The following is a 72,089-nucleotide window of genomic DNA, read 5'->3' on the forward strand; positions in this document are numbered from 1 at the left end:
TAAAACCTGCTTTTAAAGTGGAACAGTCACTGCTGATGACTTCAAACACGCTGCATGAAGCTTTAATCTTGCTCTAAACCTGGGAAGATTACAAGAGAGGAGATCACGTTTCAAGCACAGTTTACATTCTCCTCGTCGTAGACATACCACACACTGAGACGCATACTTGCTTTGCTGAAGAGTGAAAATGTCCACGGCTCAGAAAGTTTTCATTTCTTGGTAAGCAGAGACATGTGGGTCTTAAAGATGAATCATGTCCTGCTCTGAAAGAGTCATTCCTCAGTTCTTTAGAATTGTTATTGAGAGGATTTTTTATCCTGATTTATGTTTTGCATGTCACATTATGAGTTACCTGACTGAGAGGATTTCTTTAAGGGCAGGAATACTGCCACATTTTTATTTGGATCAAGCTACTATTGGCCGTGAAGGTACTGCATTAAAAATTCTGAAATACACTGCTGAACATGTTTTAGGCGACTTCTGTCTGTCTGTCAGATCCCATTACACACATTCATGCTGAGACATCTGGACCAGTGACATTCTTTTAAATGACATCTACAATGACATCTAAAGCCTGACAGCCAAACATGAATTTGAAAAGATTACGAGAAAGGTAAAGAAGGAGTGGGAAGGTTTCTCTCACTGACTGACAACTGACAGTTGTTTTTAAAAGCAGTTTGAAAAAAATCTTCTCAGGTGGCACCTAAGAGAAACCTAAACTCCCTTTCTCTTTATTTCTCTGTCAGACTAATTTGTGAACGATAACTCTCCTGTACATGTCTGTTGTGTGACCTACCTCATATTGACTCAAAACTTCAGCATATGCAAACAACTCAAAGCTGCTATTACAAGGAAAGCTGTTAGTACGCTTCATCAGAACTTCTTGTCAAATGGCCAAATACCTTTGGAAACTGCCACCCCCGACAGCTCTCAGACATCACATTAGAGGAGTCTGTGTCCAACAATATCTGCAACTTTTCAAAAGCGACAAGCTGACATTCACACCCACGTCATGCTGTCATTGGCCAGGTGTGCCGAGGTGAGAAAGGACCCAGGGTTTTTACTTCTCTGTAACACCAAATCACAACAAACATTGTCTCAGGACACTTTCCATAGACAGCAGATCTGACCATACTCTTTGATGGACAGAGAAACAACACATCACCCTATGACTGAGCAGTTGGCGATGGCGGTGAAGAAAAACTTCCTTTCAACAGTCAGAAACCTTGATTCTTGATAAATTCTAAATTCTATTAAAGATTTTGCAGGAAGCCAGTGCAGAGAGGCCAATATGGGAAAAATATGATCTCTTTTCCTAGTTTTTGCTGAAGTGTTCTGGCTCAGCTCACTTCTCATGTGTACACAGTGCAAACACTATGGACGCCTTCCAGGTGAGACTGTGTGAAAGTGTCGATAGTTATCTCCATATTTAATGATTATCATATTTCCCCTGTCTACGATGGCAAGCGTTGCATTCTGCCTTTGAGTGTGGTTGTTCAAAACAGCTGTAAACACTATTGATTTCTGACGTGGTCGCATAGCATCTCATCCAAACTTATATTTTTCTAGCATACCCCAGGCATTAGGGTCATGCTATTGTGCATCGTGGCAAACTGTAAGACTATACTGCAGCTGCCTCTCAGATGATAAGGGCGCTGTCAATCATTATGTGCTGATCCCATTGTGGACACAGCTACACCTTGTTCCAGTTTTAATTAAACCACATTGCATCATGTGTTTCTGAACTGATTGCAGATCTCACTTGTGAAATATCAAGGTTAAGCACCGCTAAAATCCATGGCCTTTATCAAAATCAACCCTGTAAAACCCTGCAAAACCCTAAAATGCACTTTATATCAACATAACATTGCTTGAAAATACCCACACACCCATATTTTTATTGTTTTATATGCAGTGGCACAAACAATGATTGCTTTTGTTCCACTGATAGTGTGCGTATTTAAACTTGTACTTAGAAATCAAGATCATAAAACGCTGTGAGACCACGAGTTAATGGTGCTATTACACACCGTGGGCCAGTTTACTGTGACTGATGTAGGTCAAGCACACAACTGAAATCTCAATGGAAATTCCAAGTTAAGATGGCACAGTTACGTTTCCACTTACAGCAAACGAAAAGTGTTCTTTGACTTGTTTGAATGATTGCATTATATCCCTGAGGTTATGACTAAACAACCAATGACTCAAACAATGGTTGACTTTGAATTGGCTCATATGAGAAGTGTTTATGTGCTGTACTTTCCGCAGACAATCACATCTCCAGGAGGGTGATTTTCAGATTTGGAATTTCAGAGAAATACCACCTTGAAGTTGAACCTAAAAGAAGCAGCACATTGTGGAGCAAAAAGACTTGACAACCATGCTAACAGCTCTGTGAGGGCTTGCTTTGGCAGAGATGCTTTGAGCTAAATGCTAACACTATCATACACAATGAGAGTGCTACCATGCTAATGTTAAGTTGGTATACAGACATTTAAGAGTCATCTTCCAGGGACCGTGAATGTCAACTTGGGCAAAGTACTGACCAACTGACCGACACTGCCGTCCCTACAGCCATGCTGCTGATGATGCCTGATGCTGCGGCTTCGGTCTCTGAGCCTGTCCCCGGTCTTGAGCTTATGCTGAACAGAGCACTGACCTGATGCAGCTCTGTGGTTGGGCTGAAGAAACAAAGATGTGTGGACTGCTGCCAAGACCGTTAACCTTTTTGGGATGGCAGGTAGGAGCAGCCTAGTTCACCTTCAAGAGAGTTTGTCTGTATGCAAACTATTGTAAAAGATTCATTACTGCTGTCAGCATGTGTGCTCACACTCCCATGGAGACAATAAGAGGACTCGGTGCACATACAGATGGCAACGCGCGCCCACACACTACTTCATACACACACTCATCAAACATGCTCTAAACATTCTGGATTCACAGACATTACGAGTAAACTCACACCAGGCTTGAGGCATTGTGCAGAGCTGAAGTCCAGCCAGGAGAACAGATCCAGAACAGGTCTGGAAGCGTGTGGCTTGGAAATAAATATCATTAAACTCAGCTGTCAAATTGCATTTGGCTCTGCCGAGCATGCCGCCATCCATAAGAGCTTGGCTGTCCTCCACGCGAGCACTGGTTTTCTGTCTTTCTTCCCTCTAAAACACACACACACACACACACACACACACGCTAAAACCACCACTACTTGCAAAGAAACAGACACAAACATATGTAGGGACAAAGCTGCACACACACACACACACACACACACACACACGTACACACACACTCGCACACACTTAGACCACCTGGGAGATCTGTTTATGGAATCCGACAGAGACCACACGAGAAACAGACGTTGCTTTTATTTCGCTTTAAGCTCAAAAGATCTAAATAGACTCATTCATTTACATCCAGAATGTAGTTTTGTCGTTGGAGAACAAGGATTACAAAGTTATGCTGTGACCACAGACAAAGACCTGCTGTAATAAACAATCACAAACACATAATGGAGTGGGGTTACGGGTGTGTAGCTTAATGCATGATAGCAAATATTTGTATTTTTTATAGAGATGGGGCAATTAAATTAGGAAAGACAGCCCTGGTTACAACAGCAACAAATATATAATATGGCAACAAAACACTAAAAATAAATGAGATGATAAAGATCATGATTACCCTGGATCCACAGTGTATTAAATCTTCCTGACAAGATGGCATTTGCCCTCTGATTGACTCCTGTCTGAGTAGGTGGAAATAAGGTGTGTGCTGGTAAACCTGTGTTGGTTTCGTGCAAAGCCGTTTTACAAGCACTCACCTAAAGGGAGTTCCTCCTCCCATTTGCACGCAGGGCCCTTTGTTGTCTACTCTTTTTTTCCCCTGTCTTCTTTTCTCTCATTTGAAAGTAACCCAAACAGGTCCTGTAGACGTAGTAACGAAGATATTATCTAAGCATACTTCACCTGAAGGGGATCCCATCGCACAGTTTTTTTTGTTTTTTTTTTTTTTTTTTTTTTTTTCTCCATGCATGCACGAATGAGGCCTGCAGGCCTGACGGCAGGCAAAACAAGTTGAGCACGGTTGGGGCAGACTAAGCGCTGCTAACAGCTTTTATTGAACAGGTTGCTGTCAATATTCATTTTTTCTTATTAGTACACATGAAGTTTCAGGAGCTTTTTGTAAGTAAACACTAAATGGCAGGGCCTATAAGAATTCTGAGATTTCTGCTCTATGATGTTTGATCTATTTATCATGAGTTTAGAGCATTAAAAATCCAAGTTTTTGTGCTTTTAAGCTGAGATGATGCTGCACTGAGAACACTTATGCATTTAAGTGTGCAAATCTTGAAAAACAGAGACTTCAAATACACCAGGATTAAAACATTGATAGTATCAGAACTCCCATCAAGATCCCACATGTTCATGTACGAAAGCAGTCGTAAATGTTTAGGCACAGGGCAGCAGAGCATGGCCGCACGCAACTGTTGTCCTTGCAGACTTGTTTGTAACAAGGAGAACATTTGCTCCAAAGCAGCTGCAGTGATACATGCAGTTCAATATGTTTTTTATCATATTATCATCTTTTTCTGTGAAAAAGGTGTAGTTCAGTTTACCAGAGAACATGTGGATCTGCTATAGGAAGTATGCGTTGGTTCTTTGGACATCCCAAAAAACAAAATTAGTATGACATGCAAGAAAACAAAACAGAGTATGAACATTTATAATGCTGGGCCACACATAATAAATTTGTCTTAACTAATCCATTGAAGTAATGAGGCCCCAGATTAAAGAAATAAAACTCTGCAGGTCTTTTAGTTTCCAGTTATTATGTGGAATGTCATAATGTTTATGCTGTCTGATTTACATTTGTTCCTCTGGGGAGCTGGGGTGTCGCATTGAATATAACCAGCTTTGTATAAGTCGTTGTGATCAGAGAGGGAAATAAGGGCAACTTGTTCAGCTGCTTCAGAGGTTTGACAATGGCTCAACTTCCCACTGGTTCACAGTTACTGCTGACATGGCAGCATCAACATCTGACCAACAACGTGCAAACATGGGAGAACAAACAGATGAGCGAGAAGATGTCTTTAATAACACACGTTGTGCAGCAAACAAATGACAAAGAAATGCAGTTTAATCTAGATGAAAACATTCAGAAATGTGAAAGATCATCTTTCAGTTTACACAAGGCGCTGACTCAGTGCAGAGATCAGTTAACTTTATATTTTAATTCCATCTTGCAGCCGCGCTTTGATCGCTGCGGTTGCACGTGGCTTTAGCCTCTTTTTTGAACCCTTGTGTTTCATGTGATTGAATTCGACAGAATTTACCCGTTGCAATGGCAACACGAGCTGCACACAAGAAGGAAGGAGAAAACGTGCTTTTGATTGTTTACAGTTCAGTTTGTTTCTGTGTTAGTTATGTGGTGCCATGTCCTGAAGCTTTGGGCATCCTAATACATAAAATAATATACGATAGAAGACCTTTAAATGAAACGTTAAGGCTGATCATGGACTTACATCCCCTGAAAACAGTACAGAGACAATATCTCTAATGTTTCATCTCATGTCAGCAACATGTTTCAAACAAATTGGGACAGGAGCAACTAAAGACTGGGAAAGATGTGGAATGCTCCAAAAACACCTGTTTGGATCATTCCACAGGTAAACAGGCTCATTGGTAACAGGTGAGAGTATCATGAGTGGGTATGAAAGGGGCATCCTTGAAGGGCTCAGTCGTTCACAAGGGAGGATGGAGTGAGGTTCACCACTTTGTGAACACATGATTGCATGAAGGAGATTACTACATGGGCTCAGGAACACTTTGGAAGACCTTTGTCTGTAAATACAGTTTGTTTGCTAATGATTCTGTTTTTATTGACATTTTATACAGCATCCCAGTTGTTTTGAAATCACATTTGTAACTATTAAATGATGGCACAGGAAAAAAATGTAAAAAAAAAAAATACTCATTTTATTACAATGTATGTAAGGCCATGGGCACAATAGAGTGAATAATGAAGTTAAAATAAAATATATATAAGATATAAATGATGAGCGACAACTGTATCTCCTCTAACTGCTCAAAAGCACAGATTTGAATACAGAAACCTTGTACAAAACAACATATTCTCAGGCCAAAGACAGCAAGTACCATAAATGATGAAGCTCTAAGAACATCTGACATGACTAAACCTGCACTCTAATCAAATCATCACACAGATTTCATTTAATGTTTCCCTCTGGGATAATGTATCTCTAAACTGTGAGATGGGGGAAATGATAAATGCTCAGCAGCTGCTGAATTAAACTTGTTAATTGTGTACTGTTTCACAAGTCTCAAACTATCCACTTCTGTTAAAATTATAATGATTCGTAGGGGTTTTGGTCTCAAATTCTACAAGGAATACTAAAAAGTGACAATTTGAGCCAGCTCTAATGCCTTCCATATATGCTCAGATTGATATCCATAGTGTGATTACGTTAACCGTTTCAGCCCTGCTGCTTGTCAGTAACAGCTTATGAGACTCCGCTTACACACAGACCTCAGCACCCAGACCTCCAGAGAGAATAAATAGAGAAAGGATCGACCCATTTTCTTAATGCTTTCACTGTCATCACTCACACTGGGATGACGTCAAAGCCCCATTCAGTGTGGAAACTTTCCCCATTTGCCAGCGAGACTACATCCCTATCTCAACCCCACCCTCTGTGCTGCAGTGTTTACCCCATTTCCCCTTTTTTGTCTAAACATGAGAGAGGAGTTAAGTGGTTAATACTCACACAGATGGCGTGCATGAAGTACACATTTCTGCTTTCACACCAAAACGGTCTCACCTGGACTATCAAACCAAACCTGTAACGGTAATAACTGAAATGACTTTTGATGCAAATATGAAAGCGAGGTTGGAACTGCATCAGTTTTCAAACACGAGGTCTCCTCAACTGAACAGCAGGGGAGGCCCGGGACCCTGACTGGCACCCGTCCTCAGTCACTACACGATGCATTAATGCAAAGTCTTTTTGGAACATCTGCAAATAGTCTTTATACTTCATACTGTGAACTTTTGCACATTCGCTGGTCAATATTTAGCACATTCCTTTACAGAACTGTACAGCTCTTTCACTTCAATAACATACTTATATGATACATTTAATCTGTTATTGTTGATTTTAGATTTATTCTTCCTGACTTGCAGTACTTTTCTACTTATTGCGTGTAGTGATATGCACCAAAACACCAAGACAAATTCTATGTATGTGAAAATCTACATGGCAATAAACCTAATTCTGATTCAGAATATCAGTTTGTCCCTGCTGTTGACTAAAAATGCAGCTGATAACAATGGTTGGCCAACTCAAGGGGAAAAGTACAGAAACAATATTGCATGACAAAAATACACACATATGATTTGATCCATGAGAAATTAAGTGAGTTAATTGCATATCTGAATAGGTAGAAAATATGATTGTACTTTTCTTATTTTGAGTCTTTGAAAGTATATTTCTGGTTTCTGAAGAGGTGAGGAAAACAGGATTACCTGTCTATCCTCCACCTGCGGATAACCTCTCGTGCTTGAAATTTTTATTGCTTCTTCAACACATTTTTTTTGCCAGTTGTTTGGCAGCTCATTCGTTTCACCTCCGAAGTGACGAGACTAAAATAGAAACTTTCCAAACCAGCAACAGGCAGAGGCCTGCGTTCATTCCTTCGTTCATTGCTGCTTCTGCTCCCAGGAGACATGAGAGAACTTGAACTTTGTTTACTGCCACCTTTAAATTTGCATCTAACAGATCAACTATATTTAAGCGTATCAAAGGGTGACGGAAATGACACATAAACAGGACATTTCCTACATGAGGTACTCGCAGATGAGAAGGCAGACTGTGTGCATTCAGAGGGTGGGACCACACATACATGAAGAAACATGTGGAGCCAAATATACATGAAGAAACTGATGGTGACTAAGAACACACACATGTTTGTGCAAAACCGTAACGCTCCAGTTAAATACTGAGACACTGGTAACATGGTTTCAAAACAGAGCTGTCAAAATACTGTAATTAGTGGCTGATGAAATATTTTGAGGTGGGATGTATTGTACAATGACAATAAACACACGGCTGCCATAAATAGCATGAAGTCATGCCTAGAATCAACCGAAAATTCTGTTTCTATTTCCAACCTTTGAAAACATCCCCACTCAGTGATCTCCACGCTCTCAGCATCGTAATCTTTTGCAAAACATCTCAGCATCTCAAATTATCGGCTGGCTCGCACGCAAAAGCCTTTTGTTTGCAGAGAGAAGGAGAGACAAGCCTTGAGCGTAGTTATGCAAACTAAATCCTCTCAGGCTGACATCTTCGCAGGGTTATTTTTAGACATCTTGCGGAATTTGCTGCAACAGTTTACATTGCTGAAATGCTGAGCAGGGTTTAAATATTTTTCTCAGGTGTTTAAAAAAAAAAAAGTGTCATAATCTGACCTGCTGTCTGCAGATGATTATTGGCTAATAAATGTGACTCATAAAAAGATGATGTATTGACTGAATTGATTGAAATAGACATGCAAAAATTTTACAGAACTACAGGACATGTATGTACATGTATGATACATAGCTGTTTTTCCCCAGGTTATGAGACTGAATAAATTAATTAATTAGACACACATTTTATTATACACACACACACACACACACACACACACACACACACACACACACACAGTGCAATCTAACCTCAACCTAACCGCGATATCCAAAGAATGACTGGCAGCAACCTTTTATTGCCTTTTATATTTATGTCTTACACATACTTCATTATTGTTCTGTCTTTTATACCAATTTAACTGTTGTTTTTTTGTAACAGGGCCTCCCAGCCGAAGTATTTCACATGATTATAGTTGTATAGCTGGAGTGACAAAAGATACCTTCAAACTGGAATCTAAGGAACCCCAGCACAGTATCGATTCTGGGGCCCTGCTTGAGACACCGTTTACTCAACATGAAGACAATACATGAACCAGCTTGCAAAGAACCGCTGGGACCAATTGCATAGCTCTGCTAACAACACTCAGCTCTGTTTAAATTTCGTTAAATCATAATAGGACACTAGTGTATCCAACAGATTACTCAGTCAACATAATTAATGACACGAGCAGAGAGGTTTCAAAACTCAACATGGACTCCGCAGTCGCATAGGGCAGCGTTTGGTGTTGTGCTTCCTGTGCTGCGTTCAGCCACAGCTTTGGTCTTTACACCTGCGGTCGACTCAGAATATGCATTTGTTCTTCCACATGTCCTCCAACAAGTGAGTGGAAAATTTTCCTCCACAACAACTGCAGACAGAGGGAACTCATTAGAGCTACCACTGGGCTCAGTCACCTTCCAGACAGCAAAGGAGCTTGGAGCTTAAAAAAATGTGGAAGAAAGTGATTGTTAGCAAGTGGAGGCCTCCAATATATTGTCTGCTACACCCACTAAACTCTAACTGCATGAAACTACTGCGTGTGTGTAGACAGGTATAACTATAGTGCATGATTCATAAGTCTGTGCATGCAGTTTATGATGTTGGCATCAGTTTGCAATTCTTGAATGTTTATGAAATGAACACAGTGCCAACAAATCACTGAACTGAAGTCTGACTGCATGCTTCACAGCGTCCTCATTTCGTCATATCAACAAGTGATACTTCAAGGCCAGAGTCAGAGTATACTGCACTCAAATACGCACTTCCACCTGAAAGGTATTTATCAGTTTCAGTGTGACAGGAAATATGGAGCGTTTGTGGACAGAGTGCACATGCTGCTCAAAGGCCGGTGTCATGATTTCACTGCTCCTGCTGCATCATTCTTCACATTGTACTTTCTCCTTTTTCATGGCTTACAGGTGTGTGTCTTAAAAACTGAGTTGAATGAAATGAATGAAAGCGGAAAGTTCTTATCTGATCTGGTGTCTGCAGAAAGGCATCACACTATAGTGGAGTCTAACATGCTCATAAATCACAACACTGAGAGAGTCATTGTGCCACTGACTAAGGAAGATGTGAAGACAGAGACATATGTCTAAACTCATTGTCCAAAGTTTAGTAAGTTTCCACAAGTGTATGTTTATATTATCCTTGTGGCCTAAATTTTCAGCAGTAAATAAAGTTGAACAAGCTGTTGGTAAAAAGATTTTGGTCCACGGTTTGAGTATCCACTTTCAAGAAATAAGTGGACAAACAGTCTAATCAGTAGTAAATGATTTATTAAGCAATAATGAAGCCAACAGTTACTTAGAACCCTTTACTGAAAGGCGCCTTACAGTCAGTGTATGAGGCACACGTATTCCCCTCCACTTCCACTTGTAAAGCCATAACAGATAAGGTTTTATTAAGCAGATCCTGATGCACAGGAGAACACACACAGTCACCCGATGGTCCCACAAGCTCCAACATGCAGTGACCAAAGTATTGAGCTCTTGCCATTGTGTGGTTAGCTTACAGGAATCCAACCTTTCAAAACAGTGACTTCAACCTGGATTGGGTGTCACAGACAGCACAAACAGATTATTACCTGAAAATCAAAACAGTCACACCAGCACAAACATGTGTAACGTACATGCAGAGACAGCTTGAAAAGTACTGAGTGCATAAACAAAAGTTAAACCACTTGTCACAGTAACAACATATAAGCAGCTCGTGTGATGTCAACATTGGTTTCCAGGTGGTGCATGAGGATATTATTTTTCCGTTTGGCTGTTTGGTGACACTGTTACAGCACGACCAATGAAACCAGTGATTTGGTCTGGTAATTTGCAGGAAACAGACTACCAATTATACACACATGGGTTATCAAGTTCAACGTGACTGCCAGATGAACCTGCAGTGAGTGAGTGGGAGGAGAGTGTGTCCGGGCTGAATGAGAAAGGAACACTCAGCTAATGTCAGAAGTGTCTTCAATGGGCCTGATCACCTATTGGCCTTGTTGCCATAATCACACTGTTTCCTTGGAATCACATCACAAATGACACTCCCCGTTCCAAAGTCGTCCAAGCCCTCAAGGCGGTTCATTGAGAAAGACATTACTTTTTTTCTTTTTAGGTGAATCCACTTTCTTGGCACTGAGCAACAGGGAGGACCAGACTCACTATTTGTTTTAAGAGAAAGAAACACAATAACAATGGTTTCTATGGGGGCTGTCAAGCTGGCATGAACATCCAAAGTGCACTATAACCAGAGCGCTTTGATGTGAGAGATCTCGAGAGCATGTGAATACCTACAGAAAGCATCTTTTCTCAGAAAGACTTGTTTAAATATCACACCCCAACCTGGAAAAATAGTGCATAACACTGTAAATCATTTCAATCCCTACATGAAAGGACAATTCTGGCTGTGATTACAGCGCTGCCTGCAATTGCCAAGTGATACTGTACTACCTGCAGGCACCACACCTTTAAATACAAAGGAAACATACGCCACCTGGTTGTCTCAGGTGAAATAGTCCCGAGGTGTGTGTCAGATCACATTTCACAGGTGAAGCGGTGATAAACCTGCACCTAATGGTGTTTTCAGTGAGCATCATTTCATGCTTTACTAAACACTAGATTACTGGGTCGTGATGAAACTTTTATTATGATCACAGATTTATTATAGGCTATCATGCACGCAATGTGAGCGTGTTTTGCGGTGCCCCAAATCTTTTGAAATCGTTTAACTCCGCCCTCTTGGGTTGGTCCTGAGGTGAGCCGGCTATAAACTGCTGCTCTCACACACGTGTAGGTGAGACGGGCTTCAGTACTCTGACAGGTATGATAGCTAAAAAGGACCTCGCTGGATTCAAGTCGTCTTGACGCACACAAGGTCCGGACTTTACGCGGAGAGATACTGGATAGATTTTCTACAGCACTGTCAAAGAGGAGAAATCGTCAGGAAGGATGAAGCTGGAGGTGTTGTGTGGAAGCCACTATGACATGAAACACTTGGAGGTGTCCAGTGATGCAGAGGGGAGTGTGCGCTCTCCTCTCTCTGCTGAGGAAGAGCTGGGGTCGGATGGTGACTGCGTGGCGCACAGCCCTCCACCTGTTACTCCGTGCACCGGCACCAAGTCCAAGCCGTACACACGGAGACCCAAGCCCCCGTTTTCGTACATCGCTCTCATCGCCATGGCTATCCGGGACTCCCCCTCTGGACGCCTGACTTTGGCGGAAATAAACGACTATCTGATGCAAAAGTTTCCGTTCTTCAGGGGCAGCTACACCGGCTGGAGAAACTCGGTCCGGCACAACTTGTCTCTAAATGACTGCTTTCTCAAAGTGCTCCGGGACCCGTCCAGACCTTGGGGAAAGGACAATTACTGGATGCTCAACCCGCACAGCGAGTACACCTTCGCTGATGGGGTTTTTCGGCGCAGAAGAAAGCGCATCGATAAAAAGTTAAGCAGGGAACCGGAGGTGTCAGAGCGCGCAGAGGAGCCGCTGGGCGTTCAGCAGCCTGCGCCCGCCACCAAGACTGTCTCATGTGTCAAGTTTACCAGTTCGTTTGCTATAGACAGCATCCTCAGCAAGCCGTTCAAGAGGGACTCACATGAAGAACGCCCACCTGTCCGTCCTGCCTTCACCTGGCCGTGCTACACCGAACTAATGATGCCTCATTCAAATACACCTGCCTCAGTTTCATACATCAAGCCACCCTGTCGCGTGGACTCCTGTGCTGCGCATGTGCCAAACTCCTACGACTATGGGCTGCTCTCACACGCTGTCTTGAGATACCGCAGATGAACACGGACTCTCTTTTTTGTTTTAATTTGATGATTCACACTCATCGATGTGCACTGATGATGGACATTGTGGTGACAAGGTGTTACACTTCCTTATTTTTGTACCTCTGGTCATTTCCCCTTTAAAGCGTCATCAGATTTGATATTTTATACACAAATCTTTATTGTAAATGTTACTGAACTGACCTTTGACGTTGTTGTTTGTTTAACAAACGTGTTGAAAATTTGCACTTTTGACTGTTTTTGTGTCTCTTTTTTTTTTCATCCAAAAACATGCCCTGTACAAGGAAATAAAGACGAACTAATGATGCTTTGTGTTTTCTATGGTCGTAACATTATTTTCTATCAAACTACAAAGCAATTAGTAGCTCTCCTGCAGCCAGATAAGGACGGACACATGTTTAAGACACCTGTTAGGCGCCAGTGCAATAATGTTTGTCGGGGCGTGCGTTCATGTGACTCTGCAAAATTCTTTGAGAGCTAATTGGTTGTAAGTGTTCCAGGGGCCTGCCAGCCTCTTCCTAATGTCAACGCCTCATGCTCAGCCGTTGCGTTACCCATGTTTTGTAAAAGATATTTTCCTTTATTATTAGGGAAGAAGAGGATCTTCTCTAGTTTGGACTAGAAAAAATACACTGTCACATAAACGGAGCACGTGCAGGCCTGCACTGTATACAACATCAATACTGCTAATAGTAATAAAATAGAATATATAGATAATATGAACGCAGCGTATTATTAATATCCGTTTCCCCCTCTAAAATTTATGATGCAAAAAGAAATTGCCTTATGTGTTTACTTTTCAGTGCTTATGAAGCTCGCTGATGCCGGATAGGGGCATCCAATATTTATGTTTTCTGTCTGGCTCTGCAAATAGCTGTCGCCTCAGTCACCACACATGCGCAGGAAGGGCTTCATACAAATCGTGCATCCTGAGCGAAGTCAACTCGAATCCACAATAGGAAGAAAAGTCTTCCAACTAGGTCCATTCTTCTGAGGCTAGAAAGTAAATTTCCTTCAAGGCAGCTGTGCATCCTGGACGCTGCGGGGTAACAGGTTTGATGTCGCACATATTCTGGGCGGATTGTGTTGAAGCTGCTGCTGGTGGATGAGAAATTACTTCACGTTCTCATAGAGGCAGCTTGCTCCGGGATGAAGTGACAGCAGGCGTGCGTAAAACTCCACAAAGGCACCAAAAAGGGGATATTTACAGTAGTAAAATTTGCAGAAAAGATATTGGACCATTTCACTGTCTGAGTCTTTTCTTGAGACTCTGTTTAGACCCTCTAATCAATTCATTTCTCCAGGGATGTAACCCAGGCTCCGAGAGGTAAACTGACACTTGTGCGCTGTGTGCGGTACGTTGGCACGCTGTGATGGAAAAAGCATGCTTCCTCTCATGTCAGAGTCTTAACCCTGAACAGATCCCAAACAAACGAGCACCGCACGACTCCTTCTCCCGTTCACCTTTGCAAAACACTACCAGCAGGCATCGTCGCTGTTTGCAGGTACATGTGAAGACGAGGGGGATTATTTTGATTTGTTCAACGGTGTCACTTTATTCATCACGGTATACAAGGCTATCAGATACTTAGCCTGACAAATGTATTCAGGGGTGTTTTGGAAAGTGAGTCGTGGGAGGAGATTTGTCTTACTCCACTGCGCTGCGTCCGGCTTCTAGTCTGGACCCTGGCCAGATGGGGAGGGAGTAGTTCCTGGCGATTTCTTGGAGGGATTTTGGGGGGGATCGAGGGGCAGAGAGAGATTTAAGAATTGATAGGTGGTCGAGTTGTGTTTGGCCGGGTGGATATGCGCAAGCAAAGTCGAGGAGCTTTATTTCCCCTCTCTTATGGGATCATTACCGGCAGCGATGGCCAGAGAGAGGAAGGAGGAACAGCGGCTGGTGATTTTGACGGTTAGAAACGCGCAGAGCATCGCAAAGGGACACTGACCTTTTAATCATCGCATTAGAGAACCTTTGACAGCGTTTAAAATATAGGAAAAATCAGTTGCCGCGGTGGTTTACAGCCCCCACAGTGAAGGGATCTAAAAACCATGACGACCGAGAGCTCCAAGCAACTTTTGGATCCATCTAATCCTCTGCGCTCCAGCCCAGCGGCCGGTGCTCTGAATGCAGCTCTGCTGAGCGCGCAGCCGGTGATGGAGAGCGCGCAGAACGCGTCAGCCAAGTGGAAGAAGGGGAACTCTGGCTTGAGGCGCCCCGAAAAGCCTCCCTACTCATATATCGCCCTCATTGTGATGGCAATTCAGAATTCACCGAGCAAGCGGCTTACTTTGAGTGAAATCTATCAGTTCTTGCAGGCCCGCTTCCCTTTCTTCAGGGGATCATACCAGGGATGGAAAAACTCCGTCAGACACAACCTGTCTCTGAACGAGTGTTTTATAAAGCTGCCCAAAGGTCTCGGTAGGCCTGGCAAGGGACACTACTGGACCATCGACCCGAGCAGTGAGTTTATGTTCGAGGAGGGCTCCTTTCGTCGCAGACCTCGGGGGTTCCGTAGGAAATGTCAAGCTTTGAAGCCAATGTACAGGATGATGAATGGTATCGGGTTTGGTCCCTCCATGCTGCCGCAAAACTTTGATTTCCAATCACCTTCGGGCTCATTAGCATGCCATAACAGCTACAACATAGACTTGATGGGTAATGCAGTGCCAGGTGGCTTCGAGGGACTCGGAGGGGGACATCACGTCCCACACATGTCATCAGGCTCCGGGTCATCCTACATGGCCGCATGTCAGGTCGCCTCTTCTGCGGACTATTGCCCGGACAGCAGCAGCAGCCCCCTGCAGTCCTCCCCGGCGATGGTAGGCACTCTGGACTGTCAGTCTCCTTATGCAAATACAGCCTCACACTGGAGTTCACCTGGTGTATCTTCATACATCAAACAGCAGCAGTCGCTGGCATCAAGCACTCCCTCTTCTTCTGCTCTACACTCGGGAATGTCATCTTACTCCCTGGATCAAGGCTATCTGCATCATAATGCACGGGATTCCTCCGAGATTTCAGGTAGAGCCTCGTTGAATAACCTCATGCATAAATTGTAAATACTTTATTTTCTGACTCCTATTTTGCACCATAGTGAGTCATAAGAATGCTTAACGTGAAACTGTGGTGATGAGTTATCAGCCACGGCTCTTTGCTTAAAGACTTAACATACAGTACAACTATTATCAAATCTGTAGAAATTCTATTTTGATAATGTATTTTTTTTAAATTAAATCTTTTGCATTGGATGAGCAATAACAGGCTACAAAAATGCACATGCGAATCAAATTTTGACTCATATACTAACAAACTGTCCAACCTGAGGGAACCTTTCTGGAAAAGCATTAAAATAAAACACAGAGAAGTAAACTAATGTGCACTAATTGGTCAGACATGGGCGAAATTTAGACCTTTGCTTTTCAGTTCTTAGCATTTACCATAAAAACCATGTCTGAAGGTCGCCCCATAAGAGTTTAAATTTCTGACCATTTAATGGTATTTTCAAACTCTTCAGAGGCCTCTGTTCTGTGGAACGGATAGAAAAGGTTAAATACACAATAAAACCTGAAGAAGTAACGAAAATAAACACAAACGTATTCCCAACAGTGGAAAAAAAAAAAACCCAATTACTTTTATTCAGTTTAAGCGCACCTTCATGAAGGCCTTTAACTTGAGGCACAGCGGTGCAATAATCAGGATATTTACCTTCAGAAGTATTGTTGTTATTTTCTCATTTTGTTTCACTTCGGGTATTTTTCCATTGTCCTTTAATGCACATAACAGAACTTTAGAATAAATAAATCACCCTCATGGATGTTTTACAGCTATCACCTGATGTTTTGTTTATGGTGAATGAAAGATTTTCTTTTGTTTAAAACATCCATCTAATAAGAACACGTGAGCGTTGCTCAGCTGTGAAAACGGCTGCACAGCATCTGCACCAAAGATCATTTTCACCATGAAGTGTCACCGCAATTTTAACAGCAGTTACAGCTGCAGACTTGATGGATTATTACAAATCATTAAAGACGAATTGCATGAAAACCTTCATTAATGTTTTACTAATATTTCTATGCTTACCTGCGGGACTTGATGGTTAATTAGCAAGTAACAAAATCTACGATGACCTATTAATGATTACCAATATTACTTAGAACTATGACCAAATAAAAAGGATAAACATCAGCCACAGGATTTAGCACATAAGTTTTTCCAAATAAATATTTTGTAACTGATCTATGAAGCGTTAGTCAATGATTTTAACCATCAATAGATACAGCCTAAAACAATTCAGCAGGGGCACCAACAAATATTAGCACACATTACTGAAAACGTAAATTATTTATTTTTTTATGTTATTGGGGAAAAATAATAAGCATTAAGCATAAAAACATCCAGATTGAACCTGGCTGAAGAAGTGACCGTCTGACCTGATGTGTGCTGTGTGTTACAGTGGGACTGTCTCGGTATTCTGGTCACTCAGCTCCTGTGTGTGACAGGAAGGACTTCGTTTTGAACCTAAACGGAATCTCCTCTCTTCATCCCAGCACCGGCGGATCTTACTACCATCAGCTTCATCACCACCACCAGAGCGTCTATCAGGACGTAAAGCCGTGCGTCATGTGACCAGACACCGTAGCTGTCTCCTCTCCTCAAGCTTCAGGTGGAGTTATTTCAGCGGGATCTTTGGTGAAACGTTACTCCCTGCGGATCAGGGTCGAGGCAGAGACACTTTGACCTTGTTTTAAACAGTTTTGCTATGATGTGAGGACTCTCACGACATTGACTTTACACACGTGGTGAAGCAAATAGCAACATTTTCACGGCAGTAATACACAGTGTAGACATACCTGGATTCATCTTTATTCATGCACTTAATTTTGTTTTCCTGAAATTGCTGAAACTGTTGCTGATTTCCTGCAGAAAGCCATTAAAGAGATTTATTTTAAGGGATCATTTGGAGGCGTTTAATGTCTTTAGCAATAAATGTTTCTAATGAAAACTTTTTTTTTTTATTACTTTGATCCACTCTGCAGTTCTCTTTCTCTTTTCTCCTTCTTCTTTCTCTCCACTACAAGAACCTGATTGTTATCATGATCATGATTAAATTACCCAAAGTGACCCAAAATCTGATTAATCTTAAAATGCATTCTAAACGGTCTGTGGACGATTTCAAACACTTCCATATTTCCCTTTATTCCTGGCCCTTCAGGTTGAGTTTGACTTGGTTCCCTCTGTAATTTGCGACCAATAAATAAAAAAAAAAATACTTTAAAGTACATATATATTATATCAGAGACATCGTCGTTCACTGCCATCACGATATTCCAATGTTTTATCATCTAATAAACATGGTCTCTTATTTTCCGACTGGAAAGCCGATGTGCTGAACTTATCATCAGTTTTACATGAGGAAAAAAATGGCTTATTTATTTATTCATCATCCTGTCGCATTTTGTGTTGGGAAAAAACATTTAAAATGAGTTCAAGAAATAACCCTTCTTTGAGGATGTTCAGACGCTGAGGACAAGTGAAGTGTGGGTTGACCTCTCTTATAAAACAGGCTATAATAATATAGGACATCTGTATTACTCTAATATATTCGATTGTTATTAAATGAATCACTAAAGAGAAAGAAAGAAGACAAAGGGCGCACTGGATGAACACCTCTTGGATGAAACCCGTCCTTCAGTCCTGTTGGTTTTCACGGGACTGTAGCGCCGCCTCGTGGTGACTGAATATATCATAACATTTCTTTTAAGAGATTAAAATGTTGTGCAGAATAATCAGTTGATCATTTAGAGTAGTCTTAGACTTTTGAATATAACGATGATGTTTTCCATGCCTCTTATCCACTAATCGTCAGATTGGAGTGAAATCCCTCTGATGAGGGTCTCATTCCGCGAGCTTTACCTGAGAGTCACCTGAGATACACTTCAACAAAGTGACGCGATGAATCCAGTCCTGACTGCTCCTAAACTCTGGAAGATGGATCTAAAGAGTCATGGATGATTGATTACAAAAGATTTCTAGACAGATCGATGTTTTAACTGCGTGAAGATGTGTCCATTATGGCTTTTTCAGCCGCCGGATATAATCTATCCTACCAAAATAAAAGGCTACTGATTTAAAACATAAAAGCTGTGCCGTCAACGTGGTTTAACCAATGCTACGTGTTAGTCCATCAAACGCAGTTTGATCAGTACATCACTTTTTTTTCTTGCATATGATGATGCTGTAATAAGTCTAGAAACATCAGATGCCTGCAGTCTGTGATGCGTTTTTATTATCATTTTATACGATGAAGAGTCCTGGTCTGAGAGGTCAAATAGAAATTGCATTATTGAAATGCATGTTTGAATTACATGTGTTACACATACAGCTTGTATACAAAATGTTGACAATGGAGGCTGTTGGACCATTGCTACACAGATTAGAGTGACAATGATGATGAGGATGATGATGATGATGATGATATCTCTAAGAGTGAGGGCAGGCTGACTGTTACATTAGCAGCGTATTAATGTCTCTGCTGTCCGTGGTGCTGAACAGAATTATTAATACATTTTAGCATATCTGTGATCCAGGCTATATATATATTAAAAATACATGTCCCAAATTAACTCATCAAACTTAGTAAAATGAGAGAGAAGCAGAACTGTTACACTGACAAAACATAAACTGCGCATTCAACACTCAGAGATTTCAGCTTGTTGAAGTTTTGTGATACTTTGCTGAGGAAGTAAGTTTAAGAAAGTAAATATGAATAAATAAATTAAATTACCATTTACCAAATACCATCTGACATCAAATGAACTTTTCTGTGTTAGACCTCTGTCAGCGACTGGAAGTGATTACATTATTTTGATTACATTTCTTTCTTTCTTCTTTCTTTTATCTATCTGTTCATTTGCTGCCATTAGCCGTGACCTCCTGGAACGTGTCATGTTACAAACCTCTGCAGTGAGTTAGTCATTCACTGGGCAGAACGGCTGCTTGTCTAAAAATGTCTTAAATGCAAATGTACAAATATTCAACCGTTAGTCATGAATTTGTTTTATATCTGCACCTGCGTGTTTTACGGTGAGTCTCAGTTATGTTTAAAAAGGAAAACACAGAGTTCACAATTATTCACGATCCCAAATCATTTATGGATTTTATTTTATTTTTATTTTTGTTTTGTGGGGGGTATTATTATTATTATTATTATTATTATTATTATTATTATTATTAGTAGTAGTAGTAGTAGTAGAGGTAGTAGTAGTAGTATTGTTGTTGTTGTTGTTGTTTTGAAAAAAAAAAAATCTTAAAAAGTGAAGTGCTGGCACCATGAAATTGAATGCCATCATACAGACAAAAGCAGTTTAATGCAGAGTTTCTAATATAGAAACACACAGTCTAATTCGTTTTAAGAGCATTATTATCTGACCTCTATATTACTATAATTATTACCCGTGTGAGACTGCTGCCACATGCTCTTCACCAAAGTATTAATGTACCTCACATGCTGTAATATTTCATCAATAATACACACTGTGAAAACTACCTTCAGTGACTTAGTTCTGGCTGGATGTCCCCATAAGATTTAAAGGAAATGATGCCCTTTCTGGGGAAAAAAAACAGTATGGAAATTGGAAACAAAACATTGGCAAAAATGCATAAATTAATTCAAATTGAATTAATATGATCGTTGAAGTATGAGTAAAATAAAAAGAGTAAATAAAATAATAATAATTAAAAAAAAAAACAAAACTGGTGTGCTGATGCTGCCAACCTACAACACCACTTTCCATCATGTTTTGTACAGCTGATCGCCCCTGCACATCATCATCATCATCATCATCTTCATCATCATCATCATCATCATCATCATCATCATCACTGCTGTTTTGGTGCCCGCATGATCAAGAGAAGGAAGCAGAGGATGATGGAGAAAGTCATAAATTAGAAAAGGAATATGCAATACGTGGCCTGTTTGATGCAGTTTACCAATTTAACAGAAAACGTCACTGAAAAGAATGACACAGATATAAACAGCCTCTTAGAAATTCTACACACCACAGTATCACAAATATTACAGTGCTTTGAAGTAATTAGAATATGTGTCGATGCAGGAAAAACAGGAGGTATAAAAGTGTTCAGATTCATTAAATAGATGATGGTTTTGCAAACATGAAAAGTCTGAAAACAAAACCGTTCCTATAACAGTGTGTATGTAGTGTAACTCACTGATCATGGGTGGCAGACAGAGTACAGTGAATGCATCACATCATCCACTGGTGGAAAGTAAGCACATTTACTAAAGTACTGCACTTAAGTACAGTTGTGAGGTACTTTATATTTTACGGTTCAACTCCACTACAGAGGCAAATAGTATTCTTTTTAGGCCATCTATCTATCTATCTATCTATCTATCTATTTATCTATCTAATTTATTCAAGGTCATGGTCCCCCTGATCTCACCGCTGACGCCCCCCTTTCTCTTCAGTAATGTGAGATTGCGCAGCACTGATTTAAGCATGTAGTACTGAAACAGACCGCGAGGTGGCAGTAGAGTCTCATTAATGTTCTGCATCCTCCGCCTGCTGGAGGTTCTTATGGGACAATAGATCAAACACCATACACGCGTGCACACGCGCCATACAAAGTGACAGATGTTGATTAGGTAAATTAATCTCAATAGTATTTATCATTTATGAAATGAGTGATCCTGATTAAAATCAATAAAAAAAACGCTTTATGGTTTGTGAAACGCAAACAATATGAATGACAGTACCGATCGGTCTTAGTTAGTGACCTATTTTTTCCAAATAAATGACCTTTAATGGTAGCATCTGGTCAGTGATCCGTTATTTTTTCATTTGTCTCCGAAATGTATGTTTGAAACTTGTGTTATGAAACAGTTGATGGCCATTAAAGAAGGGACTTCATGAGGGTTTTCAATAAATTACTCCAATTAAGTTACAACAAATCAGTGCAGGCTGAGTGAGGAAATCACTAGAGGGAGCCAAAATCATAGTTATGACTGACTTCAGTGGACTCTTTTTTTCACCCAGTTCAATTCAAAGGCCTTTATTAGAAAGTATCGATAACAATGTTGACAAAGCATCAAAATACTGATTTGTCCTACAATTTGTGCAGTACACAAAAACAGGGAGCTGTAGTCTCTCTCTCTCTCTCTCTCTCTCTCTCTCTCTCTCCCTCAATCTATCATCCATCCATCTGTCATCTATCAATTAGTTTCTAAAATTTCAGCACTGTGAATTTGATTTAATTTTGAATCTCAATATTTGTTTTTTCTATCTTAACATCAGCATATGGCCGATTTAGTGCATAACAGACCGTGTTGTTTAATTGTAATTTATCTATATAATAATCTATAATATTCCCTTTGTCTGATTATTTACTCAGATCTCGGCCTTTTTATTTTACAAGCAAACCTTTGCACTGAGGGAAGATCAAGTGGTACAAATACACAAAAAACAAACAAAACAAATAAACCTAAACTAACATTAAATTGAATTAAAATGTAGCTCAAGCAATTTTAGAACAAGATTCTCCGTCACCATAAAACAGAAGAATTATCTGAATAATAATTCTGCTCTTATTCTATTGTAATTACGTTAAAAACGGCCAAAAGCCATCAAATGTTTCGCATTTCGCATTCAGTTGTGTTGGTTATTTTGACATGCAGTTTTCCACCGGGCTTCACTCGTGGACACCTTAAATAATACAGAGTTAAGGAGGACTGGGTGGGCAGGCCGTGGTATTAAGTAAAAAGCCCGTCGTGAATTGTGTAAACAGCCCGGGGCGGTGGAAAAAGTTCATGCCCGGGTCCATGTAAGGAGAAACCGGCGGAGCACCAGGCCACTGCACGGACATTTAATTAAGACGACCTGCAGAGGATTACAGCGATATTGGGACTGTAACTTTGCCTCACAATGAGCATTTACAATTTCATGCACAGCCGCCTCTGACAGCAGGGCCATGCAGAGGCCTCCGGGGTCGGGTTATTCTATCTTTGCTCCAAATCTTATTTAATTTCAAAACTCAGCCTTAAAAAGAATTACCTGATATAAAACTCCACAGTCTGCTGTAAAACACCTTCTAATCTCTCCGAGGACTTTCTTTTTTTAATCAAAGGTGAACGGAGGAGTGCCTTTTGTTTATTCGGCTGCAGGGACAATAAAGGGGCCTCCAGCATCACAATACAACAGATAAGCAAATGTAAGGTGTCACGGTCATCCCGTTTGGTTCCCCGTCTTTTAAACCGTTTCCCTGAAAAAACTCTCACACCTTTCGGGCCCAAACTGTCTTTAATTCCCGCCGTAATGAGATCTCACCTTTACCACCCACTGCCAGCGATGCGAGGCTCTGCCCTGCTTTGATCTGCTGCTGGTGTTGAGGCGCTTGGCTAATAAAACGCACTTTTAAAGACGTTGAAACTGCGCGTAATTTGGGGTTATTGGCGTTTCTATCTGTTCTAATAAAAAAAAGAAATAAACGTGGAAATGTTTAATGTTGTTTATTAGTTTTCATATTAGGAGCGACAGCCAAATAAATTCACAGCACGCCTTGCGTAAATTGTGACTTTTTTCAGAGAAACATTTTGTTAAATTGAATTTTATAATATCCAGATGAGTGCACAGATATTAGACTTTTATATTCTAACGATAGCTCTGTTGCTTTCAGACACATACAGGTCTGATAGAGGGTGTCTTTCGAGGGGATAAAGCCCTCCATGGTCTCATCTTGAACATGTGAGTCGCTCTGTCACGTCTGGAGTCTCGGCTGGAGTGGGCTGGGAGTTAACCGACACCTCCTCTTGCTTTTTCTAAAAAACCCCGAGTGTGGCCTGGAGCTTTGCGCTCCCTCCGCACGGCCTGCCTCCCCATTGGACGAGCCGTGCACTTTCGGGGAGGAGCTCCACTGGCAGCAAAAAGGAGGAAAGAATTTAACTGCGCAAAAGTCCTGTCCTGTGTGGTGACGGATTTCCAAAGTTCAGAACTTTTCAATGTGCGTTTCGTAGAGACACGAAGATGGGGACGGCTTAAACACCGCTCAGCTCCAGCACGCCGCGCTATTGTTGAGATTTTCTCTTTTTTTCTTTTGATCTGAGCAGTGAGGGACTGTGATTTGAGCGCCTCAGCCTTCAGAGGAGGGAGAAGTGGAGCTCTCCGTCTGCCTATTTTGGAGCTTTATTTTCGGATCAAACTGAAGACATGCAGGCTCGCTACTCCGTCTCCAGTCCCAACTCGCTGGGCGTCGTGCCGTACATCAGCAGCGACCCGAGCTACTACCGGGCCGCTGCCGGTGGGGGATACACCGGCATGCCAGCACCTATGAACATGTACTCTCATGCGGCTCATGACCAATACCCCGCCAGCATGGCTCGGGCGTATGGACCGTACACCCCCCAACCTCAGCCCAAGGATATGGTCAAGCCCCCCTATAGTTACATTGCGCTCATCACCATGGCTATCCAGAACTCGCCCGACAAGAAGGTGACCCTGAATGGGATTTACCAGTTTATCATGGAAAGGTTTCCGTTTTACCGAGACAACAAGCAGGGCTGGCAGAACAGCATCAGGCACAATCTGTCTCTGAATGAGTGTTTTGTCAAGGTGCCCCGTGATGATAAAAAACCTGGTAAAGGCAGCTACTGGACCCTGGACCCGGACTCGTACAACATGTTCGAAAACGGGAGCTTCTTGAGGAGGAGACGACGGTTCAAAAAGAAGGACGTGCAGAAAGAGAAAGAAGAACGGCTGCAGAAGGATGCGCCGCCGAGGCTGCAAGGCCGGGACCAGGAGCAGCCGGTGCAGCCGGGCTCCAAGCCTGTGAGGATCCAGGATATTAAGACTGAGAACGGGACAGTCACGCCACCGCAGGCCGACTCGCCCTCTTTGAGCACCGTGCCCAAAATCGAGAGCCCGGACAGCAGCAGCATGTCCAGCGGGAGCCCTCACAGCATCCCCTCCAATAGGTCCATAGGCATGGACAGCTCCGAGCACCACCAGCACCACGGCCAGGCCTCGACGCAGGGCTTCAGCGTAGACAACATCATGACCTCCCTCCGGGGGTCTCCACAAGGGGCCACCGAGCTCACCTCCAGCCTCACCGCCTCCACCAGGACAGGTATAACACCGTCTTTGTCCTTAAACTATTCTCCAAGTCAGACATCTGTCTATAGTTCACCCTGTAACCAAAACTCCATCTCCACTACCTCCAATGCAACCTATCATTGTAATATGCAAGCCATGAGCTTGTACGCCGGGGACAGATCTAGCCACTTGGCACCGAGCACCACCGTGGACGAAACTTTGCCAGATTACTCAGTCACTACCACCTCATCCTCCCTGAGCCACGGTAACCTAAACTCTGGGCAGGAGGGCCACCATCCCCACCAAGGGAGGCTGACCTCATGGTACCTCAACCAGGCCGGAGACCTGGGCCATCTGGGCGCAACGTACCCAGCACAGCAGCAGAACTTCCATTCAGTCCGAGAGATGTTTGAATCCCAGAGAATTGGCTTGAATAATTCACCGGTGAATGGGAATAACAGCTGTCAGATGTCGTTCCCACCGAGCCAATCCATCTATCGCACTTCGGGAGCTTTCGTGTATGACTGCAGCAAGTTCTGACCAAAAAAAAAAAAAAAAAAAAAGCTCAATATTTTCCTCACGGTGTTTGAACTCTGTCAGTAAAATCCAACATTTTCCCTCTTCTCCCCTGCCCACACCACATGGACTAACATGAGACAGAAAAGAAAAACAGAAAAGACTTGATCTTTTTCTAAAGAACAGTGTTACTGCAAATAACACGTAAGTCTCTCTTCGCTTTTGTGGCTTTATATATGTTAAGGATGTGTCAGTTTTCATGGACGTGTACATTGCATATAGTAATTTATTTCTAAAATGTAGCCGGATATTATGGACCAAACACCAAAAAAAGTGTTTCGAAATTGAATTGCCTTAATTGTCCAAAAAAATTTGTTCCATTATAAAAGTAAGAAAAAGGAACGTGTAGCCTATATCGCCGTACTATTTCAAAGATTCTTCCTTTGTTGAAAAGTATTTTGAAGGATTTGTTTGTTTGTTTAATAAATTGTCATTTTATGTGAGTTAAAGTTACGCCTCGTTTCTTGCAGACTTGAATACAGTCAGTCTGGCCCGTGTTAGTGTTCTGTGGAGGGTAAATCGGCCTCGTTCATCTGATTTGACCCTCTGAGATTTTCTTATTTCTTTAATATGTCTAAAATAAATGAAAGATGCTTTGACTGCAATCTGCTGCACAGATTCAGATCTTACATATTTTTAATCTCAAAAATTTACTTACTCTTCGAATGATGCCCTAGAAGCAAATATTCGCCTCTCATGCCATTGAGGAAAAAAAAAAAAAAAACTTTGAGGAAACTTAAAAAAACAAAGTTTGACGCACGCGTCCAAAGAGAAGCCCCCTGCTGATAATATGTTTATTTCTAGCTTTTTAACGTGCATATTTCACTTCCTGTTTCGATTTTTATTGTCAAATTAGAAGCGCTGAGGGCTTAATGGGAGATGATGAGGGTTGATGTTGACCTGAGGCCTAGACCTGGGAACCAGCCTGCGCGCAGCACAACTTTGTTTCGGATCGCGTTGTGTGTTTACTGGCGCATACCAGCGCTTACTTAATATCATACCACACATGCCAAAGATAGTCCCGTTGTCACTTCAGTCTTGATGTTTGAATTCTCACCAGTCTGACACGTCGCGGACGTGAAAGGAGACAACCACCGCCAGGCTTTATTATACCTAACTCATCCCAGTCATTTTAGCTGGGAGATATTAAACTGCAAGAGTGAGTATAGATTATTAAATTGGCTTTTATGCACTTCAAGTGTCAGATTGATGTTTTGTTGTGATCCTAGTTGGCAGATTTTCTCAGAAACAGCTTTAAGGGGTTGTTTTCCCTCAGTGATATTAATGAATGGAAATCAGTCTCTTTTAATCACGTTCAGTGGAAACTCACAAACAGGCATTCATTTAGTACTATTGTGCAGATGCATGGGAATTGTTTAATAGAAATACAATACTGTTGTCCTTCAGCTCCAGCCGGCGATCAAGGCAGGGTTTTTAAATTTATTCTTTTAATTGAACATTTTTTTTAACAGTGGGATTTTTCAAATATTTATTAGGCGCACAGACTTATTTATTTTAAATGTCATTAATGTTTACAGCATTTAAAAAATAATTTAAAGTAGTTTTTTCTTGGATAAAATTGTGCGTAAGGTGTGCGTAAAACTGCGCAAGGCTATAGTGCGTACTAAGACAACGTCAATAATAATAATAATAATAATAGCAATAATGAAATCAATAATAATAATAATAATAATAATAATAATAATAATAATAATAATAATAATAATAAACAACTCACCATCATAGTCGTTGCCACACTAGTATAAAAAGAAAATTTGAGTTTTTAAAATGGTAACAATATCGTCTGTTAATAAATAGGATTTTAAAAGACAATCCCTGTCAATTGTTATAATAATATTAACAACTACAATACACATCTATAAACAGCACAATTGCATTTAGAAGCGAACTGCTTGATTTTCTATCGAAACTCTTTTGCCAAGTGACCTTTTGAGAACACTTCAGAGGCTTTTTCTTTGCCTCAGTTTGCTCTCTAACAGAATGAGAGGGGACGGCAGCGTGTCCCACAGGCTGGGACAGAGTCAGAGCCCTCCGCGCCGAGCAGCATGATCAGAGCCCAGCATGAGAAGTGTCATTCTGAAACAGAAGGTGGGTTATGGGCTTATTTCCCACTTCCTATCGGCAGCTTCAGGCCTCTAGACGACAGCAATAATACCAAGAGTACAATCATCAAAACATGAGAGCAATTCAGGCCATGTGCGCATTTCAGCCTACACAAGATTTATCGCAATGCTGTATGTTCGTGAACAACGACAGGCACGAAAAAAAAAAATCAGAAAGACAAAATATTTGACTTGTTGAGTGTAACCACAGTGAAACGCTGCTTGTGCGTCTCTCCAGACTCTCCGATTGCACCAACCGTAATCAGGCTCATAAAAGTCCTGCGATACTTTCCCAAGTATAGGCCTAATAAACAAACGTCGTGTTAGTCAAAAGATTGATGGCGCCCTCACAGAATAGACCAGGTCAGGAAGGAATAAAATTCAATCAGAGAGCTGGAATCGTTTTTCATGAGACGGAAAAGGCAGAGAGGGAGACGGGGGTCAATGAGGAGGATGTCGGCCGCCCAAGCACCATCAACAATATAACAGGACATAGCACAGAGAGAGAGACAGAGAGACAGAGAAGAGAGAGAGAGGGTACAATGTGGAGTTTGTGACTCGAATTCCTTAAAATTGTGTGTAGCTACTACAAATTAAAAAGAAAAAAAAAGTACAAAAGACTTCCGCGCAGAAACGGTTGACATGGAGGACTATGACCTGTACTTCTGGCACTGAAAATGAACTGATACTGTAATTAGCAACGAGCTTATAGTTTCCGTGAGGCCCCGGGGTCCTGAAACCTGTCCCGAGGGGCCCAACAGCAAAACAGCTACAAATTTAATTTCTCATTCATTTCCCTTCTCAGAAGAAAGTTTATCCTAGAAAGAATCATTTTTGCTTAAACAGACACGTCCCCACCCACAGTGCAGACTGCGGTGGTAGAACAATAAAAACAACAATAATCAGATGCTGCTCAGGGCTAAATCGCATTCAAAAGGGGCCCGGGTCTGGCTCTTTGGGCTCCTTTGACACGGAGACATTTGGGGACCCCTGTTTCAGCCTGTACGAGGCTCCGCTCCGCTTTTTCCTGCAACGTTCCGCTACATTCCAGAAAATGCACAACTTCCCTCGCTGCTTTGGGTCGAATAACAAAGACAAAAGCGTCTATGTTGGCCAAGCCTTTAATATTTAACATATCAAAACTGCTCCGTTGCGTTGACTTTGTTACCTCGTGGGTTTTAAAAGCAAATGAGAAATTATGTTGAGCTAACTTTGTCTTCTTTTTATTGTTGCTTAGTCGCACCGATTATTATTTTCTAAAATATGATCGTAGTGCGCTAGTTTACAGGCGTGTTTGGGAAATATCAGAATATTATATATTCTGAATTCGATACACTTGAGTGCCAGCACAGTAGGTGAGATGTGTGTTACCCTGTGTTTGCTTGGAGGTCAAAGTTCAAGACATGCGCCCCATAACTACATTATTATTTTAAGATAGATAAAATAGCCACTAATATATAAGAACCCCATTATGCTGAAATTTACAGTAAATGTGTACTGAGAGCAAACAGATGTCTGTTACGACTAATATGTTGGAGGTGACAATCACGTCAGCATATGAAGCACAACCACAAATCAGACTGGCGTGAATAAGGCCAAATGGAGGTTGACCGGAGTTACACTGACATTATTGATAAATTTGTCACTTCAAGCGCTGAAAAGAAGTTTATGGATATTTATCTCAACAGAGACGAGCAGACGGGCTGAAACTCATTTTCCTTAAATATGACACTATTTATTTTCACTCTTCTGCTGCCGCAGGGATAATTTAAGAGCATCGAATGTAAAGGCTATAATGTTTGCAATTTTTGGTGCTCTAACAACCGATTATTATTCCATCTTACTGGCTACACAGAGCGCCAGCTATGCGTAAAAGCGCATGACTGAGGCAAAGTCTTTCCCAGAAGACATCTCCTACGTGGCTACCTGCAAACTACTAATTGCGCCGAGGTGAGCCCCTGCACACTGTGTGCACCTGTATGCCTGAGTGACCAGCTCTGCTCACTATGGAAAAGGCTGTGTTGTAGCTCTCGGCGAGTGTACAGGACCAGAGCTCCAAGCGCCATCTGGTTCTAATTAGGAGTCCATAGACGCAAATTTCTGTCTGCGGCCAAACGAGTGAAAGGTTGGAGGTCCAACACTTGTCTCCCATAAGGAAAAAAATAACCGCCGCGTGCAGCCTCTTATCCTGCGTGTCTCATTTTCAAGACAAATGGTCATTTTCGATGAAATGATTCACTCGGCTTTGTCAAAACAGGCAGAGCGATGAGGTGTAAACAAGGCTTCTGGATTAAATAATGATCTTGAGATGGCGCCGCATCTTCCAGTCTCAAGCGGTGAACTGGTGCGGACCTCTGCGCGCCGGGCGGAGGGATAATGGGGCACTGTGAATTCAGAGCGACGGGAAACGGCCGACCTGCGAATAACCCGACAGCCTTGGCGAGATACCTCAAAAAGGAACAGAGTTGCCTTCAAGTTACACAAAACCTGCTTCTCTGCTGCTCGGGCCCGCGGTTTCTAATTATAGCACCTTTTTACGCAGCGAGCACCTGAATGTCCGCGTTATACAGCGTGACATACAGTAATTTATTGTCAAGCGCAGTTTGATTTCATGAATATGGTTTTGAAGCTCTCATAGCCGACAACTTTATAACCTTCTTTTTAATCCGAACGGCAGGAATAAAGCCTCATTCTGTTGCAGGTGTGGGTGATAAAATTACATTCTTACGTTTACATTAATTTATTAATTACTTTATTATACGTCGGATTTCTCAGATATATATAAATATAAACATGTATAAATACAGTTTATTGTTAATTCACCAAATAAACAAACCGGTTCATCAAACGAATGAGCGTCTTTCCAACTTTTCAGTGGATTTGATGCCTTGAGCATGCTTTTTTTTTTTTTTTAACGTTCGCAAAACACATGGAGTCTTGAGCTCAAAGTAAAATAAACATTATAATTAAGCGGATTAGAACTGAATAGAACAGTCCAACAGAACAATACAAGAAGTTAGTGCAGTGATTTTTTTTTGCTTTGCCTCATTAAATGAATAATAATATATAACACATAATAAAAACAGACGGTGTAACACAATACGCACATATACACAAACGCATGCATGCACATAAAATGCATATTACATATGAACTCATAGCCTCATGAGGGTTTATATAGAGAGAGGAAAAGTTGGCTCCTAGCAGGGAGCAAACTTGAACTCTGTAACTTGTGACATGAGAGGGCCACTTCAGAGCTGTCCAGCTACTGCTATTTGAGCCACAGTAGCAGTTGTCTGTGTCTTTCGCGGGTCTCATCTCATTTTATGGTGCAAGGCGGCCACTGGGCTATGAAAACATCAACAGCAGAGACAGACTGCTGTAAGACTGAGACAAGAAGAAACAATCACTGTTAGAAATCAAAGAAATATGCATAAACATCTGCTTTAATATCCTAAAAATACAAATATTTTAAGGGGTGATTTTACAGGATATATTTAGCTTTTTATTCTGTTTGTAGAATTAAATGTTATTGTCTTTTTTTTTTTTTTTTTTCCTAACTTAAATTAAGCCATCATTGTCATCACTTTGACTATTAGGACTTTAAAGTTAGTTATTTTACTCAACATTCGGAAGATGGGAAAAATTAGAAAAGTAAATGCTGAAGACATAAACACAACAGACACACATGCACATTAATTTTCAGTGAATGAAATATGCCTCCTGGCTGAGGGGAATCTCTGCACACACATGGCAACGTCACGTTAGTTTTCTACCAGATTCTCCCCTGATCCTCACATCTTTTAAGCCCAGGGAGGCGGGTGTAAACTGCACCAAAAGAGGAGGAGACAGTGCTGGAAGTGACCCATCTCAATTCCGAGTCCTTGTAGTCGCCTCCAAGGAGGAGAAAAGAGAGTGTCACAGCAACCAGAGGGAGAGACAGTGATGAATTGGGCTGCAGAGTAAATGTCATCTTTCCTTAAAATAGACGAAGGAAAAAAAAAAAAAAGAAAAGTGGCCTCACACAGGAGGTGGATCACTGAGGAAAACAAACTTGAAATTTGATTTTGCTAGGGGATGGTGTGTGTGTGTGTGTGTGTGTGTGTGTGTGTGTGTGTGTGTGTGTGTGTGTGTGTGTGTGTGTAGAGGTAAAGCCATCTAAAGTCTTTAAGAATCCCAATGGCAATTAATTCCTGGCAAAGTCAGTGTGCTCTTCCATGCCGGATTGAAATCATGTGTGAAAGAGGGGATTTGACGAGTGTGATATTAAAAAAAAAAAAAAAAAAAAAAAAAAGCAGAGCTGTCTTCTCCAGACTTCCTCTTGAATTATTTCCCGCTAAGTGCCTCCTCACATCTTCCCTCTCCTGCCTTCGCTTTTCTTGTGAAGTTCCAAAAGAGGACAGTGCTGACAACAGCTCTGTGCTCCCTGGGACATCAACACTGGACTAATCCAATACATGCTGGCTGATTTATTAGAAACAGAAACATCTGCTGAATTTTTTACAGCCATCAGTGATGAACATTTTGTATGAGGCGTTAGCTCTGTCAATCATGCAAAGAGGTCAGCGGGTCACGAAATTATCTGATTAAAAAGTGCTGAAAATTCAGAGCTGCTGCAGCAAATCTGTCAACAATAACAAATCCAATCAGGGGAAATGCCGCGTCATTCTTCCCTTCCCCAAATCTCCACTCTTTCCGTACCTTTCTGACAATGTTGACAGATTTGGTAAGTGATGTTTGGATAAAAGAGGTTCTCAGGTGCAGATACAAAAGTGAATCAGCTACATCTTATTGATTAACTGTTAACTTTGCCTTCAGATACATGTGCCTCGTTTATATGATGATGCTTGTCCTCATGATTAAACTTTATTTCAAGCTTGAAACAATCAAACGATCGAGCCTGAAACACATCTTGATATTGCTCAGCAGCTATTCATCAGTTTCCTTGTAGATTGATAACTGTGACTGATTCACTTTGCCACGGTTGCCGTTTTATTCGCAACACCGTGCTTCTGAAAGACGGAGAGTGCAAGTAACTTTGTGTGTGTGTGTGTGTGTGTGTGTGTGTGTGTGTGTGTGTGTGAGAGAGAGAGAGAGAGAGAGAGAGAGAGGGAGAGAGAGAGAGAGTATCCATAAGCATAGCTGTGTTTCACCTGGACTGTGTTCTTGTCCCTGCAATCAGGATTGCAGGAAGCAGAGATTCACCTGCAACTCCTCCCCACCAACACCACTACCACACACACACGCGCGCGCGCGCGCGCACACACACACACACACACACACACACACACACACACACACACACGAATAACATGGAGAATTGCACACAGAAGGGGGTGTGAGGTGAAACACAGGCAAGGAAAAACAAACTGGCTCAAAGAAAAACACTGACCTGACCAAAAAGGCACATTTTTACAGTTTCTGAGGAGATGCAAAGTTCAGTTAATTAAAAATATAACTTGTGTGCAGATGGGATCACATAGTCAATCACATGGATCTGATTTGTAGCATTACCCTTAAATGGACATACAGTATTAGGTTAAGTAATATTAAGATATGCAGCATGGAACAAAAATATGGTAAGGGATTAATTGCAATATATGTAATATAATATAACCACATACAAACAAATATCCTACATATGAGAAGTGCAACATAAGTCTTTGCAGTGATGCAAAATGGATCTCATATATCAGCTGTCTGAGCTTGTGTCAATGGACAATCTACCCTTTGACCTCTGAGAGGGAAACCATTCCTCCCATTGTTTACTCTTCAACCAGTTAACTAATTTTCTCTAAGTCGTTCTCTCCCCGTTTTCATGCTTGGTTGCGTTGTGAAGAGCATTCAGAGGAGGAGAAAGTCAAGGAAGAGAGAGCACTAAAAAGGGAAAAGAAAGGCGGATTTAAAAACAACATGAATTTGATCTGTAGACACCAAGAGGGAGAATTAGTAAAGGAAAATATCACACAAGGGTAGGGGGTGAGGGGATGATGTGATGGTCGGGAGGACACATCCTCAACTCCAGAGTCATACCAGTGCATGAGTTGAAATATCTAAATATGTAAATGTCACTGTAGTGCTATAAAGCTTTGAATTCTGGCGTTCTTCGACTGAAAATAGTCATTTTAAATGCTCAAGGATTGATGTCTGTTTTGGATTTATGAAGGCTAATAATCTTCCATGACCTTTGACAAACCCTAAAAAATGCATTATAATCCTATGTGGCTCACACTGCGAGTCTAGAATATAAATAAGTGCATATTTTACATATTTCACATGTTTCACTGTGTTGAACAAACCCAAAGAAAAGTCAGTGTCTGCACTCACGGGAAACTCATATACTTCCAGTGGCTCTGCATGCATTTCTCTGAGGTGTGCAGGTGTGAGGTCTTCTCCGTCTGGTGAGAGGCAGCCAGATGGTGTTTGTGTGTGATGGCGAGCAGCAGCGATACAGCGGTGGTTCCTTTCACAGATCAGCACTCATATCTCTGTTCCATCTCCAGGCTCTCCGCTCATATAAACATCCCCAGTCCATGGCCCTCTGATGTTTTTGCCATTGTGTTTACAGTGAGAAGTCAGGCAAATACGTGAACTTTAAGACAAAGAGAACGAGGATGAACAATGGGCTCAGTGGCAGAGAGCTTGAATTAGCTGCAGTGAAAAAAATTGAAATATTCTAAAATGAAAAAAAAAAAAAATCTTGATAAATTATTAACAACCAAGAAAAAACACTGACAGTCGATCTGCTTCTGCTGCACATTATGTTCCCTTTGTATTGCCTGCAGTCCCAAGCAGATCTTCTAATGGGATTTACCAAACAGCATTTAATCCTGCTGAGGTTTTTATGCACACTCTGCACCCCCGGTCTGCACACCATACTCCACACGCAGTAGGAAACAAGTTCAGCTACACTGATTCAGCATGGGCGGACCCCGACCCAGAAAAAAATAGAAGTCACGTTTCAGTGCTCAGGGCCTGTGGCAACCGAAATGAAGAGTTCAGGAAAAGTGGAATGCAACACACACATGCACGCACACGTAAATGCTTACTCACAATTCTTACTCATTCTGCCAGAAGGTGAAATTGTCTTTGCAATGGAGCAAATGAGATGTGGCTTTCACTTTGGAAAATGGAGCTTTTGTCTGAAATTAATCTCACAAAAAAAAAAGAAACAATCATTTCCAACCCAAACCCCATGCGATGCCATGACTCCAACATCAAAGCGTGCTCAAAGCGATTGTCTCCCCCCTCGCTCCTTTTAAACTGCCTCTTTTTCAAGTGGAGAAAGAAGAAAAATCCCCTGAACATCAAAGAGGGAGACAGAGAAAGTAATTTAGCCTTATCTTAATTGAGCTGCAATTTTAATAATGATCTTACACATTGGGACCGAGGAGGAGAGAAGGAGCTGCATGCTGCAGGACGAGAGGCGGGCTCCCCTGCTATGGGCTCCACTGCTCTGCTATGGTTGTCTAATCTCAGCTCCAGACATGTCATTGGCTGGTGATTTATGATGACCTAATGTTTTGTTTACTTCATGCTCATAACAGGCAGGCAGATTGCATAGGGCATGCAGTATGGGGAAACATGAAAGCGCTGGGACTGCTTTGCAGGGCTGCAGTCCCCAGCAGCTCGCAGAAATAAACAGCTCTGTGCTTCAGCCACCTGGCACAGCACCTCCTTCAAACTGAGGGCCAGAGCTGCCGGCCACTGCGAAGTTTACAAAAGTCCCAGGCCGTGTGTTTCACTGGCTGTCATGAGGCAGCCATCAATCTGCGATGCGGAGGTTAGGCACTCAATTTAACCTCTGGAAAAACACATTGACCCCTGCATTCATGCACTTTCTCAATAATTGACTCGCCTTTGCCAGACAAGAGGACACAAATATGTGCGCTGACAACTGTTTGACAGTGAGGTCAAGAGTCCAGTAAGTCAGTCCTCTTTTAAACGTCTTGGATTCAGCTCCTGTTGGTGGTTTTCTGGTATTTAGCGTAGCAGCTGAGAGGGACTCAAACAGTCCTGGGTGCTGCGTACAGAATATCCTGCGCTGCTATGGAAAATAAACACAATAGTCGCTTTGTGTGAGAGATTTAAATGATATGATGTCATATTGGTTGTATGCTTAAACTGTGTGTATCTGATCTGGACTGTGATATGGTGACTCAAATACCTTTTCTCTGAAAGTAAAGAGAAATACTTGTGGCGTGGGGCATGTTAGCGAACATTAAGGGCAGGGGGACACAAGGAATCTGGGGCCACTTCTGGCCCTTATCTCCACCAGCTGTGGGGGTATACCCAGGTTTCACCTTTCCGATGCAGGCAGTAAAAGTGATGGCTTCACATATTTTCTTTAGTTTCATTACAGTTGATGGCTCACCATAAAATCTTTGTATACAAGCTTCAAGTACTAATAGAAGCCAAGGAAAAAAATGCTTGTTTTTGATGCATGTCTCAGATGAGATATTTACTTTTTTTTTTTCCAGGCAATAAGGTAACAAATTAGAGTTCTTTAATCTCAAATGGGCACAATTTCTGGGAAAAAAGGGTTTATGACTTTGAATCCACAGTCCAGTGATAGTCAGTCAATTTTTGCCCACATGCACTGAGTCATTCTTTCTTCTGCTGACTAATAATACTGCCATGCTGGGAGCTGACCTACAATGGACCTGAGGTCAAAATCTTCATGACTAACACTCCTTCTGTGTGTGCAGCAGGACTTATTAACTTGGATAGATGTTTAAAGAGATTGGAGCTGTAGACATTAGCAGAGTGGGTTTGGGTTCAATTTGGGGTTTCACCAGACATACGTACAAAATGCAGGTCACTGCAGATTAAAAGAAGGTAGAATAATTATGATTAAATTGTTTTTGATTAAACGGGCAGGTGAAAGATTGAGGAGCAATAGTGTCACGTTCCAGTAACCAAAAAGAAAATATTATTATTAAAAAAAGTAAAAAAAAAAAAAAATTAGCTTTAAATATTCACACATTTTTCAGCATGGCAAAATTTATTATAATACACTTTGGGAAAAAAAAGAGTGAAGAATCGGGAGAGACAGCAATATGTCAAATAGATTAATAAATGGCCTCTTGGCAGATCTCCCCATCTTGTAAACTCCAACTATTTAATTCTATGTGTTTCTATTGTTTATAACACTGCCCAGAGGCCATGCCTACAACTCCCAGAGATGGAGATGTCAATTGTGTAAATATTTTTCTCCTTCCCTGTCTGGCCATTCAAAATCCAATTTGAAAATCCCATCAGATAGGCATTTCCTCCTTCTGCACCAGCAACCAGAGCAGGCGACTGCTACATTCTTATCTTATCAGGAGCAACAATCTTGCATCTCGTCGTGCCCAAACAGGGAGAAAGAGAATCATAAGTGGTAATTTAGCTCCCACCTCTGCCACAAATAATGCACATACTGAAACAAACACGCAGCTTTTTCTGTCATCGACTCAGATTGGATATTGGCTTTCTGTCAAGCAAAAGAGCGTAAAGGAAAAACCCTCTTCTTGCTCTTAATACTCCCCCGGCTTTCCCTTCTTTTTCCTCTCTCCTGGCACGGTGACATGCATGATAAGAGCAGCGAAGCAAACTGTGAGCTCTGTCTGGGTCTGAACAGGAAGCACAAGGGAATCAGTGGTATTGTCAATCAGCGACGGCTCTGCTGCCGTCAGAGGCTAGAACAATAGCCACAGAGTCCCCTGGCATCGGGAAAACGTAGTCAGCCTGCAATCTTACTAGCACTGACAGAGGAGATAAAGTTAAGAGGAAAGTGAGAGAAAGTAATCCAAAAATGACATTTACTTGCATGCATGTGGACACACAGGCACATTCAGATCCACCTTTTATTTTCCTATCTCTATCAAGATTACTTAAGATCTGAGTCGTGAAAGTGGGTTGGAAAGTTCACTGCATGAGTCAAGTTACAATCAACCCTCTCATACCTGGGTGCCTGCCACTCAAAATGTTGATGAACATTAAGAGCACATACACTAAAAAAATATATCATCAGAAATATCATTAATGCCACAGTAATGGTAATGCACCTATTTCCAATATTTACAACTCAGGACATATCACAAGGGAGATATTGACAGTTGCAAGGCCTCCCCTACTTTCGCTAGTGGCTAATAGCTGTTTGCTGCTCTGGCACACCACAAGCAGTTTACTACCAGAACAATGGCAGCTTTATCACATTTTTATAAGCAGCTTATTTTTTTGAAAAGATGGCTCTTCATTTCAGACAGAAGTAGCTGGCGACTGTCAGCTGAAATGACAATTGTAACTGGCAGATTTTTTTCTGTGTAGCTAGCTAGCTAATTAAGCTAACATTAGTTCCATGGGTTGGTTGAAACTGTTGACTTTTTAATGTTAACAGCAGACTTGCTTTAAATGAGAAGAGAACAGAAAAGGGTAGCAAACATTAACCTAAACTCTGCTAGGTTTCCGGACTAGCTTCGTCACAGTGGGGAAACACCAGGCTAGCTGAGTGTGCTAATTGTAATTTTAAAAGTAAGCTAACCTGCAACACTTCAAACCAGTGTAGTTAATTACGTAGCTACCTACTGCTAGTACGCAAGTCAGACATGCTAATATTTGCATCTCGTGTTAGAGCAGATAAACACGCTGTTTAATCGATTCCTTACATTTTTCCTCTTGTGATTTTGGTTTTGGAAAGGTGCTGAAAAATACACCATCCTCCAAACTCTTTAGAGACCCAGTATTAGAGTTCCATCCACATTGTTTCAACAAGTGGAGGAATCTAAGGTTTGACCGTCTTGCTGTGTCTCGTTACGGTTGCTAAGATGTAATCAGTCCATGGACAGTCACTGTTCTTGGGAAAGGTCAGCTCCCACATTGAGACCTCACAAAGATGGAACATTTTTGTGTCTTTTTGGTCAGAAAGCAGTAACATTCCTACCAGGGCTTTCTTTACATAGCAGGAAATCTAACCCCAATCACACAACTGCAAAGTAAAAGCGAGATACACTATGAAAACAAACAAGGCATAGAGACTTGCTAATTTAATGCCATGGTAGCCTATACATTATTGCAGAGGAAACGTTTTTTACTGCCAACATAAATACATTCCACCCTCATGTTGCACATACTGGGGATGAAATATGATCAATAATGCAGTAACTAGTGTAAATAATAGCCCTGAGAGCAGCTGTAATGATGATAGATCTAATTGCTTCTGTACAGAAATGTGTTCAGGCTTCTGAAACTTAAAAACGGGGAAGCGTGTGGGTAAAATTCCCGAAAAGACATTTTACTTTAATGGAAAGTATGGAACACACATCTACTATAACTCACACACACACACACACACACACACACACACACATACACACACACACACACACAGGACAGGACACAGCGAGTACATCCTTCAGCTGACACTTACTGGAGGGGAAGTCGGGCCTTGAAGCTGTTGTATGACATCAGCACAGCAAAAGCGACACCATTTATCACCGACCACCGAACATGGAGACATTCATAACATCCTGACAGGAAAATCTTGTGGAAAATAATCACTTGGGCTTTGATAAAAACTTGGCTCTTTCTTTTGCTCTTCATTTAGACAGTGTCCCATTCTTCTTTGCTGTTCTTTATCTGTGACTTTTTTTCATTTATCATGCATTGAAGCTGCCATCACATTAAGCTCTGTGTTAATGATTTTGAATTAAAATTACTTTCTGCACCTTAAATATTTATCGTGAGTGATCTTTTGGTGATGCTTTAAAGTTACAGAAGAAAGCCATTTGTCACGTTGAGTTGGTCAACACAGAAGGTCATGGTGCGCTTTGGCTGATGGTGATTTATCATCTCTCATGGAAAGACAGTTATCAGCGTGATATTCATATTATGGCAAACTCACAAAAGAAGAAAGAGGAGATGACCAAATCTTTCCAGAACACACTCATTTGGGTCCAAAGGTTAGTCAGCCCTTTCCCGTTTAAGCAAAGCACGGAGTCTCTAGCAGCTCTTTGTAAACGACCTGCTCTCACTTTTGGTCTCCCTTTTGTGCTGCAGTGAGAGCGGTGCTTTTGTCATATGTCAGAGGAGCATGGACAGCAGCCAAGCCTGTCCGTGGGTCTTCCTATTTTGACACCCTAAAGCACCTGCCCTCACTGAAGCATGGCAGGGAACGTCACAGAGAGAACAATAGAGAAAGGGCCTCTTTCCAGCCACTCCTCGCCGGCTGATCCAGCACTGACTGCCTGTCACTCAAACCCATTAAAGGTCAGTGTAGCTTGCTACCCTCCAGCCCTCAGGAGGACATGCCTTCATGGACCCTGCCAGTTTTTACACTCACTTTTTCCTCGCCACCATCTCTCCTTTTCCCCTCAAAGGTCATAAGAGGGGGATATCCCAGAAGGAAATGCCTGAGCTCTGAAGGAGGTGCCTGCGCTCTCTATCTCCCCCCCCCCCCCCCCCCCCCCATTACTTTTAGCATAGTCCTGGGTGTTATCGCTCCCATGTAATGGAGTGCTGGGTGCTGATAACAGGATGTCAGAAGAAATTACATCAACTGCATTACTCTTTTTTTTTTTTTTTGGCAAAAACACAGCTATTTTGGTGACACACAGACAGTAGAGAATTTATCATGTTACGCTAAGATTTTTGACACCTGCAAATGGAGAAACTCTACCTCTACTCTTAATCAGTGGAGCTGTATAAAGATGAAAAAACAGTTGCTCTACTTACTATATATGTGTCTTTATTGAGCTTTATCAGTCAAAACAGGCAAAAATATAGATTGTTGCTGCACAGTTAATTCCAAAACAACCATTATTATTAGCTATCTTGATGTCTTGCTGCATATGATAGCAGTTGCATGCTTCTCTGTCCATTTTTTGTCAGGTTGTAATTCTGAAACACGAAAAGTATTTCCTTTTTGCTCCTCTTTGTTTTGAGTTTGTTTACATGACACAGGTGTCACCATGGGTGCATCCATAGCCTTAAATGCCTCACTTCAAACGGCAAACCCGTTCTTCAAGTCAGACAGTAATTCATAACATGATGAAAGCTGATGATGGGTTAATTCAGGGTGGCAAGTAACAGTTGGCAATAACACTTTGCCCAAGCAATAACTCACTTGCTTCTGGACTTACTAATTAGTGTCCAAAGGTAGAGATTTATGGAATATTGGGACAATTTTTACTGTAAATCAAGCCACCCTTCAAAAAGGTGCCTGACATAACTCCAAATACATTAAATGTTGCCAAAAATGTGACAGAAATTTCACCCATCCATTCATCCATCCATTACCTAGAACAGCTTATCCTTCTCAGGGTTGCAGGTAACTGGAGCTCAGAGGTGGGGCACCCTTAGACAGGTTGCCAGTTGCACAGAAAATTGAAATATTTTTCCAGGTCGGTCCCTCTAAATAATGAATCGAACTGTAAATGGTTACCCAGAATCATCCCTCACGTCCATTAGACCATACTGAAGACAGAACTTGAAGAGCAACAAGACAAACTGCGCATAAGCAGAGGCATGCACACAAGCAAGCCTGCACACTCAAGCACAAGTGTGTTCAGCCATATCAGCCCTGGCATTCCAGCCCCTAGCTTGGGTGCAAGAAATGATTTAGGTCTCTTCCTCTTGATAAATGCATACCTTCACTGTAGTAAAATGAGGGGGTGCAGGGAAGGAAATATGAGGCACCTGACGTGGCGATACTTCATGCAGCACCTCGTTCATCTCTGGTGTTGTGAAGACAGATAAATCTCTTTTTTTATGGCAACTCCATCATCAAGCGCAGGAGATAGAGCGCCCGCTGCCATGGTGATGACGACTCACCCCTATCACTGCACCACACAGGCCTGAAGTATAGGGAGCTATGCTTGACTGCCTGCCCTCCGTATCCATCAAGACCAGATATGAAAGGACTATTTGTGATAAAGAATATCACCTTTTCGGCTGAAACTGTGTGTTACTCTGTGGGCTATTGATGAAACATGTAAAACACACTCACCAAATATTTTCTATATATGTGTCAGACCAAAAGAAAATAAATAAATAAATTATATATATATATATATATATATATATATATATATATATATATATATATATATATATATATATATATATATATATATAAGGTCCAATGCAAATAAAGACCAGTGACTGAAGTGATAATAAATGTCTTTGCTGTATCTGAGATTGCACACATCTCATGAAGGTGAAATAAATGGCTAACCTCAGCAGCTATCTTATTTTCCTTGTTTAACAGCGCAATCAAATACCCTTTTTTTCTCTCCCAAGGAGAGCAGAGGACGTGAAGGGAAAAGCAACTCCTCCAATGATCTACTAATAGCCCCGGGCAAGCTTCAACCACAGAACTGTCCATCATCAAGCTACAGTTCCTGCCTCTGGGTTAATAGTGAACGTGCAGATAATGTCAGTCAGTTTACCTGCTGCAGTGACAGCTTTACTGGGCTATGTTTGCACTGAACCTTTGCTGGCAGCGTCTCAGATTTGAGGATTTAATATGTCTTTGACTGGTCTCTGTTTCCAGGAGGCATCATATTACGAATGAATCCAAAGGTAAAGCAAGTCAAAGTGAACTGGGATTTTTTTTTTAAATTTGTAAAAAATTGTTTTATTATTTCATCATTAATTTTTGCAATATACAAGTTTTAGTCAGCACTGTTCTTTCTTCTTTAGGATTTGATTCTTTTTGAGCTTGCTACTATATAATAACTTTAGGACAAGTCAGCCTGTGATTAAACTGGAATAAAAACAGGCAGTATGAAATTAATATGAGGGAATTTGAAAAAACAAGTACTCAAGATGGCAAAATAATATCAAGATCAGCTATTTTAACAGCTAAAAATCATAAATATGCTCATTACTGTGCATCTATCAAAACAGGTCAATCAGCTCATCTGAGGATACTGAAGTGTGCTTGTATCTTACATTGATGAAGAGATGTGATCAATACCTCCTGACATTTTAGCTCTGCTTGTTTTTGGATATAAAAACAAAATCAAAACAAAATCTCAAAAAACCTTGACAAAAATAAAAAAATAATAAATTTGAAAGTAACTGGCTAGAAAGGCGCTCATCTGAAACTTGTGAGGAGAGTCATAAACCATGTGAGCAAAAGAGATGATAGCAGGTCGCCTGCCTCGTCCATGGCAGCTGTCAGCCTTGGCTCGTGGTTCCCTTCTCTGGGTCAGAGGTCATCCAGCTGTGGCCCCTCCCCCCCTCTCCTTCTCCCCCTGACACAGCAGATGTGGTCAGACCACCATGGTGAGGGCCTGACCACATCTGGCTCTGATTACAGCCAGACAATCCAGCTTTATCAGCTCCATCCACTTCGCTGAGCTCTGCTACACTCATTCTCCCAGAGGTGATGTGTGACACATTCTCAACTCACCAATAGCGGCTTTACAGAGTGATTTATACTGTATTTACGTCTCCAAAACTGGGTTATATGCTGTCCAAGTTCTATTGGTTCGAGTATAACACATGAACATAATATCTAACTGTATAATGACTACAGCTAACTACACATTTATCTACCTGCACAATAAACTTTAATGCTCTCTTGCCCCTTATTTTCCCCAACTTTCCTCCTGTGGAAAGTGATAAATCCCTGCTTGTCAAACAAAACAAATAACTAATGACTTAATGATATACTGCTGTCTCTGAGGGCCGCTGCTGAACCTCCATCAGCTTGTGAGTGAGTCTGTGTTTAAGTATTTGCCTGTACTTGAACATGTCAGTTCAACCATGGGATAGCGTCAGCTTTCACAACCTACAAAGCATTTTGTTGCTCATTAGACTCCATACATACCACCTTTATTCTGACAGGAAGTCACGTGATCTGGATGAGAAATATGTCACACTTGCAGATAGAAATCCCAACATCCATAAACAAGGGAGTTTGAGAAAGGATTATGTTGCATGCAGGGATCACTGGCTACGGTTTATTTTCCCAGGGTGCCTTTCCCATTATCCCCACCCCTTTGCCAATGAAATCTCCACAGCTCTTAGTTCCTGTGGTTACATTGGGATATCTCAAATCACTTCAAACAAACAGTTGACAGATGAGATGGAATTCCACATTTATGAAAATATGAACCTGAAATCGAGTCTAGCATGAAAAATGTATGAATACTAAGTGAGGGAAGAAGCTTCATGCTTGTTTTAATGGCTAAGACACCTTTCCATGGCAGTGACAGTAGTGATTGATACCTACTACATCCAAAATGTTTCACGAAGTCTAAGCCTGCTTGCTCAATGCTAAACACCTGACGTAGATCATTGCACGTCTCCTGTCGCCTGCTGTCCTCATCACGTCTGAGGCTAATGGGAGATGTTGTCGGGATGCTTATCACAATGCCTTAAACCCTCTCCTACCCCTTTATCCTTGCAACCATCATCACCCACTTTAACCTCACTCAACCCCGACGGCAGCCCGGTGCTGGGCCGCTCTCTGCAGGCTTCCGCATGTCAGGGGTCCCTGTGCAGTCCACTCGCAGGGACACATGCATGTGCACTAAAGCTGTCACCGCCTCCTACTGCTGCCAGTGCATGAGGTTATCTTCCCCCCAGAAGTCCCAACTGGCCCACTGTTGCTGTTTGATCTTTAGTACTACTGAATGACTTTTGTTTCCCCCACGTTTAACCGTCTATGAATTGAGATTTGAGATCTGCAAAAGGTCTGGCAAGGTATGTGGATTCGTGACTCGAAAACATTCATTATTCCAAAGGTCGATGTTTGATGCACTTGGCAGCCCACAACAATACTTGACAAGAGCTTGGCTACAGTGTAACTGTAATTCTTGCCTTTACCAGGCCAGACTGCTGATGAGACCTGGGGGTTTATGGATCCTATCAGCAACAGGAGGAAATGGGTGAGGTTTGTTGCTCTTGAACTGTGAGAACAAATAAACAGAATGCTAATTAGAGAAGTTCAGTTGTAAATGGCCCCCCACTGATGGTGAAAGCTGCCAATCAGGGAGGAGGGTGCGTCACCTCTTTATTACTGGTAAGGTGATGATAGCCCAAAAGGTCCTTCAAATTTAGTGAAGTAACTTGGTTGATATGCTACCTCTTAGTAATGCAGCTTAAAAATATCACACATCAATGTAATGGTGGTTAACCTTGAACCACAAGTGAACAGAACTTACTGTACTGTAAGGGGAAATACCCTTGTTCACACTGTGGTTGATAGTTAGATGGTAAGATTGATACCACTTTCATATCTGTCCATTATTTAGTAATGAGGATACAGTCAGCAGCCAGTTTGCTTAGCTTGCGATTAAGCTTACCTGACTTTGACTAAAAACCACTACTTGTTGTTTTTACATTTCAGTTTTTGTACAGATGAAACAAATTATACATTAAGTGCTAATTAGGGAGCTTTAATGATGCTGGTAGATGAATTTTGTTACCTTTTGACAGAGTCAGGCTAGCTGTTTATTCCTGTTTCCAGCCTTTATGCTAAGCTAAGATAAACACTGGCTGCAGCTTTGTATTTACTGCACAGATATGAGTGCTATTGATCTTTTCATTGATACCAGAAAGAGAATAAGCATATTTCACAAACTGCTGCTCCTTTAAAGATTACACGGTTGTCACTTCCCACTTAATGGGCCTCTAATCTATTATGTAACTCTAACATCACGCCATGTTCATTTGCACATGACAAACACCTACACTCATGCAGATGACAGAGCAGATCTGCAAATCATTCACTCACATGGGACAGCTAGAGTGTGAATCTTGCACCAAATTGGTAATAAGGGTTTACTGACACAAAACTTTTTTCTCTTTTTTAAAGTGGAAAATCATTCAAATCAGACATGCTGCCAACTGGCCGAGGAGTTTGCTACTTTTCGGGTGTCATCAAAGTGACCCAGTTGGTTGAGCCTCCAACATGTGTGAGAGTGTTTTCTTTTGGGGGAGGAGTGAGGGTCTAGAAGACTGCAGGGAGCTAATTAGAAGCTATTCTCTAACTCAGGGCCAAATGGAGCAATTATCTGGCCGAGTGAGTAGATAATTCCCTCCCATTCATCTCCCACTGTCAGGGTCCCGCTACCCACCAACCTGCGTTGAGGATTGGATGCTGGGCTTGTTGACATCCAACCTCCTCCTTCTAGTCCCTTCATCCCTTTCTCATATGTGACTCCCCACTATCTCTAAGCAATAGTCAACATGTCAGATCACCTAGCTGATCATTTCTCCCATGGTTGTCACATACCATCGCCTGCCCCCAACAGGATTTATGACTACCACATCTCAGGTTCACCTAATGAGTCTGTTGGACACTGGTGGGAGAGCTGGCTTAAAGGGATGATTAATGTAGCAGCCTGATAGGTCCCATGCTTGATGAAATAATGCAAAACGGGCTTGCTGCTAGAATTAGAATTAAAAATGAGGTTGGCAAAGGGACAAAAAGAAAACCTGATTACCCAGGAAAACAAAAGCTTTGCGCTCTCCCGCCCTATGCATGACTTACAACAGGTGATCTGTTTGTCTTCACTCACGTTCAGCATTTTGGAATGCTACGTGAGAATTGTCTGCTAACATTTTACACACAGTGCAAGACCTCTGTCCAAAGTTTAACATTTCATTGCACATCCAAGGTTAGCCGGAAAGTTCATGCTGCTGACAGGAGTTGCCATTTATTACGGTGAGTATCTCTCTTATAACCAATGCAAAGAAGGCATCCTTTCAACACGTTTGCTGTACTGAAAAGAGGTGTTGAGAAAACAGGACTAAAAGACTTCACTCATGCAGAACTCCAGCACATGAGTCATACGCAGCATGTGAGCGTGCAGTTGTGAAAGTGGCTCCCAAAAGTAAAAAAGAAACAAGAGTAGGGAAGATAAGTAACTTATTCAAGTTACTTAAGATAAAAATTCATTAGCACAGTGACTCACTCATTCCTCAATCTTAATTCAGGTCTCGCAGATATGCAGAACACAGTATCATCATATCACAGTACTTAATTTTCAATATGAGGACAGTAGTTTATGCACAAATGTTAGAATATGAACCTGTAAAATGTGTTGAAAATGAATGCTGCATGAATTTTAGAGAAGGTATCACAATAGATCTGATATGGCATCTTTGTTTTCTCAAAGACAAATTTTGTTCAAACCTCCTTGTCTCTAGTTCAATTAGATTGTTAGGGGTCATATGTCTAGTCTCTGCCACCAGAGAGGGTTCACTGAGGCACAGGGAGTTTTAGGAATGTCTGGCCTGTACCGGCCTGGGTGTCTCCAATGAAATATTCAATCACTAAAGATGGAGAAAGCTCAGAAGACAGCACCAGGCCTCCCGTGTCCTCCCACCTCCAGAAATACATGCCCCATCACACCCGAGTAATCTGTGCTCTTAAGATGTGTTGCGTGAGGGAACTTCTCACTTCAGAGCCAAATGTCTGTGTGACAGAGCTGCTTTTGAAAGTCGTGCTCAATCGTTTTCCCTCCCTTACTTCCTCTCCTTTCCTTGCAGCTGAGGTAAGAAGACGGGGTGAGAGGAAAGGGGCTGAGGCATCCACATGACCTTGGAATTAGTAGAACTCCTGGGACACAGCTTGCTGGGTGGGACAGCATTGGCAGCTGCTGGATTTTTCCCTCTCGGGTGTATAAGATTAATGCATGCATTGGGGTTTGGGGGTTCTGAGGCAGAGGGGGGCTTTTGGGGCATGTGCAGTTGGAGTAGAAGTGATTCAGGACAGGTCTGCACATTGTCAGGGTCTCATGCAGGACATTCTGCAATGGGACAAGTGTTACATGGGACCATAACTGAACCACTTACATCTCATGGTTTAGATGAGATCTTATTTATTTAACATTGGATATGCAATACATTTTGGTTCATATGAGGCTTGCATCACTCCGCTACACAGAACCTGTGTACTGTTTCCTGCAAGGCCACACGCACACCAAACACTGAGAAATCTCCCTTTTTCGCCTATTGTGTATTATTTTCTTGAACACAGAACAATGGTCCATTTGTATCCCTTTCATACCCTTTTAAGAATCATGTGATTCTTACATGTTTTAGCCCATTTGCTGCAAATTATGAGTTCTTCTTAATTTAATTTGGGCATTGGCGTATTCATTTTTCTAACTTTTCTGTAGGGTTTTGCACTCATTTACTTACGAACTCCAAGTTTCTACAAGGTCAAGGTGATGGATCAATTGTCTGTAGCAATCTTCAAGAATCCTCTAATAACATATGGGAATGAACTGAAATCAATGGCTGCCTGGAAAAAAATTAGAAACTCATGGTTTCTTTGAGAAATGGTCAGCAGTAATATAAAGTATACACCATTTCTAATTAAGGATTACAAACCTTTAAAGAGACTAATAATCAAGCTGAGGACATTGTGAGTTTTGACTTGAAATCAGTTTTAAAAAAATTACACCTACCAAGAGGTTTGGATGGCCATGTGTTACTTGATGCCCCCAGTAACAAATCTTCAGTGGCCTTTTTACCAGAGCTCACCACCCCAGGAGGCACTTTTACCTTCAGGTCCACCACAGTAGCATTTTCAAATGGAGCTTCCAGACCTCAGCTCAGCTCAGCTGCTCAGGCAATCAGTGCTTTTTTATTTTTTTTTAATTTGGGAGGGAGTGTGGCTGTGCGCACACACGTGTGTTTGTTTGTACACTGTGAATGTGTGTGTAGTGTGCGGTGTGTGAATGCGTTGCAGCGTGATGCATATAACATATTAGTGTGACATAAATCCCATGGCCTCAGGGCCTAAGTGTCACCAACACGGGCAAATAAATACTGGAAATACAAGCGTGGACTGACTGACGTGTCATTGCTGTTTGACTTCTGTATGTGTACTCAGGCCACACATATCTATTTATCCAACTGTATTTTGATTAGGTGAACAAATGTAGAAAGATAAATGCTGAAGCAGTCGGGCCTGTCGTATAAGATGTATATTTATCCTGGCACTGCGGAGCACTTTATAACACTAATCCTGTGGAGTTTTCATGTGTAAACAGCATTTGAGATTATGTAAAAACATTTTAGGATTATGTAAAGGAGCAATTAGTCACAAAAAGCCGCTGGCTCGGCGGCATGCACGGACACGGCTCAGAGTGGCTGCACTCAACAAGCCCTTTCATCTGGTATTAATTGAGACATTTCATTTAAGTTTCTCACTTCTCACATGTAAGTTTGTCTATCTTTCTGACAGGTGTTGAAAAAGCAAAGCTACTACACATTCTAACAAAGCCATCACGTCTGCCATGGTCCCGTTCAGTGATTCACTCCTTTTATTATTCCGCCATTTCTCTCTTTATTTGAATTCTCACTGACCTCATGACGTAGTGTGGAATCAGGGTATTAATCGGGACTTAGGCCCAGCCTGTTCCCGGGCTCTCATCTTGGGAGTGCCTACAAAGGTGCCCGAGCAGACCAAATCCTGGCTTCATTTCTCCATATGAACTCATTTCCTTGTGGTGGTTCTCGAGTTCATGGCAATGTAACCTGAGGAGAGCATGGACCGAGGGCCTCCAGGGGATGAAAGCATCCAAAAGCCTGAGAATTAACCCCTCGGGTCAACTGCATTATCCACCTCTATTTATAGTTAAACTTTAATTTTTACCGGGTGAAAAAAGGCAAAAAAACAGGATTACAGGGGTCACAGCAAGAGATTTGCAGTTAATTAAATCAATTGTAGAGATTGACAAAATCTGTGGCTTTTTCCCTTCAATATTCTGTCCACTTAGTGACATCGTAATTAGATTACATGACTAAATTTCACAATCAAGGAGACTAAAAGTGTCCGGGATCTTATTCTTTTTTGTTTCAAAGAGCTGACTGAAAAATCCTATATTTAAAAAATATATATCCAATCAATCTTTTCAATACTTTTCAATTTCTAAAAAATGTTTTTAATACAAAACACGTACTGTACTTCTGAATCTCTCTTCATTTTAAATAGTGGTTTGTGATTAATTGAACATGCAGTCTCCAGTTCCTAATTTCCTCTTTCTTAGTTACCCGGGCAAGCCCCCTCTCATATTTTCTAATTGGTAATAAGGGAAAGAACAGAGGAGTCCTTTCACATTGCAGTGGGGCTTTTTAATAAGGTTCCTTCCTGTCTCTTCAGGTAGTTTTTAACATTAAAAGCTGATTTTTTTCAGTATACTGTAGAAACAACAAATATGACCAGGAAAAAATGAGCCACATGTCACATATCAATTATCCCCCCAAAAAAAGGCTAATGATGGCAGCTTTGCTGTAGAGTGTAGAGGAAAAGCATTCGCTATAAACAGCCACATCGTAGGAAATTCACTGAAATATCTAGACAGTTATTCCGGAATAATAAACATATCTTAAAATATTCAGGTTTTAGCTGTTCCTCTATATCTTTTTGAACTCCCACTCAGCTCCCATTGGGAGGAAGCAGAGCAGTCGGGCCGGCTATATTTACTGGAACCTCAGAATAGAGTCAGTTACAGTGATAGGAATATCAGTTTTGTTAAACTTGGTTGTACAGGACTGTGATGTGATGTAAGGATGTGTGTGGATGGGTCCATGCGTGAGTGAACTAAATAAAACTGGAAGTAAAGGTGGAAACTGTTATGTTTGTGTGTGTATGTGTGCTCAACTCTGCTGTAGTTACATGTTTGTGCAAAACAGTACTCACTCTATGTTGTTACTCCATATAAAATTCTAACAGTTTAACTTCACCTCTTCAGTGACCGCGCTTCATTCATGGAAATTAGGAAACAACTGCAGTTTATCCTGTGATGCTGGTAATTTCAGGGCTCTGAAGAAAAAGGCAAGCGATCAGGTTGTCTTTGCGACACCAGCGTCAACAATAGTACCACTTACAAACTCTAGGGGGGTTGAAAATTGCCTGTTTCCAGTTTAAGTTTCCAGCTTTGTGGGGTCAAACTGTATTGGGCAAGTAGACCCAGTATGAACCTCAAATTTTAACATGTACAGTAACATTATGGCACACAGTTAACATAATGCAACATATGAAACACATACACTAAATATATTACTTATTTTCTACTTTCACTGAGGACTTATTGACTTGTTATAGCAAGAAAAGCAGCAACAAATAACATTAATCGTGATCTTGTTCCATTAAGCTGTGCCAGTTAGCCATGCTGAGGAGCCAGCAGTACCCTGTTACTGCCACAACTACACGGAATACAGCCATTATTGATGTTATTAGTTGCACCTGTGTTTGTCTGGTTGCAGGAGAGAAAGCACTGGGTCCTGTTTGTGATAGCTCACAGTATAATGAATGGTTATTGAGAAGAAAATGAAGACCAGGTGACACCTTAAATGAGAAGACAGATGATCATCTGTTTGAACATGATAATGACCAAGTGGTAATTGCTCCAACAGTATGGTCTTCTCCTTGTATTGCTCCAACATACCCCGCCCATCTGTCTCACTGCAGTTTGCAGCTGCCCCCCCAACCCCATAGTAATGCAAACCCTTGCCCAGAGCACAAAGGGAGCCTGTGTGAGGTGTTCACCTACCCCCTCCACCCACCTCTCCGCTCCCACCCCAGCCAGGCTCTCTCCCCCAGTGTGGCTGATGTGCTCCATTTGCTGGATGATGGACTGAGCGGGACGAGGCAAAAGTTCACACACCTTTCCTGTTCACATGGCAGGGAGGCCGGCTTGACCCCGCTGGCTGCTCAGGGGCCACCTCCCATGTACCACTGCTGGCTGCTGCCCCTCCCTCCTCCTCCTTGCACTACAATTTGTCCCCTCATTTAAGGCCAGCCACGCCTCTGTTGTCCTAATGCCATAACTGCTCTCAACTGTGCTCAGGCTGCCATTTCCTTTCCAGGGATGGAGAGAGGAGGGGACTTATGGGTGAAGAGAGAGGAGTTTCTTTGTATAAGGTCAATAGTTACTACTATACAAGCACACAATGGACATACTATGGTTTCGCTATTATACCAATTGTGCAAAGACAAAAATACCAGTCTGTCCCTAAATTCATGTGCTTTCCCTTTACCTGAACCACAACATCCTGTTAAAAAGCTGTGATTGCACTTTGCACAAGCCACAATTTCCAGGAATAATTTTATCCAGTGATGCGTCTGATAGAAAAGTGTGTGTTTGCATTTTTAATCTGTAAGCACTCAGCATGCCTGGGCGAGAGGCTGCGGCAAGCAAAACAAATGGCAGCACCACCACTGCTTCCTCTTTTCCCACAATTCAGCTGTCTCAGTGAAAATGATCTGCCAGTGACTGAGCACAATTTGGCATCCCCACCCCCCTGCCCTCCCTCACCACCACCACCTTCCCTCAACACACAGACACCCACCCTGTGACCCCCACACATGCGCACCGCCCTCACTTACGCCCCTCGTGAACACGCTCCACTTCAGCCCAGAGGAATTCATTTTCTAATTTTCCTTGACTGAGAAAACAATACACATGCCTTAACAATGTTGACATCTCTAATGCCTTAAAACACAGTAGTAATGGAGCTTTGATTGGTAGTAAGTGGATACAGGATTACAAACACACATATGGAGCTCCCCCACTGTACTGCAGTCTCTCTGCAGCCTCCTCTGAACAAATACATTGAAGGTAAACTGAAATTTAACCCTTTCACAAAAACCTACACTGAATTCAGAGGAGTTGGTGTTAAAGAGGATGACGACTGTAGATAACAATGCCTTTTTAAAGGTAAAGATAAATAAAATGTCCAAATCACAGATGAAAAAACCAAGAATGTAACAAATGAGGTTGTCGAAATAATGCACTGATTTTAATTCATTAGTCATAGAAACAATAATGCATCAAAAATTTTAATGCAGATTAATGGCACTCTGTGATACCCCTTGACCCCGTGCGTCACTCAACATGCAATCATCCATAGCCGCTTTGTAAACAATGACAAAAATGTTGTTTAGCCCAGTCAATTGAATGGAAAATTTAAAAAAAGCCCAGATGGAACTGTTGATGGGAGCATCGTTTTGAACAATTTCTCCTTAAAGTCAGTACGTTTTTGTACAATATCACTTCAAGCCTAAAATATCACCTCAGCTCACCTGAGCGGCGACCTCAGAGGTCGAACCTAGAACAGCCACTGATGCTGCCATTACCAACCAGTCTCATCGGGCCACGCCAGCAGAGAATCAACCTGTGACTGATTATATATGAGATTCATTTAGATCAATCACAAAGCATGCAATTGATCTGATTATTTTTTAATCCCTTGACAGGCCGAGAATTCACCAGCAATAACGTGTTGTTCGGACTGGATTTCTAGATTTACTCTCTTGTGCGCTCTCTGTTTGCGGTTATACACTAACTGTGGTGTGACACATTTTGACTTTATATGTGATTTATTCCTATCACAATAAAGGTCAGAGTGACTTGAGTGAGGACTGCAGCTCAATCTCAGGACACACAAACAAGGATGATGAATGTCACCTGGTTGATTTTTTGTCAGTGTGTCAGCGTATTTGTCAACAAAGTGATGTTTAAGCATTAAACTGTGCTGTTAATAAACATCAGATACCGTCTGGAGAAAGTTTCCACGTCCTTCACTGATATGAATTTTCTTGAACAAAATGATCATTTAAATGTTGTATTTGAATCTTTACACTTGACAACAAACTCACCCTTCTGATATAAGCGTATTAAAATCAAAATAATGCATAAATTCTGATTTAATTGGCTTTTGAGTAAACAAGAACGAATAATTTGCTATTTTAATTATAGCGATAAAGAGAGGAAACTGTTCAAATTATAATAACTGATTGCTTGGTGCCAAAATTCAAATTTTGTAGCAAAAACACATGGTTTTATTAATCATGTTGCGTTCAATGTCTTAATACTTGTGTTTCCCACTTTCCCCACACCTGTATTTGATAGCGCTCGCATGTGCCTCTCCGTCATCTGTTCTTCATCAGTGCTGTCATCTTTTTCTGAGGCCTCCTCTGCCACTGCTTCATGTTCAATATGCTTATCCTCAGCGGGGCCTTAATCCAAGAAAAAATCAAATGTCTCATTCACAGTTTGTTGCTTGCTCATTGTGGTACTACCACAAAATGACATGTGAGCAAAATAGAAAACTAATTTGTTGACCAAAGTTATGAAAAACAATCAGAACTGATCAGCGTAGTAACAAGTCATGTTTCAGTTGGGTACAACTAGTATACAAAAATCTGGTTTGCAAACACCATGCAAGGTACGGGATGCTATTCAAGTTTAATGTTATCTTTCAAAAGACAGTTTGAGTTTACTATATTTAAACACCTGCAATGGGATAAATGTGAACATCAGCCAGACTGATTTGTATCACTGTCAACTGTAGTTAAAACTGTATAGAGGGCAAAGCTGCTGCATGTGTATGTGATCATAGAGATTACGTCAAAACAAATGAGGCATGTGCATGATGCAAAGTGGCTTGCAGAATAATGCCATTCAGTCCTCTTGGTCTGTCCTTGGTTAAAGGTCATTTAATCTTTTTTAGAACTGCATGTGCTGAAATTTACAGTGTCGCATGATAAAGGTATGTGTTAAAAAACTGAAAATTGCAATTATCTTTATGAACTTAAACACAGCAACGTAGCAAACTGCAAAGTCACGGATGCCAAGCTTTGCAAAGACTGTCTACTCTGATGGAAATGACCTATCTAAGGTTACATTCTACAGGCTTCCCATGATAAGTCCTTGTCTGACAGCACTCATTAACCAGTTTGTCTCCCATGAAAACCTCTGTCTGTTATAAAGGCTAATTGTTAGCCAAGTTAACGGCAGCAGCAACTTCCCTTCCTCAGCCAGCCGATTTATAGCACTCCACATTTTTGCTTGGGACAGTTCACCCCAGTGCACCTGTCACATTCCACATAATACACAAAGAGTGGTAGTAATAGTTTATGAGCCCTTTGACACTTTCACAGCTATACCATACCACGCAATACATCAACTATATAGATGAAATGAATACACTAGTTTTGTTGCTAAAATGAAGGAAATGATTGTGTCTACAGCATGATTTTGCAATGCCAAGTTTACCAAAATGCTTCCTCACGTGGTTACATATCAGCCTTCCATGTGAGCCTATCAGGGACATGGTCGAACTATCATTTAGATATTATGGACCTTTCCTTCCTCGCGGAGAAACAGACCAAACATTTCTTGTGACACACAATCATGAAGTGATGTCAATTTAGGCTTAAAGGAATAATTCAGCATTTTGGGAAGAATTTTTGGGTTTCTTGCTAGAATTATGGGAGACAATCGGTACCTCCCTCATGTCTGTACAGCAAATATAAAGCTACAGCCAGCAGCTGGTTAGCTTAGCTTAGCATAAAGACTGGAAACTGGGGGAAACAAGTAGCCTGACTCTGTCCAGCAGTAACAAAATAAAGAAAATCCATATAGAAAGCTTATTAATGATCACTGTTTATCTTGATTGTTTAATCTGTACAAAAAGGGAAATGTCACATTGTGGTTTTACAAGAGGGTTATGTTCAGGACCATTTCTTGAATGGGGTCACTGTGAGTCAAGCAAAGCTAAGCTAACTGCGGGCTGTAGAAAGTACAAGAGTCTATTTCCCAAAATGTGAGACTATTCCTTTAAGGGTCAAACAAACCTCATGTTTAAAGGACATGCCTGGAAAACTCGGCCAAAAGTCATGCAGTCATTTAATAGTATAGTAATTTTATTTGCATAGGCATGTCACAAACCACTCGAATGCTTTCTCGCTTAGTGATATGAGACTTCTGTCTGACCCTTGAGAGATGACATCTCTCCCATGTCCATGATTCCCTGACCTCATCGTGTCCCCCGTCATTTATGTGTTACCATAAAATCATCTGTTTCTGGCAAGCAAGCCGCTGAGTGACTTATGCCTGGCTCAGCAGCCGGGAGGCGGCAAGGAAGGCAGTCCAATCCTGGAGGCAGGCTAGTTCTAGCTCAGCGGCCCACACACATAAAAAAAAAAGACCCCTTCAATCATTCCCATGGTTCTTATTCTGGGCAGCAAGCGTGGTGTCTACAGTTTCCCAGGCCCCTCCTAAAAAATGACACATTCTCAGACCAGATGCTTCAGACAGCCAGTACAGAGCTGTGATTATTAGCTGGGCCCTCTTTTTTTGTCCAAGAGAGGGGCAGGCTATTTTTAACCAACGATGAAAGTTTGAATATCCTTCCACCCCTTGAGCACACCAACACCCGCTGCCAGATATTGCAGGGTTTCAACCCAGACAAGGGGTGTCTGGAGGGCATGGCTCCCATTCAGAGCAGCGAGACGGCACTGTGTCATTACCGGCAATGCTACATTTACTTTCTCTCACTGCACATAACCCGAAGTTGAACACTAAAAAGGGCTATCGATGAGTGATTGAGAATGCTGTAAGGTTGGTCTGGAGCTTTGTGAAGGGTTGTGACTGCCCTCCTGTTCCTTTGTAGGCTGGCGGTGATTGCCAGTGGCATTCCAAGAAGCTATATTTCCCATACATTCCTACATGTTTGGAGGGGGTTTCTGCAGTGTGGGCTGTCAAGAGCAACATGAGGATAACAAGCTGGGATTGAGAGTAGAATGAGGGCTGTCAAAGCTCCACTGTATTAGATCTGATGAAGAAAGACAAACGCTTACAGACGGGACAAAATAATGTCTGCTGCACAGAGCAGGCAGGAATTGCTGTCTTTTGGTGCTTGCACTCACTTTGACTTGAAATGACTTGGAAATCAAAACAATAATGTTTTGGTGTGATTCTGCGCCGCTTCTCTGATCTGCTTTTCTACTTACATTTACAGGTTGTCATGAAAATAAATGATGCTGCACACACTGTAGCATAGGGAATATGTGTTTGCAAACAACTATATATACACGTGTGCTGAAGCTCAGTTTTATCCCCATATCTCTGATTTCACAGCGCTGATCAAACACACTGGCTGCACAGATGTAAAATCCTTCGAGTCTTGTGTGCTTTCTGTACAGTAGGGGGAGTGATGGGGATTTACTTGCGAGGTCAGATAAAGTGCAATTACAGTGCGTCAATTGAATCGATGTCAGACCTCAAAATGTGCTGCGTCTAGAGGTCCTGGCTGCAGTTCAAGGGGTGCACAGCTCACACAGCCTGTCTGGCCCACGTTAGTTCCTTCAAGCACTTAATAAAAGTAAGTATATGTAACACTAAGGCTGATGGTCATTGTAATTCCCTGCTTGTAATTTTGTGTCTCCATTCATCAAGAAACAAAAGAAAAACATAAAACCGGGCAGTTTTTTGGTCTGAATCAAAGTTTAGGCGGTCGGCATCCAGCACACAGATGTCAGAGCCCAGCTCCAGTATCAGCCGAATGAGCTTCCAAGACAAGGCTGATGAATAATGTGATTATCAGTGTCCTGCACCCACAGCATTTGTCAGAATCTCAACCACCACCACAGCTGCCAGATACTGTTAGATCAGCTGTCTGCACACATATTTTCCTTAAACTGCACCTCATAAACAAATACAGGTACAGATTATGCAAATTGTTTTTGCATGCACATGTCAGCGATAAACCTGACATACTATATCGTTAGAACGATGGCTCCCTGCCAAACACCTAGTAAGAATTCCTCCTGCTCCTCAGACTTCTGCAGGCGCCAGCCGCCACTGCACTGGAAATGACTTCGCCAAGGGGAGGAGAGGAGAGGAGAGGAGAGGAGAGAAAGACTATTTTAGGAGTTTGCCTAAAAATATTTCATAAATAATGACAGGAATGAGTGTGCAGAGGTCAACGTGAGTTTATGAGTCACTAATAATGCCTGAGATTGCAGCAGGGCTGAAAATGTATGTGATGCATACAGAAGTGTGCTTTTTTGTGTATGTGCATTCATTGTTGTGGAAGGGGGCTAAATGGAAAGAACATGCAAACTTCTGTCATTCTTGTTCTCTCTTAGGCTCTCTCCTTCTCCTCCTTCCATCGCTCTTTCCCTCATCTCTCCATCTCTCTAGGGGAGCAAGGTCTCAGAGTTTCTCAGGAATGTTGACTTCTCTGTGCCTCGGTCCCCTGGGGGACGTTGGTAGGGGTCTTGACCCTTCTCCTCCTGTATCCCTGGAGCCTATCAGCTAACGAAGTTAGCATGAGATAACTCTCTGCTCCTGCCCCCCTCATTGCAGCCTCTTTTCCTTCACTCCCTCTTTGTTTCCTTCACCCTGGGCTAATATGAGACAGGAGCTTCATTAGAAGCAGGAGAACATCCATCAGGCTACTGTCTAATCTTGGCCTATGGCAAAATTTGTCTTTCAACCCCTGTCCTCCTCACTCACACTGTGTGCCCAGACACTGATGAAATCTCCTTTGCTAATCCGTTTCTGGGCACCATTGCCAACCAGACATCTGTTGGTATATGATGGCTCAAGTTTCTCTTTCACACTCGGATATTTTCCATTTCAATCAGCCTCAATGATGAATGTGTGAGATCCAAGAAATGCAATTGTACTGTATGTGACCACACACCAAACTCATCAGACATTCAAAATATATGTGTAAGAAATTGCCCTGTAGTGAAATGCCACAGAAAATGTATGACGATGATGTCCTCTCCAGCTGTGAGAGCAGAACTGACCTCCCATGTGCTTCCATCACCTGGAAGAAGCTGCTGTTCAGCTCTGCAGCATAAGCTGATGCCGTGGGGAGCATTTCACATGTCATCACAGTTGTACTGGTCAGTCACATCCATTGTGTGTGAGCTGTGTGTGTCTGTGTGTAGGCGCATGCCTATGGTAACGACAGGGGAGTGGCAACACAGTCTCTGACAGGAAGTTTAGTTCAATCAAGAGCAGCTCCAAAATGTTCTGCTCTTTGGTCACTGCATACAGCTGAGCATAAATTTAGTTTGTATAAATGGTGAGTAAGTTGCAAGTTACAAGACTGAACGCAACATGTATAAGAAATAAATACTGGGTCTTTTTCAATGATATGCATAAAATCCCTACTATTTTTACCTTATGCATTTTATCGTTTTACAAGACTATCGTGGTTGTTCATTTTTCAACGTGCAGGACTCCATGGTCAAGTTATCAATAAGAAAAGTGCAACATCTGGTTAAACTTTCAAAATAAAGCTGACTGAGAACAACAATAAACACGGAGTTAACGTTGTGAAATGGTCGCACTTTGATGCACCAAAGCTACTCAGTTACATTGGTTTAGGAAAGTTCCTGGTTTGGATTAAAGTAAGTATGCTACTCACATATGTTACTTACATATGTGAAGTTATGTATGCTACATTACTTCACTTACTAAAGAAATCCACCTTCAATTTTGCTTTCACATGGGACACAAATACTTGCTGAAGGTCTCTTGTTTGACTCATCCAACCACCTCAACCTCCTCCATGAGTGGACTCTACTCAAACTTCATACGCATTTGGAGTGAGAACAGGCTGTCTCAAAGTCTATTGGACTACCCTGCACGGGGTCCTGACCAAGCATCCATACGTGACAAGTTGGTGGAGTCACTTCAGCCCGGAAGTCTTCAAGAAAAAACGGCCATTGCAATCAAATAAAATCAATGACAAGGACTTCAAACATTTTATTCTCACCTTAAGAACAGAAAACTGACTGATAATATACTAATTTGCCTTTAGAGCCGAATGGTTGATTCATGCTCTGACCTTTCCATGTCATGCAGATAATATTTATCAGGACCATAAGTTGAAGATGACTGATCTTCCTCCTGTTTGTTGTGTATTTTCTCAAGCCTTTCTTATTTCCCTGTAAGGTCAGCAACCCTGCAGTTTTCTCCCACACACTAGTTAGTATTGCCTGGCTCTAGCACTGGTCCACCTCTTGTTCTCCTCACCCCTCACATTGCCCGGGGTGCTGCTTGAACTTAGGGACACACTTCGTCCCTCAGTGGGAGAACTTGGAACCAGGAGGAAATGGGCTTTTTCCCAAGGTTGGGGCATGCAACACTACAGAGAAAACATGAGGACTGGCTTAAAAGAGGAAACATGGAGATTAGAGGGGCTAAAAAAGAAATGGACAAATGCTGTTTAAAAAGTGTGTCACTGCAGAAGAGATGTTAAAGAATGTGTTGAGTGAAGAATGCACGGACACGGTGACTTTTAAACAGCTTGAGGGAAGAGTTGCTCGATTAGAAGGTCAAAGTTTGAATGCGGAGCTTCAAATAAGAGAGGCATCTATGAACTTCTAACCTAAAATCTGGATTTGGTTATTCAGTTACAAGTTATTTTGTGCTATCATTTCTCAGTGCACCCTTGTTTCTGCACCCTAAATATGAAACCACAAAATACTGGCTATTATTTATTATTTACGATTTCCACTCTCGAACTGAAAAACAAAGGAAATGGACAAGTCCATACCTTGTTTAAAATGAACTGCACTATTTTCCTCCCCCTCACTTGAGCCATTTATTGCTCGTCTCTTAAATGGACTAGCTGCCTGCAGACGGATATTACTCATAACTGCAGCCACTGCCAAGTCCTGGTCTGAGGGCCATTAAGGTGTTTAAAGTCAGCCATTCATATTTGTGCTGGATCGCCTTTTGTCTATTTTAAATATTCCCCTGAAATTTTTTCATGAAATATAGCGATGGTGATTAACCGAGAGTGCGCTGCATCATGCCTTACCATCCTGCAATACTAAACATCATTCAACACCTTACATACTATATAGCCAAACTACACCTTCTTATTTTCCTGCAGGTAGAGCCTGTTGTGTTTCACTTTATACAAGTTGAGTTGGAAATTTACACAGAGAGGAACTTTGGCCAGCCTGTGGCATTAAATCTCAGCAATCAAATCACTGAAGGTAAGCCATTTTTTTTTGTTTCCCACCTCCAGTCATTGGCTGTTAATGGGCAACAACACAAAAGAATGTACCATGTACCTGCTTATTGGTTTGGTTCACTTTATTTCAATGTGAAATGTACTTGTAGCAGATTAAAAGTGAGTTCAGACATAAAATGAACCAAATTTACACCAGTTTCTCTCCTTTTCCGTCTTGTCTCTATTGGTTGATGAAGCAGATGCATAAGGCCAAAGGATAAACACAAACAATTTGTCTCATTTCATGCTTGACCCAACACATTCATGTCCAGTTGCATCTTCATCTTTACATGCATTTGTGTTGCATCTAAAAATCTCCCCATCTTCTGTCCAAACACAAATTAATCTTAATTTAACTTAATTTTTTAATCTTAATTGTAGAACTCACACAAGCACAAGCCAGTTTTGGGGCAAGGCACTGTGTATCTTCATGCAGGAGAAGTAGCTCAAGGATGTTTGGTCCCACATATGGTGGTTGAAGCAGCCATGCAGGTAAGAAAAACTGAAACATTAAATCCATGATTGCTCTTCTTCATTAACATGTATGAATTTGATGTTTGTTGTGAAAACATGAGTGCATCATTGGCTGCTGGAAACAAAGGTGCCTTTCAATATGTGTGTCTCAAATTCTTGTGCATTTCTAGCTTGAATGTATGCAGAATGTATGTCGTCCCTCCACAGCAGTTTTTGTTTTAAAGGTGGAATTTATGAAGTAAAGACAGCACTCATTCTAATCATGCTTATATTCCTCAATCATTCTTAAGCAACTTAAGACCAAGAGGCTGCAAGTTTCCACTCTAATCACTGAACCAGGTGATTCGACTCAACCACCCCTCCCCTCTGATTAAAGGTGAAATCAGCTGTTGTCAGTGGTCAGAATAAAAACCTGCAGACACTTGGGACTCGAGGTCATGTTGTTGCATCTCCTGCTAAATGTTTTGCTCAGCACAGATGCAGTCATAGCTTCCGAATAATGATGAGTTTGCAAAGTAATTGCTTCTCTCCTAGCTTAAGCTGCTTTTTGCTGCTTGGAATTACTCAGTTGTGACGCATTGCAGCGGAAGTTCAATAAAGGAGTGAATGAAACTGGCTATTCTGCATGTTTGTGCAGAAAGGCCCCTTGGGGGTGCTTTACCCTGGAAGACTCCTTATATGAGAGGCCGGGGAGTCATCCACACGGCTTGAGTTACATCAGGACCCTGTGACCTCGGAGTCACAGGGCTAAATGCAAAAGTGACAATGTGGATAATTGCCCGCTAAAGATAATGGACTGCTGATTGAGATCAATGCCTTTCCCCAAACACAGGAGTGATGTAAACTAGTGCCAAATGAATTCAAGTCTAAATGTGTAGGAGCGCTGAACAATAGGCGTAGGTGAAGTAATGGAGATGCCCAGTTGACCTGAAATGTGTAGAGAGACAGCTTTGTAAACACCACTGTCAATCACAGCACACACACATTTACGCTCTCACCCTTGAGAGACACAAACAAGGAGACAGGCATACACACACATGCACTTTCACAATACTACGGACAAGCGAAGGGGAATACTGCCTACGCACATTTTTGTATGTATATTGGCTTGCTAGTCATAGTTGGCTTTGCTGTTGAGAGTAGAATAAGACCCTGAACTTGGTAGCTCTGTCAGATTTCTGACAATACATGCAATGCTCTTTTATTCAGAGGTTTTCATGGAGAGGTATACGTGCTGTGCTGTGAAGGCAAGCTGCACAGGCAAGACTCAAGCATTTTTTCCATTAGCGGTGAGGTAGAAGGTGTTGTTTACTCTGCTGACCTTGATCATGTGGGAGTGATTTCTAGCCGTGGAATGTTTTTCGATTTGCACAAATTCTGTTATTGTGTTCCTTGTACTCCTGCTTTAATTCCCCAAATTGTTTCCCTTCACTGTTTGGCTGTATGTGCAGTTATAGTGGACCATCTGCCTACTATCTCCCTATAAATATTTATCATTCCTCATGAAGCCTTGCATGTCATTTTGGATTTGCTCCCCCAACCACACTGTGATGAGCGCCTGTGCCTTGTTGACCAATTGATTCCATAATCCATTTTTCTTTTAAAGTTCCCAAACAACAAAACACCCAGGAAAGATGTTTTTAAGTGGCGCTGTCTCTTGTCGACACATTTTTAAGCCAATCCAGTGGCTGTCTGCTCTGCTCTGTTGTGGAGGGGTAGCGGCCCTGCTTGGCCCTGCTACCAAGCAGAACCACAGCAGCGTGATTCAGTGTGGCTATCCTCAGCTGTGAGGCAGGACTGGAAACAAACGTCCCATGGCATGGCTTGACATGGCAAAAGGGGACAGACTCATGCAGAGCCCATGGAAAAACCCATATTTGTGGAGACTCGGCTGTGTTTTGTGATTAACTGAATATGCTGTGATAAGCCAAACCAGTTCAAATAACTTAAAACCCATGCAGCAAGGCAATGGCAAAGATAAGGTTACGGTAGATCGTCTTTCAATTCTCTCTGTACACCAGTGTCGTGTGGCCGTGGTTTGGAAAGTAACCCTTTCTGTCACTTTGGGATTTTGGCTTTGATTACTAACCCAGGTTTCCTCCATAAGGCACACAGTGTTCTCACATGGTGGTAGTGGTTCTCTTGAGGGAACCTGTGCTAAAGTAAAGTCATATGGAACAAGCAGTCCTCCCTTGTTATGCATAATGTAAAATATTGTAACATATTATATAGGAACAGTGTTGCTTGGATTTTATAAAGATGCCAGAACGGCTTTTATAAAACCTGCTTTTTATTTTTCTCTAAATCAACCATTAGGCAGATACAAGTCATGCAAAGCCTTGTTATTGTATCGGCTCATTGACATTTTAATTGCACACAGTTTGCAATTACACAGCTTTTAAATTGCACACTTTTCTGTTTGGAAGAAAAAAACTAAAATAGAAGATCCAGCCACATAGAAGACACCGAAGTGCGGTTTAGGCTGTCACAGATTGTTTAGGAGGCTTGCCACATCCTCTGACTTTGAGAAAACACACGTCCAAAAGTGGCACAGCAGGATCCATCTATCCTCATCACACAGTCAATGCAGAGAGACAACAGATAGCCAGCTTCAAAACAAAGTAAGTACAAAAAGGAGGTGACCTTGATTAGGACTAATGTATGGCAGGAAAAGAAGCAGTGACAGACCGCAGCATAGTTTAGCCTAGGCGGGATGCTGCCGGGGGCTTGAGTGAGCAGGGCGGGTATAGTGATGCTTTGGAGCTTTGATGTAAACAAGATGAATATCTGGCATGTTTATGCTTACATTTGGTGGCCAATTGTGAAAAGATTGGTTACAAATTGAAAAATGAAGATCAGGTGCAGAGTCTGGGAGCAATACTCACCTCCCTTAGTGGAAACTTCATACTCAAATGCCTACAGTACATACACACGCATGCCCACAGGCACAGAAACTCTCCATTTACTTATATCCCCTTCAACAAGCCCCATCTCAGTCCATCAGCGTCTCCAGGATCCTCTGCAGGTCCACAAAGCTCAGCTGTCACCTCTCCGCCTCTGCCAGGCTGGTGGAAGTTTGCACAACTCCTTTTACTTTCACCAGCCAAACGTGTGCCCATAAACTCTCTGTTAATGTATTTCTGTCACATATTTAAGAAAGTCGTAAGCGTATTTATAGAGCGTCCGCAGTGAGGAGGGGAGAGGGAGCCCTAACTTGAGTTGCACTGCTGCTACCCTCTGTCCTGGGAGAATAAAAACATCTTGTTTTCATTACTGGGGGGTCAGGGGTGGGGGGGAGGGCAGAGGGAGAGTGGAGGTAGCAGTTTAATGCGTAAGTTTGAATGTTTCTGTGTACGTGTGTGCGCAGACATCTAAAGTAAATGTGTGGTGTGTGTAATTGTCCATCGAACTACTGCCATTAGCCCTGAAGGGAGATGGCGCAGAGTCTGTGTGGACAAAGACAGAATAAAGAGCTGATGACATCCAGATGACAAACATCCCCCTTTATGCAGAGCTATCTGTCACCAAAGAACTGCGGTTAGCTGACATGACATTAATAAGCATCCAATTCTGCGTCTGCTCGTCACAACTCTCTGGTGATGCAGAGCAGCGTGTTGCCTGATCACTGTGGTAATGTGGTCAACAAGTTTGGAACTTAACTCTGAACCGCAACACACGCGCACAAGGGACAAGGAAAAAACTTCTGTACGCACATAATGCCCCCTCCCCTGACCTGGCTACCTTCCTGCTGTCATTCATGAACTGCTGACCCTTCTGCTGTTTCTCCTGAGATGGCTTTCTCTGGCCGACAGGAACTTTTAATGCTCATACTCGAGTTACCTTCAAGTGATGAAAATTTCGTAACCAGAACTATGCTTTTTCTGATGAATTCTGCCAGTTTGGTTGGGTGGGAAACCAACCAGTGTGGGTCGAAGGACTTTCACAGCTGAACAAACGTGAACTAGCGAAAAAACCTCTGCATGAGTTATGCTCCCATGGTAAAACTCCTTGCTGTCAGGTGAAAAGAAGCAGCTGAGGACTCCTCGCAGGACATGAGTAGGTGATAGAATTGATGCAGACTCCGTGTTCATGCAGAAACTTTAAATGGGACTTAAGACTTCAGAGAGGGAATGTATCACTGACAGCTGTGCAGGATTATCATGTACAACATATCCATTATATTCAAACTGGCTGAATTCAAAGTCATACTAAAACTGAAACTGACACGAAGTAGCTGCTGTAAATCTTCCACTCCTTTTACAATGAACAGGTGACAACAGTGAATGTAAGGCATGCAGTCTGATCACCTGGGTAAGCAGATTCCTCAGAGTAACCTGGTTCATTGTGTGCATGATTGTAATCCACAACCCCTCCAAGTCATCAGAGGGATTGGCAGCAACAGAAATACTGACTGTACTCAAACTGAGAGGAAAACACGCAATAAAACAAAGTGACAGAGCATAGAGTGAATGGATCCAACACAGTTACTTTCTGTTGACTGATTTTAGTAGAATTTAAACAGTGTTACCCTTTTCAGTCAGCCAGCTGCCATTGTTTTCATTGTTGAAACATGATATGACTGACAACTTTTGGAGTAAAGTCATTAAATCAACTGAAGAGCAGCAAAGTTGTTTATCAGGACCGAACTTGTAAAGTGTCAGCGATCCTGTAAAAACACCAGACACGCACGCACACATACACACACACACACACAGAAACAATCACATCCTACCTGAAACACCCTGCCATTACCAACAGCATGGGAGATAACGCAGCTTCCTCTCCTTCCGATGGGCTTGGCTTTATCACTTCACATGTGTGTTTAGAAATGGTTGTATCTATTCATACAGCAGGAGCTGTGAGCCACAAAAATCCTGCCTTCTTCCTGAAAATGTTTTTCCTCTGTCCTTATCACACACAGCTCACCCCCTGCAACAACCACAATATTGACTGTACATCAGTGTCATCATAATACTGGTCTGTACGCACCGTTCAATCGCCTGTTTTTCAAGCGCAGATCTCTTTAAAAATCTGGTGAATGTGTGTTAATGGTCAGTCAGATGTATGACTGTATATCTAAGCAAAACTACATTTATAACGTTTGTGAAAAAGTGGCACTTTAAATGACTTAATAAAGCTAAAACAGCTGTAACACATCTGTTTCAATTGAGTCACCGACTTTCATTATGTGTCATAATTCCACATTCAAATGTTCAATCATTTTTTTCAGTGGGAATGTATCTGTCAAGAAACAGCTAAAACACGACAGCAAGAGCTCACTGCTGCAGAAATGAACACTTACTCCAAACCAAAGCTGATGAAGTCTCATGATTAAAAAGCTTAACATATACAACAGTTCCAAAGGCAGCACAAGTCGTGTCTCCATCCTCTGAAGGCTCTTTGAACACAGCGGCAAACACGTGTAGTGGAAGTGTCGGAAACAGGTGCTTTGTGGCTCAGGCAGCTCTCCCTGTTTGATATCCTTTATAAGAAACAGACGGTAAGTGCCGGGCGTGTCCATAAACACAGCAAGCACAAGCCTGTGGAGACCACTGCATGTCAGTTCCCCTGTGCTATTAGATGGTGAAGGATAGGGCATTTCAACACATGTATTTTGATGGAGTTTTAAGCATTAACCCTGGATAAAAGGAGTTAAAGTTGGTGTGATCCACAGTTACATGAGCAGTCTATTTCATCCACTACAATTAAACAAGAAAAAAAATCTAATTAATTAACCGATTAAAAAAAAAAGTTTGTAAAAGTTAAACTACGCTTTCAATGTAGTGATAGATGAAATACTTGATTTGTAATCACATGCTCAAATGTAAAATTGCAGACATGTCATTAGTGCCAGCAGGAGGTATTCCTCAGTCCTCTTACCTGCTGTATGCCCTTGTGCCCCATCGGTAAATTCACCAGTTGTTACAAACTAGCAGGCAATGCTGACGTAAAAAAGGGGTTTGGGTTAAAAAAAATGTGAGAAAGCTTTTTTGAATCAACGCCGCTGATGGAAAAATACTGGATAAGGGTGAGGCTTCCTTATGGTGCGTTCAGACCAGACGTGAAGCAAATTGTTTGCACAGTGTGATCACGTAAAAGTCCGACCCACTAAGGTGACGACCTCCGCTGTTGGGTGTTTGTAATTAGCCTCTCCGTCCATGTTGACTGCTGACTGGAGGGGAAGTGTGCTTTACTTCATGAACGTACAGAGAGAACGGGGGAAAAGAAGAGGCGCTGGAAGGAAACAGAAAGAAGCGGTGTCTGGCGAGTGCTGAGTTCAGTCAGAGGCTGAACTGAACGCAAACACACACCCTCAGACTCAGACACACACACCCTCAGACACAGTCAGTGCCTGCCGACGCTTGCTAGCTTACGGCTAATGTACAGGTGCTGGGGCTGTTTGGGGCGAATAAACACGAATGATGAACCTGCGTGTTTATTCGCCCCTTACTTGCACAAATACTGAAAATAAACACAAACACAACAAATGATCCCTTATTCTGACCTGCGGGAGTCACGTAAGGCGAAAATTTGCTTCATTGCTTCATACAGCCCTGCCGCAGTACCCACATACACAACAAAAGAAAGATAAAACTCACAGAAAGCCTGACGCACTGGCACACCTGGTGCAAGCTTGAAAAAGCAAACAAGCTGCAATTTTCTGTAACTTTGCTCTGATACTGTCATCATTAACTTTTCAGCGATTTCCAGTTGACTCTAATGGAGTTATTGTGCTAACAGGCAGCTGAGTCTGGCTGACGGTTATGTTACACAATCCAAAGTGTCCTACAGCACAAGCCCACACGAATGTTTAAATTGACTGTTAAGCAACTTCTTTTGCAACTCACCTTAAACGCTCTCATATGTTCCCAGAAGCGACTGCGAAGTACCGAGCTCATGTCAGGAGATTCCTCCATCACTGAGAGACATCAAGGCTGAACGCGCCACTCCAACGCTCCCCTGGGAGGAGCAGAGGCCAGAACTACTGACATGCTCGACCTCGGCCCAAATGATGCTGGCACAATAAAAATAAATCGCTTCTGATGATGTGTTAATCCGCTCTGACAAAGCGCCTCGCCTCTGAATTAAGATGTCATTTTTTATCACTAAAGTGACACCTGTTTATAATAGGAGGCCTGGGATGACTTATGTGCCTGTTTTTCTTGCCTTTGAGCAGAGAAAGTAAAGGGAACATGGCCTGATATGTGTGGCCTTGCGTTTCAACATCATTAGAGCGTGGCCGAAAGGAGCTCACGAGGGAGTGCTATGAAATTTTACTATAGGAATTAATTCATCTGAACAGCTAGATTGGGATCACATTGAATGTTCAGATACGTCAGTTCCCACACGTTCCCTGAATTCCTTTCATGCCATCTGTCTTAATAAAACTTTATATCAACTCTAAACCTAAAATTTAACGCATGCGAGAACTCCCTCCATTGATTGTAAATACCATGCTTCATTGATCAGGACTTGGCTTGGTTGGCTCTTAACAGTACAGTCCAGTACATACACACTCTCTAAACTGTAGAGTTGCATACACACACAGCTCACAAAGACTGCTGCCACCAACGTCACTGAATGATCAGAATGGGCTTCCTGTGTAGCTGAATGCTTTGGCTCTTTTGCCGTCAGACTAAACTGTGGGGAGTCGGAGCATGCAGTCCAGATGTGAGCCAAGGTGTCCGCCCTCTAAGGCTAATCAGATTGATTAGGGGCAGTAATCTGGCGGGCTGGCACTGGACTCTGCACTTCATGAGGCTGAGCAGTGAGAACTCACAAGATGGCTGGATGTTACACAGTCCAGAGCAGCTTAGGCCTGCTTGCTTCTCCAATGCACTGACATGTGAACGGTTGGGTCCTGACTATGGTATTGTGTGTCTGTTTTAAATCAAAACCGCAGACTAAAAAAAGAGCCAGTCGCAATGGGCATTCTCAGACCGGTCCTAAGCATATTTTTATCCTGTTTTTTGATGTAATATTGAAATAATTCTTGCCTTTTCAACTTGACTTCCTTCCATCGGATGAAACTGCCCAAAACTTCAAATCAAAGCAGTCAGCATATGAGAGTGGAGCGGAGCTTATAAACAGGCGCAGCAACAGGAGGTCTTATTCAGCTCCGGCCTGAATTTCAGACTTTGAATCCAGCCCATTGAAATGATTTGAGAGGGATGTGGGAACTGAGATAGTGGTGCTGACAAGCTCACCCAATGATCAGAAAAGGAAATGCTGCTCTCAATGACCTTACTGTTACCCTTAACAACGGCACATAAGTCTCCTCTTTCTGATACCGGTCTGGGTCTGAAAAATCCAATTCAGTTCCATCCCAGGAACTAGCCTTCCTCTCATTTCCTGTCTGCACAACAGCCGTCGCCTGTTTAAATTACGCCCCAGTGCCTCCCGAGTTCCCTTGCACATAGCTACACTCTCTCCTGCTGTCTTTCTCCCCCCCCCTCTCTTTCTGCCTCTTTCTCTCTTCCTCCATTCCTATTGGCTCCATCTGCCCCCCAAGCCGTGTTTTTCTGGAAAGAGCACAAGATGCTAACAGGGTAGATTGATGATTGATGCCCTGCAAGCTCCAGAGAGCAGCTGATGAAGAACAAATACATTGTCTTGTTCACTCATTTTTTGCTTGTTTGCATGTTTTAAAGGAATAGCAGATTTTATGTATATATAAAACACTGATCTGGCTCTCACATCTGCAGTAAATATGAAACTACCACCAGCAGCCAGTTAGCTTAGTTTGGCATAAAGACAGAAAACAGCTAGCCTGTCGCTGTTCGAAAGCAACAATATGTGCAGAGCAATTTCTTAGCTCTGAGCAGCTGTCAGGCAAGCAGCAGCACCAGGAGGTTACATGCAACAGTGAATTGTTGTTTTTACAGTTTTTGTGCAAATTAATTGAGCAGAATAAAATGATGGAGCCAGAGCCAGGCTAACTGTTTCCACTAGTTTCCTGTGTTTATGCTAAGCTAAGATAACCAGTTGCTTCCAGCTACATATTTACCGTACAGATGTGAGAGTGGCATCAATCTTACTTTTGGCAAGGAAGTAAATAAGCATATTTCTCAAAAATGTCAAACAATTCATTTGAGCCTCACTGGTTTTATAAAAGATTTTAAAACAGTAACTGTATCTTGATCAATGTAAAAGTCCATGCATAAGTGTGATACCCACCGGACATGGCTCACTCACTGGTCAGGCACAAACAAAATGACGAGAAAAAAGGGAAACTGTGTGAACTTGAATTTGAGATTGAGAAATTCTGGCTTACATCCTGCAGGCCTGAAAGAATGTTTGTTCCTGTGTCAACCTATATGCAGCTGAAGTCAGAGTTCATTTATACATAACAGAAATCCTCTCCTCTGTCTGACCTGGTCTAGCCAACCTCCCCTGAGATCCATATTAAAATGTCATTACTGAAAGCTTTTTGTGCAGCCATTGTCTTCATCTTTCAGTGAGTAGAGCCTCAGCAGAAACAACACTACATAAACAAGGTGTACTATATGAGAAATAATCAACAATGTAGCCATAAAACGGTCAATTTTGCAAAGTGTGAAGAGATACTGGTGAAAACCCAACGCACTCATTACCTCCACATTTTCAAGGCAACATGTCTGAGCACAGATGTTATCACGCAGTTTCACTACACACGTGCTGCAGCCTCCACGAGATGGACATTGTTACTTTAACAAGGAATGATGTGGCTTTTAATGAAAGCATGAGAGTTCCTTAAGTCCAGACTACGTGGCTAATTCCCAGGAAGGCAGTTAAAAGTGAATTTATTGTACTCGTTTACATTTCAATGCATGTTCCAGAGAAATCAGGGAATTATAAACCACGGGTCTATTTTTCTCCTCTCTGAGTATGCATAAATGTGGAGAAAAATGCAGCCAGTGTTTTACGTCTCCCCCATTGCTCTGACTGCACTCAGCGGACACTGAGGGGAGGGTGTTCTACCTCACTGCTTTTCTCTACACATCTAGCCTCTGCAGTAATCCCACACACATACACGTATGAGAAATATTCTGCTGCATAACAATCAGTTTAGATTCAGCGCTACAGCGACTCCCCTGCTGCCTTGCTAACCCATATGAAAGTATAATTTGTAGAACAAATACTGTAAAGTTTATGTCTGAAAGTCAAGATATTATGTGTAACCAGTATATTCAAAGTGGATTTATGTGCGTATGTGTATATATATTGCCTCCACAATGTGTTGTATGTGCATACAAGTTCAAGCAAAGCATGGGTGGAGGTGGACTTTCAGATGGATGTTGATGTGTGGGATCTTCCAGTAGTCTCAACAAAGAAGCAGCACATTGGCCAGGCAGCCAATAGACGATTTTCCCTGCATAGCTTTTATCAGAGACTCCACCCTGGTCAAGCCAAGTTTGTTGGTCCCTTTGGTCAAACCACCCACTGTCTGTGGCGCACTCACTGCTCAGGCATTGTCAAGATGACCAGTTGCCAACAATATCAGCTTTGCACATTTTGAAGCTTTGAATGGCAGCAAGGGGTAACAGCGTGAACTTATATTTGAAGACTAGATCCCAGATGTCGTGCAACATGTCAGTTAATTGCAGCCGGCTTGCTCCTGTTTACAAACCTGCTTTAACTTTATACCTGATGTTAGTGAGTTCAGCCTTCTCTCAACACTTTGATATTTCTATAAAGTTGTCAGGAAGGGTTTGGGATGAGTGCAGAATGCACTTACACAGACAGGGGTTTATCTCCTGCCTCTCAAATGTTCTTAGGTTTAGGCTACTAACATTGTTAACGTTAGGAGAAAAATCGTATGTTTTAATACTGAAGAAGCTCATACATCCCATCTCATGCTTCAAGTCAAAGTTTTGCATATTCCTGCATTCCTACTGCATTCAGTATGAATATTTTGTGTTGGCAATGAGCACTTTGTCTCGAGAAATTACTTTTATATGCAACTAATTTACAGCAGCATAAACATAATGAGGGAACTGCTGCTATCAGCATATCTGGCAAGTTGCATATTTATAACAAACATATCAATAAGTATTTATTTTGTTTTCTCACTATATCCTCTCAAAGCAGCTAAAGCATGGTTAAACTATTTCTGGTTATGTTTAGGCATTCGCTGCTCTTGGTTAATTTTGGGTAAAGACTATGATGCTGGTTTAATACAGAAAAAACCCAAAATGACTCGAAGCCCATGACACAACACGTTTACTTCATGAACATTAATACATCGGGACGCAACAACATGCATACAATACAAAAATGTGGCACT

The 72,089-nt window shown here is 41.9% G+C and overlaps 3 protein-coding genes across 4 annotated transcripts; all 3 read left to right on the forward strand.

The window, feature by feature from the left end:
- The first annotated feature begins 11,777 nt into the window (after positions 1–11,777).
- On the forward strand, positions 11,778–13,074 carry foxq1a (forkhead box Q1a). The gene has a single exon (XM_076745583.1). The coding sequence runs from the start codon at positions 11,917–11,919 to the stop codon at positions 12,757–12,759; it is 843 nt and encodes a 280-aa protein (XP_076601698.1). The 5' UTR covers positions 11,778–11,916; the 3' UTR covers positions 12,760–13,074.
- A 1,460-nt stretch (positions 13,075–14,534) lies between these two features.
- Positions 14,535–17,845, forward strand: foxf2a (forkhead box F2a). 2 transcript variants are annotated; one of them, XM_076745312.1, is made up of 2 exons: positions 14,535–15,786; positions 17,219–17,845. In XM_076745312.1, the coding sequence occupies exons 1-2, from the start codon at positions 14,814–14,816 to the stop codon at positions 17,389–17,391; spliced, it is 1,146 nt and encodes a 381-aa protein (XP_076601427.1). In that variant the 5' UTR covers positions 14,535–14,813; the 3' UTR covers positions 17,392–17,845. The 2 variants fall into 2 exon arrangements, with proteins under 2 accessions (XP_076601427.1, XP_076601428.1); XM_076745313.1 differs by having other exon boundaries at positions 14,541–15,786; positions 17,313–17,722.
- Positions 17,846–23,756: 5,911 nt separating this feature from the next.
- Positions 23,757–25,888, forward strand: foxc1a (forkhead box C1a). The gene is made up of 2 exons (XM_076744113.1): positions 23,757–24,903; positions 25,024–25,888. Exons 1-2 carry the CDS (start codon positions 23,988–23,990, stop codon positions 25,407–25,409), a joined length of 1,302 nt encoding a protein of 433 aa, XP_076600228.1. The 5' UTR covers positions 23,757–23,987; the 3' UTR covers positions 25,410–25,888.
- The last annotated feature ends 46,201 nt before the right edge of the window (positions 25,889–72,089 follow it).

The sequence above is a fragment of the Chaetodon auriga genome, chromosome 12, assembly GCF_051107435.1.
Source record: "Chaetodon auriga isolate fChaAug3 chromosome 12, fChaAug3.hap1, whole genome shotgun sequence".
Classification (NCBI taxonomy): Eukaryota; Metazoa; Chordata; class Actinopteri; order Chaetodontiformes; family Chaetodontidae; genus Chaetodon; species Chaetodon auriga.

Coding starts and splice junctions, on each gene's coding strand:
- foxc1a (XM_076744113.1), top strand. CDS start 23,988: ATGCAGGCTCGCTACTCCGTCTCCAGTCCCAACTCGCTGGGCGTCGTG. Junction 24,904..25,023: donor CACCGCCTCCACCAGGACAG/GTATAACACCGT, acceptor GTAATATGCAAG/CCATGAGCTTGTACGCCGGG.
- foxf2a (XM_076745312.1), top strand. CDS start 14,814: ATGACGACCGAGAGCTCCAAGCAACTTTTGGATCCATCTAATCCTCTG. Junction 15,787..17,218: donor GGATTCCTCCGAGATTTCAG/GTAGAGCCTCGT, acceptor TGTGTGTTACAG/TGGGACTGTCTCGGTATTCT.
- foxq1a (XM_076745583.1), top strand. CDS start 11,917: ATGAAGCTGGAGGTGTTGTGTGGAAGCCACTATGACATGAAACACTTG.